Source organism: Thamnophis elegans, chromosome Z, assembly GCF_009769535.1.
Source record: "Thamnophis elegans isolate rThaEle1 chromosome Z, rThaEle1.pri, whole genome shotgun sequence".
Classification (NCBI taxonomy): domain Eukaryota; kingdom Metazoa; phylum Chordata; class Lepidosauria; order Squamata; family Colubridae; genus Thamnophis; species Thamnophis elegans.
The window spans coordinates 32,716,632-32,788,720 of record NC_045558.1 but is presented as its reverse complement, the minus strand read 5'-3'; the positions used below and the strand labels follow the sequence as shown (position 1 = coordinate 32,788,720).

The following is a 72,089-nucleotide window of genomic DNA, read 5'->3' as shown; positions in this document are numbered from 1 at the left end:
CTGAAGCAAATCCAATTAATGAGAGGTGGAATGCAACAAGGGAGAAAAATCACAGAAAAAGCACTATTTTCTCACTGATAACTGATAATCTAATCTTGGCTGTGTGGGAGATTTAATTAACCAACTGCATAAATCAGAACTTGGAAAAGCAGGAAACAAAGAGAAACATACCCGAGTTTGGCTGTATGCAAGTTTGTTCCAATTAATATGTTTTGAGCAACGATAATCAACGAGAGGTGGAGGGTAGCAAGGGAAAAAATAATAATAAAATCAAGAACTGGGAAAATATGAAGTTTGTTTTCTTTGCAAAAGAAAAGATGGCTCCAGCTTCTCTTCCGTTTTCACATTAGCTAAATTTAAGATGGACCAGAACTTTGAAATAAGAACTGTATAACTAACTGCAATTTTGGAACTGGACATTAAAGAAGAACAAAAGACCAAGATGGCTCCCGTCACTCTTCTACACAACAGCTGAATTAGATAAATTTAAGAGGGACCAGAATTCTGAAATAAGAACTGTATAATTAACCGTACCCTTGGAACTGGACATTATGGAGAGGTGGGAATTTGAAGAATTACATTAAATTATAAAAAATATGCATAAATCATTAAAATCAAGCCTAAATAGAATTCTGAACTCAGAGAAGCAGGAATTTAAAGAAGAAGGGAAGGAAGAATGAAAGGTAGAAACGGTGGGAAATAAAAAGCAGACAAAAAACTTTTTTGGATTTGGCAGTGGTATATGAAAAATTGAAAAGGGGGGATGTCCCAACAAAAGGAAATAAAAGCAGACAAAAGATTTTATAGAGGTTGATAGTGGCATAGGGAATACTGAAGAAAAAGGTTACACTCCGGACTTCCTGGGGGCGTGGCCTGTTGCCGAGGAGGGCTCAACCGAGCTCCTCTCAGAGATCTGGTCTGTATATCTAAATAAGATCATAGATATCACCCCTTTTTGGCTAAGAAAGGGGCAGGGAGTAGCTCTGTATGCTAGGGTCTATTCGTAATCCACAGTCTTTTCTTTTTTTTTGGCTGTGGACAGAGATTAGATCCAGCGGGAGCGGAGCTTTTATCTCCAGCCAGTTCTTCTCAGCTGCCTTTTTTTTTGGCAGCCCCAGACAGGCTAGCCCCCCCCAGGACAAAGCAAAGTTTTTTCAAGCTAGGATTGATACGGGCGGGTCCCACTCCTGTGAGATTTATGCTTTTATTACTATCTTAAATACCAGCACCATTTGTCTTAGAGACTTCTTTGTCTAAACGGACTTTAAAATGGCGATTTCTCTCCGTGGGTGATTGATAGCGGATGTACTTAGCCGGTTTTACCTTCCTGCAGACCGCTCCTTAACAAAATAAACCCTTTTTCTTTGGAAACAGAGGGGAGCAAAAGTGCTGCTTATTTGTTTATTTATTATGGCACCCAGGTCAAAGAAGCGCCTTGCTACAAATGTGTCTAAAGAATCTAAAGAATTTTTACTGGAACCACAGCCTTTGTCTCCTATGCCCTCTACTGGAGAATTTTTAACACAGGAATATCTCTTTAAAATGTTTAATGATTTTAAACAAGAAATTAAGGAATTTGTATTGGAACTATATGATGATTTAAAGTCTAAAATTAATCAAATGAAGGCGAATACGTTCGCAGCCGTGTCTGCCCTGTCAGATTATTCTGCTGAAATAGAGAATAAATTGGAAAGCTTGGAGAAGGCTAATTTTAATTTGACTACCAATATTCAAATATTACAACAAAAAATTAGAGACACTGAAGAACAGCTTGTGATGATAAATTTTAATAGGAAGGCATTTGCAATAAGAGTTAGAGGATTCCGTGAAAAGGAGCAAGAGAATCTGAAACAGACCTTTGCTGAAGCCTTCAGCCATGCGGTGGGAAGCCCAGGACTTAACTTTGATTGGCAGATTCGGAAAATCTATCACCAGAACTCATTGGTAGCGGAACAGCGACAGCTCCCGAGGGACATAATTATATATTTCTCCACAAAAGAATCTAGAAACGCGATTGTGCAAAAGTTTCATAATAACAGTCTCCGAGTTGATGACCAGGACCTGATTGTCTTCAAAGATATACCTTTCCAGATGTTGAGAGCAAGAAGGGACTACGCCTTTTTAACTAAAGAGCTTAGGAGTCAACAGATTCGATACAGATGGGAGGCCCCTGCCGGTATTACGGTTACATTTGAGAATCAAAGATTTCGTCTTAACTCTGTTTCGGAGGCCCGAGATTTCTATTGTAGGACCTTGAAGGCGGGACTTCCTGACTCACTTGGAAGAGAGGAGAGACAAGCGGAAGGAGAAGGCAAGCGGCAGGCCACGTGGCTGCAAGATGGAGGGGGTAGCCTTTCCTCCCTCGGAGAAGCAGAAAAACGGAGATCGAGAATTTAGACATTTCAAAATATCTGCCAAAGTTGAGGACTGAATGGGGGTTTGAGACCTCTCTCCGGTAGAAAAAGTGGATTAATTCTTATTAGAAGGGAAAGTTGGGTGAAACTACTTTGAGCTAGATCTTAAACTAATGTCAGCATAAATTTGATAGTGGTAAACATCAGACAAGCAAGGGATGAGGGTAAAATATATGCGGAATGATTTACTTTGTTTAAAGCTTATTAGAAGAGAAAGCCGGTGGGGATTATCTTAAGATAGATGTAAAAAGAATGCGGAATGATTTATGTTGTTTAAATTTTGTTAGAAGGGACTACTTTAAAACAGAAGGTTAACTGACTCTTGCTGAAAGTATTATTTGAATATGTGGAATGATCCATGCTATTTAACTCTTATTAGAAGGGAAAGTTGGTTGAAATTACTTTGAGCTAGATCTTAAACAAATGTCTGCATAAATTTGATAGTGGTAAATATCAGACAAGCAAGGGATGAGGGTAAAATGTATGTGGAATGATTTACGTTATTTAAATCCTATTAGAATAGAAAGTCGGTTGGGATTATCTTAAGATAGAAACTGATTTTTGTGCAAAGTAATAATTGATCTACGCTGCTTAAACTTTACTAAGAAGGGGAAGCTTGGTTAGATTATTTTGAATTATTGTTTGAAAAGGAGGTTAAGAAAGATTATTTACGCTGTTCAAATTTTATTAGAAGGGAAAGTTTGATTATTCTTCTGTAAAGTAATATTTGAATAGGTGGCATGAACCACGTTGCTTAAATTTTATCGGAAGGGATCATTTTTGGTTAGATTGTATATTGATGCCTACACAAATTTGTATAAATGTTTATCTGAATATAAGGTTTAGGAAGAGGAACGGGAGAGTCTACAGAAGGTTGGGGTAAATAACAAAGAAGTAAGAGACGAGAATAAAATATAGATAGAATGACTTATACTATTTAAGTATAGATAAAGATGGGGGGCTGAGATCAACACAAAGAGTGGTTTCTTTTTTTTCTTTTTTTTCTTTTCTCTTTTCTTTTCTTTCTTCTTTTTTCTTGTCTTTCTTTCTTTTGACATATTACTTTTATTTTTAATCCATACGTATACAAGATATTTTAGACAGAAGGTAGTGCCAGGTGTGGGCCCTGGGAAGTCGGGAGGATTAGGGATGGGGATTTGTGGGGGGGGTGGGGGGGGTGTTAACATAGTCTCAATAAGAACAAGAATGTATTTATATACGGTGGTTCTTTTTTTCTTTTCTCTCTTTTTTTCTTTCTTTATATATATATATATATATATATATATATATATATATATATATATATATATATATATATATATATATATATATATATATATATATATATATATATATATATATATATATATATATATATATATATTCCCTTGGTTTATTTTACTTTTATCAGATTAAACAACACTCGAATAAAGGCATACACCAAGGAGGGAGGTAGAGGGAAAGAAGAGGGAGGAGTAAGGAAGGAGTAAGGGGAATGTAAGGAGGGCGTGTGGGGAGTAAGGGGAGAAGGAAGGTTTGAGGGGAAAGGGAAGTAGGAGGGGAGTGTTAGAGGGAGAAAGGAAAGTTGGAGGGGGTAGATGGGGTGTATGGAGGATGGAAGTGTTAGGTGGGGTTGTGAATGATGAGTTGTGTTTCTTTTTTATTTGTTTGTTTTATTTCTTTTTTTTCTTTTCTTATAGCAAATACCCTGTATATAAGTGATTGCAAATGGAATGTGAAAATGAATAAAATATATTTAAAAAAAAAAAAAAGGTTACACTCCAATGAAGGGAAATATAAAAGATTTCTTTGATGGTGGCTTGGAGAAAATTGAAGAGGGTGGACGTGTCAAAACAAAGAAAAGGGAGAAGTCAGGAATAGAGAAGTGGGACAAAAGACTTACTAGGAAAAATCAGACAATTAGAAATTGTTATATGGGGAAATATAAAGCTGAGATAAAGAGTTTACTCCTAAATATGACAATAAAATCGTGTTGCTAACTGATTGAATATGATAATGGAAAAATAATTAAATAAAGGTTATAATATATGGAATATAGACAAATATGAAACTGATATCCAGAGATTGTAAATGATAATTAAACTGAGTTGCTAATTGATTGAATATGACAATGGAAGGATAATTAAGCATGGGTTAAAACATACGAAACATGGACATATATAGAACTTCTATAGATGATGAACAAAGTGAGATGTGTACTGCTTGTTATTCTATATAGTAGCTTAAGGGAATTGTAATGAACATTGAACAGTAAGGATTGTTATTTATAGACAATTAAGGGTAACCTAAACCAAGATATGGAAAAATTGAGAGGGAACATGAAATATACTTACAATGGGAAACTATTGAGATTTAAAGACAGAATCACAAATTGGGGGTGTGTAAAGATGCATAATTATATAAATATAATGATGAGAATAGCTGGGAATTGTAACCAGGTCTGCATCTTGGCCAAAATTAGGCTGAAGGGGGGGGGGGGTAAAAGTACAATTACTATATATGGATACTTTTTTCTCTTTTTTTAATAAAAATGGAAGAAGATATATGTTTAAATTAAATATGTATATTGAAAAGGAATTATAAATACCACCAACATAAAATGGAGCTTGCTCAGAGGCTGAAATACACCAAATAAATGAGATGAAGAGTGTGAAGTAGAGGAGAAAAGTAAGGGAAGAAGAGAGGGGTAGGAGAGAGGGCAGGGGAAGTAGAGAAGGATGATAGAGACAAGAAAGGAGGTAGAGAGCGGGAGGAGAGAGGGAGAAGAAAGTGATGAATAAGGTATAAATATGGTGTATGAAGAGCAGAAGAGCCAATAATTGTTTTTGGTAGTTGATGGTAAGATGAATTGATGTAAACATTTAATAATACAATATGATATTGGCTGTGTAATATTATACATATGGTTATATGTTATGAAAATGAAAAAATAAACATCTTTATACAGGAACAATGGTTGTTTAGTCTGCAGTTAACACTCCTAGAAAAGAAAAACCCTTATCTCTCTGAAATAATCAGTTCTCCTGTCAAATTTCACTCACTTTTTAGAAGAGCTTCTCTCCTTGTCCCTCTGACATTGAGTTGAAATCTGACTTCCTGTTACTTTAGTTCATTATTCTATGTCTTATATTCTTACCAATGGAGAATATGTCTTCACCTTCTTCTGTGTGGGATCAGAGGTGGTATTCTGCTGGTTCGCACCGGTTCAGGCGAACCAGTAGTGGATGTGGCACGAGGTTCCACCCACCCACCCAGATGTCATCAAGGATATCTGTGTATGCCTAGACATGTGCACTCCCACGACCGAACTGATAGTGAAGATAAGGGAATACTGCTGGGACTCCTTCTAAAAGTGTCATTATATCACCCTACAGTCTTCTTAAGGTGAAACAGTAGTCCCGATTTCTTCAATCTCTTTGCATAATGCAGAGCAGTAAGTATTTCACACTAAAGCTCATGTTACCTGGTCCCAATCGTTTCCAATATATTGAGACAAATCATTCCTTTTTTGTCCAAAAATGCCCTCAATTCGTATAAATCAGCACATTTGATTTTATGCAAATTTGTATTCTTTATTTTTGAGGGAGGTATTCCCTCCTCCTTTCTTTCTACCAAATAAATAGCTTCTGTGAATTTTTAATGAGGGTTAAGTTAGTTGTTATAGTTATTCCCAATGAGAAATGGGTGGTTGCACTTGCAACTGGTAGCTCTCAAACCTTCCTATTTCTCTCTTGATAGGACCAGGTGTCTTTGGTCTGTTTAGTCTGCTATCTAGGGATAGTCAAAGCTCTATCCTTTTTTAATATCCATTCAATATATGTAATCAATGCTAATAAGGAGTGAACTTCAATCAACTGATCATGATTGCCATTATGAAGTCAATTTCCATTGCTGCAGATGCTGTTCTACTATCCTATTCAGCTGGACCTTTTAATGATTTTTTCCCCTTTAAATAATGCTTGGGCTGGACAGTTCTTCATTTTTCCTCTCTAGAAATTGTACAAAACCTTCTTAAAAACTATAGGTATTAGGATGTGCAAGTAATGCTTTAGGGATTGGGATAATCCAAGATTATCATATTTATTTTGAACTGGGTCTGCTTTTCTTTCTCTACCGATGAGTTTGGTTAGCAGAAGAAGATGGCAGTGGAATTGAACTGCAGAATGAAAGAAAATATTCTGTACCTTGTTCTGTAAATAGTAGGTAGCAGAAATAATTGTGTTTGCATTAAACAAATACTGTGACATTCCCAGGAGTCTGTATGAACCAGACACCAGTCATCCTTTCTACAGAATAAAAATAACTCTACAGATTTTGTCTGTTTTTTTTATTTTAAAAGCTAACAATAATATTCTTTATCTGATTTATATTACTTTGAAAAACTCTTTTAATGTCCAGTAGTATTCACTGAAAAGTTTCACTAGTCCAAAAATATAAGAAGATTGGTTTTTCAAAGGAAATGGATAAAAATAGGTAATCACAATGGTAGAAAAATGCATTTTTACTATCTATCTTGGTTCTCCTCCAATATTATAGCAATGTTAGAAATTACAAAATGGTTCAGTAAAACTTTACACATTTATAAGAGCTTATATTTAGGGGTAAAACACGTTTCTGCAGTATATAAAAGAAAAAGTTTAGGAGTAAGGCTGCCTATTGAAATATTTATACTATGGGGACTTGCACAAAGAAAAGGAAGAAAATAAAACATTAAATAATACATGAGACATTTGGTAGGAATTCAATCATATGAAAATATAACTAACTAAAGTGGAAGAAAACTGTTTTAACTAATTTTATGAAAGCAAATTACTGTTCTCAGTTTTAAATGTGCAAGTTCGACATGCTTAGTCTTCAGAGTTTTATTTATATATTTTAATAGAAATCTCAATAACCAATTGTAACCAAGAATGAAATATTGCTTCAGAGATTATGAAATCATATAATGAATACTATCAAACATGCATTTTACATGAGTAAGGATTCAAAGCATTTGTTCATCTAAAAGTTCATTTAAAATAACTCACATTCTTTTGGGGTATGGTCGCTTTGAGGAACTTTTATGGTTATTTTTTCAGATGTTTGGTGGATAAAATCCTTGTTTGCCCAACCAAGGAGATGAGGAGTGGCTGGAAGCCCTTCTTTAGCATGTCAACAGACAGTGATCTTACAGTCTTAGAGTCTTGATCTTGGGATTCCACAAGATCTGTCCACAGACTGCCTTGAAGAGTTTGGGCAACATATGATTATAAAATGATTCAACCTTGATAAGATCATGATTCGACATGGGCATGATCTATGGAAATTGTAGTGGTATGGTCTTGCAATGAGATCTGTCAATCATTCCATCATGTGGATTTCAAGGTATAATCATTATGGACAGGATAGTGCTGCCATTGAAAGAAGCATTCCACCAGAATAATGGATACTGCTTGATAGCAGGTGAAAGACTTAGCTTGGGAGCCATTGCCAGCTTTGGCTTATGTAGTATACCAGTTGTGGGTTTGCCTGGGAATGGAAACCCTGGCTACAGTGACCATCAGTAGAAGTTTGCAAAAAATACTGGACAGCCATTGGTCCAGAATGGTACAGGGCCGCGATGGCGAAGCTATGGCATGCAGAGCCCTCTCTTCAGGCATGCCAGCCATTGCACCAGCCCAGCTCCAACACATGTGCTTCCTGCTGGCCAGCTAGTCTTTTGGTCATTGCCGCACATGCGCGGGGGGGGAGGGAATGTGATGCTTGCATTGCATTTTGGGTCCTCGCACAGCACCCCTGAATCCTGCTTTGGCTTCCAGGTTGGTGCACTGTTGGTACAGTGATCCCTGCCTTTGTTACCTCCTGGTTAGTTTACTGCAATTTCTCCACACAAGGCAGCCTCTGAAGATTATCTAGAAATTGTAGTTCACGGGCAGTAGATCTCATGTTAGCAAGTAAGAACTGTGATTTACATATGCTGGTTCAATTTATGACCACAATTGAGCCCAAAAATTTGCTGCTACATGAGATAGTTGTTAAATGAATTTTTCCCTATTTTACTACCTTTCTGGACAGAGTTGTTAAGTGAATCACTGCAGTTGATTCATAGTAACACAGTGTAAAGTAAATCTGGTTTCCCCATTAGCTTTGGTTGTCACAAAAGATGACCACATGATCCTGGGACATTGCAACCAACATAAATATGAGTCAGTTGCCAAGGGTCTGAATTTTGGTCATGTGATCATGAGGATACTGCAATGGATGTGTAAAAAACAGTCATAAGTCACTTTTTTCAGTGCCTTTGTAACTTTGAATGGTCACTGAATGAACTGTTGTAGGTCGAGGGCTACTGTATCAATGTCTTAACTGCATTCATTGCCAGAAGGTTTTCATGTTACAATTTAAAGTGCTTGTGTTGTCCTACAAAATCACTTAATACCTATAGGACCATCTACTACAATCTCAGACATCTAATGTGCGTTGACTCTGAGTGAATATGCTATGGGCTCTTCCTTTTTGAAAGATTGGGTGCATGTGAGAAATAATCTTCTGTGACAACAACACCTCTCCTGTAAGATATCTGGATGGTGCCTTCTCTCCTAAGCTTTAGGTAACCTATTCAGAAAGATATTTTAGGGATTGACAGTTCCCACCAAGGGCTTAAATGTGAGATGTTAAAAACAAAATTGGGAAGAGCAAAAACATGCAATAATCTCTCCACTTCCAGGCATCTGAGAAGACAGCATCAACATATTGGATGTTGGCTTATCCTTTTTTTGATGTTGCCATTGCTGAAGGAGGGCTCCTGTAGACTTACATGACTACAGGAAGCAAAAGAGAGCTTTTAACCTTCATTTCAGGTCCTTCATTTGCCAAGATGGCAATGGACAAGAACACAAAAGGGATTGATTTTATTTTTATTAAATCAAGTTCTTTGGGTAAGAAAAGGAAGTGAAGAGAAACTGGTCTGTTTGAATTTTGGAATATTAGTAATAATTTTAGATAATGCCGTTAAAAATAATGTCCATAGAAGTCCATAGAAGTCACAGGGGATATTGGGAATTTTGCCATGGTTTAATGGTAGCAAGTATGAGTAATTGATCAATGTCATACTAGGAACAGGATGGTCTAAAACAAGCATTTGCTTAGTTAGGAAAGCTTATTGAATGGTTTGGAACTGGCCACTCTTTCTTAGCCTAACCAATCTTACATGTCTGTTATTGTGTGTTGTGCATAGTATATTGCCTTGAACCTCTGAAGGAAAAGTGGGGTACAAATATAGAAACAGACAAAAAAATATTGAATACTATTCTCTGAATATGCTAGATATGAGGTGACTGGATTCACCAAACACAGAACAGTATTAAGAACTTTTGAAATACAGCCACGTTTTCATGAAGGCAGTTCATAAATTAGTAAAACTTATTTAATCTTACTGTGTTCAGTTTATCAACAAGTAGATTAGTGGACTAATCAGTGTTTATATATAGCCCAGAAAGATGCTTCTGCATAATGCACCGGTAAAAACAGGACAACCTGACCCAAGCCCTCAATAACAATTATTTTTCACATTTATATAGGGCCTCTTATTTTAAAGTACTGAACAGAAATTAAAAGCAGGAAGAATATTTGCCCCTAATATGCTCTAATAAAGTAATACAAAAAGAGAAATAGATTGCTGCAGAAAAAATAATGTGTATCTTAGCCATCTATTTTTAAAGTTATATAGTGCCCTTGTGATAATTGCCAATTACAGGGAAGAGAACATTTAAATGACATCTGACATCTTTTTTAGTTGTTTATTTTAGATTACTGAATGGAAAATATAAATCTACTATTGCTAATCAATCGTGAAAACACAAAAATATATAGAAGTTAATGAAAAACAAATGTTTCTTGAGAGATTGTTTCCCAATTGGTGGATATCAAATAGCTCGGTACTCGAGCAATGCAAGCAAGAAAGCAAATCTAACCATAAGGGGAACTGTAGAAGTTTTTAATACTCTCAGTAGTGCAAATGCAGAAACTGGAAACTACTATTCCATACATGCTATTTGAGCCAAAGCACTGCTCAAATAAGTAGTAATTTACCTTTGTTATTTTCACAGCTACTATCATTCAAGAAAAACTAAGATTATTCTATTCCTTTCTTGATCAAACTTTAGGGTTTGCTTTTTCCATATTTTTAAAGGTGGGACTCCAATACTTACATTATCTTCCTGAAGCTTCTTGACATCAAAAGATCATATTTTATTTTACTAACAAGTCCAACAGGTTTTTCAGAGTTCTTCAATGGGAAAATAGCCAAGAATTAGTAAAGTATTTTTTTTAAGATTAAGATAGCAAAAGGATCAAATTGAACTAGTTGCTGTTGACTCCTCACCTGAATCTGGTAGAGATGAAGATAAAGATCAGAAAGCATAATCTATCATAATGTGGGTAACTATAGTGGTTGATCTTTGCTACCTCTATTCTACAGATGCTATGTTAATGAGGCAGATTGGACCCGACATTAGTAAAGAGTGAAAGATGAAAATCTGTTATTTTCCTACTGAATTTCCAAAGCATGTCCTGAGATATTCAAAGATTACCAATTGGTAATAATGGACTGCAAAGTACATTCAAGATGTAATCAAAACTGGAGTGTAGGCACCAAACTAACTTGAAAGGTCATTTAAAATTGGATTTATCTCTTCTGTATGTGTAGCTAATAAACTAGTGAATCTGAGAAAATGTTAGTGAAGTTTATAAAAACTAAAATGCAGCTGGTCTCTTTGCTGAGGAAAAATTGTGATTTACACTGTCTACCCTTGCTAAGAAATAATAGGAGAAATACAGAGAAAAATGAGAAGTCATAACTAACTCAATGGCGTAGACTCTGCACCCTACCTTTCTCTCTGTAACAGTTGAATGGAATGGCTGTTAATAGGCAACCATTTGGGGAGTCATTCTGAGTGGCTGACGAAGGACTGTCATAGCAAATCCATTTAAACTGGTGCAATGTCAGAGGCCAGTAGCTCTGTCTGAATGGCTCTCGGTCAGGTAGCATTTAACAATCTAGCTCAGGTCAGACAGTTTGGCATTACGATGGTATTGCAGGAAAACTGCTATAAACTGACTCCGTCAAAGGATTGATGTAATACAAAATGTGGTATTATCTTTCATTTTTTCTACAAAGAAATAACCTGAATACCCATAAATCTTTTGGGTGGGCTATAAAACCAGTTTCACATCACTATAATTATTTTAAATAATTGATTTTCTTTCCTTTTTCTTTAAAAATGAATTAACACAATCAAACCATCAAGTAAATTTTCATGTGTGGCATAATACTTTGATAAATATGCTATTAGCTTGCTTTGAAAGATAAATGGAAGACTTGACAATTATTATGGGCCAAATATTTTTTCAGGGGAAGTATATTTTGTGATGTCAAGGAATCACAAAATAGTGGGTTTCAGTCAATGGAATTATTTTATTTCACTTTGTTGAGTTTGTTACAATGTTAGTAAATGAGCTATTAAAATATTTATCATGCATTATAATGGAGCCAGTTTGGTGTGGTGATTAAGGCATCAGATGAGAATCTAGAACACCATGGGCTCTAGTCTCACCTTAGGCACAAAGCAAGCTGGGTGCCCCTGGGCCAATCACTTTCCCTTGCCCTAGAGAGGAAGCAGTGGTTTGTCTGGAACTTTGTCTAAGCAGTTTCATAAAATCTGATACAATTAAATGGAAGGAAAAAAATATTGAGCAGCATAATGATTTAATAAAATGACATGGCATAAACCAACATAATTATTACATCTATGTCTTTATAAGATCAAACTACCGTTGCCTACTGATGAAAGAATAGACTAAACCCTTGAGAAGCATTAATTACTGCATTGATATTAATTGGGTCCATGTTAATAGAAAATGAAACTATCTCTCCCTGTGGAAGCATGTGAGTTACACTTATAGATTGATTAGATATTGTATAGTTTATATTTTGCATATGAGCTACCAGTTCTATAACTATTAAGACATAGCATGGAGGCTGTGATTGTCACAGGATTAAGCTACATGTTAATTAAATATATAACATGTAGCTACAATAGTATTTTTAAATTAACAATCAGTGTGGCAGAGTCAACCTAAATCATTACATTACTTTAATATGACTTTCTAAATTTTTAGTACATCACCTCATAAATCAGGAAAACCCAATATGCTGGATGATACCCAATCATATCTTTTGCTCAAATAACACTCTTAAGGTCCTACTCCAGTGCTTAGAGACTACACAGGGCAGAATGGATAGTAACTGACTCTGATTTAGTCCTACTTAGATTAAATGGTTTTGGGTGTTAGAGTCCCATAGATTGGGGGATTTTCTATTCTTAATTTTAGATAAAATAATACATCCCAAGAGTGGTTACTTACGTAGTGTATGATGAGAACATGATAAAATATAAATAAGCATATACACACAATCCATGTAATTATATACAAAACGTCTATGGGACATGGCTCATAACTGGATGCCCAATTCAATTTCCTAGGCAATCATCTCTGGCATAGCTTCATGCAGATCTTCTAGAGAATGCACATTGTGTGTGCATATCTTGCCCAATATGTTTGCATATCAACACCACAATCTCAGCAAGGGGAATCTTTCCAACCCCACTGATACAGGGCACGTCTTCCAGTGTCACATCTAATTTTGCTCAATTGTGTCCAGACAGAGCAAGACAGGTTAAAACCAGATGGTTTGTTAGAGGCAGTGGTGGGATTCAGCCAGTTTGCATCATTTCGGGAGAACCAGTTGTTAACTTTCTGAGCATTTGGTGAACTGGTTGTTGGAAGAAATCATATGGGCAGAGAACTGGTTGTTAAATTATTTGAATCTCACTATTGGGATCACTAACAACCAGGCCACAAAAAGGTACGTTGGACCATTCTTCTCTCCAGGCATTCTTGGGGTTAAACTGAGCAGATATTAAGTGAATAGCTGTTTTCCATGCTGGCCTATGGAATTTCAATCTTGTAGTGGACTGTGCATTGTGCTGGTGAATAGGGAGCATCCTTGACCATAGCTGAATGAGAGCTTGTTGTCTTCTAAGGTAGGGTGGTATGACATTACTAAGAACTGAAGAGGGGTGGGATGTAATATACCAGAAATGGTATGCAATATCTGGTGGAAATGGACCTCTTAGGTGTGGATGCTATTAAGCCACACACTGGCACAATATTCAGCTGTGAAATAAACAAAGCCAAGACTGTTATTTGTAGTAGAGTGTTAGCATCAGCACCCCAGAATGTTCCAGGCAGTCTGTTCAGTAAAGTTCACTTTTCAATTGTGCAGATGTTTTTTTCCAGGTTTCGGAAAGTTAATGATGGTGTGCAACCTAGGCATCTTCTTGGGCGCAGAGCTCCTGATCCATGCATACCAACTGCATCCTTTCCTGGACCAGAGGCTCTTCAGAATCTCTCATGCCCTAGTCACATCAAAGTTGGTTATTGCAATGTGCTTTGCATAAGGCTATTGCTGATGATCACTCCGAAGGAGGTTTCTGAGTGTATTTCAAAACACTAGTCACCTATAAATCCTATATGGCATAGGTCCAAATTACTGCCTATATTTGATGGTTTCAGCTCAGCTGGTATGAATAAAAAGTAAATTTTGATCCATTCTTATGAAAGTGTCTTCTACCAGGATCCAGAAAGTATGGCACCTTTGTTATGGCACCTATATTTTGTAATTGGATCCCTCATAATATCTTCTAAGAATCTTTGAAGAACAGGCCTTGGGTTGATGGGGACAGAGTACCTTATTGGGTATGTGTCTCTGCAGTGTATGCATTTGTGCTGAATGGCCAAATCCCATCTTGTTTAAATACTTTGTGCTTGTTTTCTGATACATTGGTAGCTGCCAGTGTTAGTTTAAATTAAATATCTGAATTGCATTGTGGAAATTAATTCCTCTTTGCTTCAATGTAAGCTCTTTTTAATGGCACTTGTGCCAAAAATATAAAATTTCAAGGTTTTGTTAAACATCTAGAATCCATCACTGTTGGCCAAATTCTCTCATAGTTCTTTTAGCAACTTTTGGAGAGCCACAGGCCTTGAGCCCTAGCCTAAGGAGATCTCATCTCCAGTACGTATGTTTGAATATGACAAAAGAAAACATGGATATATCACTTGCTATGTATAAAAGATAACATTATAAAAGTTACTCTGCATTATAGATTCAGAAAAATGATATATGAGAAGTACAGAAAATGGGAAAAGGAATACAAATCACAGACCAAAAGTATCACACTGCAAGTTATCATCATGACAAAAAGCACACCAACTCATATCCGATGTAATTTATTTTGTTCAGTTTGTTTTCAGAACATCAAGAGAGTTCATATCGTCTCATTTTGTTAGTTTTAAAAATGTCAACAAGACCTTCTGATCTGTTAGTGTATGGTGCTGGTGAACTCACTAAGAACTAATGAAAAAATAATATGTTCCCATTTCCCCTAATTTTAGAAAAGCAAAGAATGTCCGAAAGAATGATTAATGCATAAATAGTCTCTAAGTGAAATTGGTTATGTATTACTTGGCACAAAGGACTTTTATGGAAAACACTTTTATGCAATCTTTCTATCTGGAAAAACATTTTGTTTTTCAAATTATAAAATATGGTTCTCGGAGATGACATACTCCCTACATATGACCTTGGAAAAGACACACTGTCTGGATACAAAATAATGAATATATAAAAGCACTAATAAATGTATCCATCATGAATAAGTGTATCCATTATGGATCATTGATTAAGTCTTCAGAAAACTATTGTGTATGCCATCTTTGTTGGCATTCATCTTTCCATCACCATGAATCTTATCCCATCTGCTTCTTCCATAGTATATCTAGAATTCCAGGCAATTTAAATATGAAGACAAAATAGAGTATGTGATTAATACAATGCATAGATTGGACCAGAGTAGGAGGAGTTATGAACACCTGGGATGCCTGAACCCTCTCCTTATGTCTATTTGTTTTGACAAGTGTCAGAGCAGTAATAGGGCGTTGAGACAACAATTTCTTTTAGATTCATAGACAATGAGTAAGTCTTAAAGCTGTTCAAGTTACAAGACCCTTGCACCCCTAACCCTTTAGAAAAAAACCCCAGCGGTGTTCAAACTTGACAGCTTTAAGACTTGTGGACTTCAACTCCCAGAGTTCTTCCTCCAGGAAATCTGGCATTTGAAGTGTGCAACCTCTCCTTCAACCGCCCACCTGTGGAGGATGCGCGGTAGTCCTCCTGGAGGGGCAGGTCTCTGAATAGTGCGTAGGCTGAGGAAAGGGAGAAGGGAGCTGCTCTTTTTTACGCTTCTCGGCCCAAAACAAAGCGGTAGGGAGGAAGGAGTCTCTGGTGGCTGCAGCAGTAGAAGAAGCGGTGGTGGTGGCTGAAACACAGTCCCAGACAGTCAGTTCCAGTTTTCCCTTCCCTGAGCATGTCCCTTTGCTGCTGCCGCCGCTTTTGGTGAATCCAGCCTGGCGGTGATGGCAAGAAGTGGCTGCCAGCAATGCTCTCAGCGATTATAAGAGCCCTGCCACTGAGCCGGATTCACCAAGTGCAGTGGCAGAAACAATGGGACATGCTCAGGGAAAGAAGAGCTGAAAGTGACTGCCCGGGACTGTGTTTCAGCCACCACCACTGCCGCTTCTGCTGCTGCTGCAGCCACCAGAGACTCCTTCCTTGCTACCACTTTGTTTCAGGCTGAGAAGTGACGCCTGTGAGGGGCTTTCCCCACATGGTACCTGAGGGTGTCTCGCTGCGGCTCTTGGAGGAAGGAGGTAGGGATGCTGCTTGGCACTCCCCCCTCACCTCTTTCCTGGCCAGCCACCCAAATAAGCAGGAATGGTGGGGCTGAAGCCAATGGGCGCAGGGGCAGTGGTGGCAAATGGTAAGGGAAGCAAGTTGCTTGTCAAAGAGAATGAAGTGGCGGGAGAGGGCTTTTGCAGAAGAGCCCAGGCCAGAGCAGTGTTGAAACCTGGGCTTGTCTGAATAAGTCTCCCTCCCGCCAGCTTCCTTCTCTTTGAGAAGCGGTTTGCAAAGTCCCAGCTTTGCAAGTTGTTTGTCAAAGGGAAGGAAGTGCGGGCTTCTTCCAACAGCCAAATCCTCTGCTCCTGTTCCTTCCTTGGCTGTTCCAAGAAGCCCATGCCTGCTTCCTTCTCTTTGATAAGTCGCCTTGTTTCTAATGGGGTGGGGGGAAATCCATGCATTAGAGGGAAGAGAAGGCCGAGCTTTTGCTAAGGACTGCCTTTCCTCCCACTCTAACACATGGATTTCTCTGCACCCCATTGGAAACGAGGCAGCTGTCAAAGAGAAGGAAGCACATGCGGGCTTCTTCCAACAGCCAAGTCCTCCATTCCAGCAAAGGAAGTGGATTGGGTGGGGCAAGCATGGTGCGGACAGGCCGGGTGAGAGAGAGAGACAGAGAAAGAGAGGTGACCAGGTGTGGGGAGCAAGAGGGAGAGCAGGCCAGGGCAGGGACCGTACCAGTATGGGAACGGACACCCAATTTCCACCACCGATATGCACCTACCGGGCATACCGGTTGAAACCCACCTCTGGATTGCTAAGCAAAAAATGAAAATATGAAATTCCAGATCAGACTCTTTAAACATTAACTGGATGAAATTATATTATATTAAAATTTAACAAATGTATGTATAAATATAATTAAGGTGGTGTTCTTTTCTATAACAGTATATTTTTGACATTGGAACATGTGCAGAGGCAAAAAATATTCCAGGTTTCTGTGTGACATTTCTATGAATGACTACATTCTCTTGATGTTTCCATTAGAAATGGCTGTACTATATTGAAGTTAAAGTGAGTGACAAAATTCATGGGAAACTTCACCTCCTACTTGGTAACAGTTTGTGGTTGCTCAGCAACCAGTGTGAGAAATGTTAAATCTTCAAAACAAGCACATATCTTTAATACATAGAAGATCAGTTTGGTGTCAAAGGCCTCTCACATATTCCTTTTGAGGAGGCAAGGATACTCTTATTTTTCCTTTACATTGCCATGATGTTTGCTCAGATTATCTCGGCTTGTCACACAAATACCCACCAGGTTTGCAGATTTCCTTGCTACTTCACTTTGAATGCTGAAAATATGTAAAGATGTGCTATGGATTTCAAGGTCAAAAGGTCTCAGTCCCAAAGCATCCTTGGAACAGAATAGCAACAAGATAGCTAAGAGTGAAGATTTTTCATCTCAAAATATTTTGCAAAGTTTTAAAAATATGTACTTGCATACAATCTTTCAGCATTCATATTAATCTGAACTATTCTGAGGAATTTTTTTGTATTTTCACAACAATCTGTAATTAATTTGTGTGAAATTAATATTTTAGTCCTTTGTTCAATTACTGTAGTGATAGCTATGGTGGAAGCATCATACCCAGTTATTGTTAGAATATTTAGCCAAAGATATTGAAAATTTCAGAATAACTCAGCTAAGAACTTGGCTAATTCCAGGTTAACCCCAGGTTCTTTAACGTGCCTTGACCCCAGCTACAAAAGTATTGTTACTACCACCCTGTTCATTTTCTGACTTAAAGTTATCCATTAGGCATGACAGTGACATGACAGCTGTTTCTATGGCCCCCATTTCATATATAGGAACAATAATATCTATGAATTCAGACACCAAGCTCAGGGCACTTGCTGCCTTACTTAGCAGCCTCATGAAATAGATAGATGAGAGATGATGAGAGGGAGAGAAGGAGGGAGGGAGGGAGGGAGGGAGGGAGAGGGGGGAGGGAGGGAGAAGGAACTGAGAGAGAGACAGAGACAGACAACATAGAAGAAATGAGACAGGAAAGGTCAGAATAGGATAGGATGAAATAATAATATATAATATATATATGCCATTTGTCTTCTATTTTCCCTACAACAATAATGGGGAGGAGTGGGCTGAAAAAGAATAACTTGCCAAGTCACCAGCCAGCTTCCATACCTAAGATGAGACTAGAATTCATGGTCTCCTGGTTTCTATGCCAGCAACATAACCAAGTCTACAAACTAAGTCTTGTTATTTAATTACAAAATTAATCCATTTCAGCATATTTCAGGAACACATTTAAAGTACAAAGATCTGGGGAGATTTATACTTTTATTAATTCAAAAATCCCAGGAAAACACATTTGGCACTATACAGAAAAGTGTTACAGATGCTGAGATTGTTTAATTTAATGTATTGTTTTAATTCTGAAAATAGCCAACTCCATAACTGTGGCCAGTTTAGAATTAAAAACTAATTTAAAAGAAACAACATATCTCAAAGAAAGATAATACAATAGACCGTAACACCGGTCCATAATACAAAAAGATAAAATACTGTCACAGGGCTTGTGAGAAAGTCAGAAAGTTAAAAATTTGTGAAAAATCAGCTAGGTGGGTAGTGTAGGTAGCCATACAGAAGTCCTTGGAGACGACTTTCAGAAGCCATTAGACACAAAAGCATCTTAGACCAAAGGACGCAGTAAATTATTGGCTGGCTGACATCCTGGGGTACAAGAGGCAGTGAAATGAAAACATAGGCAGATTTGCAAGATTCTGTTACGGATAATCCTTTTTTATCTAGTGGCAACTAGGTGATTAAGAGAAGTGGTCACTAAGTAAACTACAACTTAGCTTAAGAGCTGTGGTGGCCCAGTGGTTAGAACACAGTACTGCAGGCTACTTCTGCTGACTGTTGGCAGTTTGGCAGTTGGATTGTCATTGGCTCATGGTTAACTCAGGCTTCCATTCTTCAAGGATCAATAAAATTATGATTCAGATTGCTGAGGACAATAGGCTGACTCTGTAAACCGCTTAGAGAGGGCTGTAAAGCACTGTGAAGCAGTATATGTCTAAGTGCTATTGCTATTAACTTATGGTCTTATTTTCAAGGTTTTTTCTTAATTATTTTTTTCACCACCATAGTAACTGTTCACAGTTGCTAAATGAAGTTATCTATTACTATAAAGTATCTCAATAAAGGACAATCCTGTAGAGTCGGTTCTCTTATCTTGTCTACCTTGCAGTGCAGAAAATAAGAAAGGCATTATAAGAAAGCAATTAGGTCTGAAATCTGGAATTGGTCAAAAGTTTAAAAGGAACAGATGTGGATTAGCTCATTTATTCATTCCAAAATTAGTTTATTTTAGGTAAGCAGATTCATAATGTAGCCAGAGAAACCTCCACTTTGGGCTTTGATTATGTTTTTCTGACTGGGCAGAGTTATTCCAGGAAATAGATAAAAAGTTTGGGCAGCCTTTCTAAGAATTCTTTATGATTATTATGACATTTCAAAAGTCCCACTCATTCCCTTTATTAGGTACATTGCTTTATTATAATCAAGCTATATTTTTATGATTACTTGTACTTTTCAAGCTTATTATTTTAAAAGCACACAGCCCCACGCACACTAAAACCCATACCTGGAAGATGTAACTGCCTTTATACTAAATTATAAACCTTTTTGAATTTTCCATTTAATATACTGAATAGGAAGGTAATTAAATGAATTCAGCAATAGATCATGAGCCATGGGGTGAGGGGGAGATTAATGGAAAACTGGGAGTTCGTCCTATTCTACTACTCTTCTTAAATTTCCTCCTAAAGCAAGGATTCTGCAGGAAGAAAACCTGAGGGTATCAAAGTAATGGGGGGGAGGAAGATTGTGAGAAAAGCAGGATACAAGGGTATAGAATCTTAAAAGAAAACAGAAAACCAACTTTGCACTGGGGCTGGAAACAAAGAGGAGACCAATACATTTGCCCAAAACAAAGATTCATGAGAATATTATTATTCCAAGTCTGTCAATAAATGGACTGTCCCAATATTAATGACTGAATTTAATATATACCAGTATGTCCTTTTTGGGGTGCAGTGGAGAAAATAAATTTCCTCTTCACATAACAGCAATGGTCATACTGTATTCTTGTGTATTTGATCATTGGTTCGTCAGCCTGAAGCTTTGATTTGCATTCCAGTAAGCAATCTATGGATTGAAATGAATAAATTGTGGTCTGGATACAATTAACAGCTGCCTAAATAAATATCCTGTGGTTGGTTAGTTTCTATTTCATTTTTTTGCTAAAATAAGGGCTTAACGCCAGGATTAATATAGTCATTTATTTTTTAAATTCCCACCATTAACCCAAAAGGACCAGTATTTCAGCTCTACCTACTAAAGTTATAAAGCCTGCAACCATTCTCCCTTAACAGAAATGCTGCCTATCCCATCCTAAAATAAATACAGGTAATTCAACATACAGCTTGTAAGATGAAATTCTAAACTAAATTTACAAACTAGTTCTTTCTGTTGTCTATATTGCAGTAATTTGGTATTGATGCCTAAGAAACATAATGATCTTTCTCAAGTTGAGGAAATAGGGTACCTGTATCCTGCTTAGCTACCTGGTAAATAATAATAAAATCCCACTAAAAATGGCAAATACCATATTTTTCAGAGTACAAGACGCACCAGAGTATAAGACGCACCAAGGTTTTGAAGAGGCAATATTTTAAAAAAAGTAGGTAGGTAGATAGAAGGAGAGAGAGAGAGGAATACAATAGGTAGGTAGGGAGAGCGAGAGAGAGAGTGGGTAGGTAGGTAGTAGGTAGATAGATAGAAGAGAAAAGGTAGGTAGGGAGTGGGTGGGTAGGTAGGTATGTGGGTAGGTAGAGGGATAGAGAGAGAGAAATACAGTAGGTAGGTAGGAAAAGAGAGAGCAGGTAGGTAGGTAGAGGGATAGGCTTATAGTTGATCAAGAGTTTGTCAATACCATGACAGATCCTCAAAAAGAAGGGTGGATTGCATTTAAAGAAGTCGTACAGAAATTTTTAGGCAATAACAAAGATCCTCACTACAAAAAGATCGTCGGAAGAGTGCTGAAAGCATTTCAAGCTTTAGATTGCCTGATGAGTTTGAAAGTGCATTTCCCCCACCTTGACTACTTTCCTGAAAATTTGGGAACTGTGAGTGAGGAACAAGGTGAACGATTCCATCAAGACATTAAAGAGATGGAAAGGAGATATCAGGGGAAATGGAGCACTTCAATGAGGGCAGACTACTGTTGGATGCTTTAGAGAGACATTCCAGATGCTACTCACAAGCGTAAATGCACCAAGAGGAGCCTCACAAGGAAGAAGAATCGAGTTTAGTGTGTGTAGGTGAGCTCATTTCAGTTCAAAAAAGGATTTTCATGAAAATATTGTAATAAAACTTTAATTTTATAAGTCTATTTCCATTTATTTTGAGGTATTGCCTTATTGAAGATAGTTACCTAAATTGTCAGGAAATATGATATCCTATGAAAAAATGGAGGTCATTTTCAGATTCAGCGCACCAAAAAACATAAAGATTATATGGAATAACCAAAACAGCTCTCAAAAAAATTTTTTTGAAGACCTGTGTTGTCTTATGTAAGAACAACTCATTTAGCTAACACTCAAAGTTAAAATAAAATTGAAAACTAAATTAATTACTTAGACTAATTTTCAGAAGACTTGTACTTTTTGACATTTTAATGGAAACTAATGTTGTATTCAGCTATTTTAATCACTGTCACTTCTATTTTAATCTTGCAATGAAGTTATTTCTACACCAAATCATTTTGAAACTAGGAATTCAAAGTAAAAATATTGTTTTTCAGAAAGGTCAAAATAATATGTTGGGGGAAGATTGTAAATAAGTGATTACTTTTTTTAAAAACCTGGGAAAAATCTTAATTCCATTTAAACCAGTTGAGAGAGTTTTAATATATGTTGGATGATAAAGGGCTCAGACCAGGCAAATGAGTTTTCATTTCCTTTTTCCATGATCTCTATATAATATCTTGGAGAAAAACCCCCACATCAATTGAATATCAAGACAGATCCCAAGATATGAAGCACATAGTAAAATATTGCTACAGTTCTCCAAGATAGCATCCTCCAAACAGTGAGAACTTACAAGCCAATAATCTCCTGAAATTTGTGAGCGGAGCATGCCTCTGGATATGGCATCATGCTTCTGGATGGTGACACTAAATGCACTAATTATTTATTGCACCCATAAACCTAGGTTATATAAATCAGACTCATGCTGATGTCTGAAAGCCACAATATGCATTATATTTGTTATGTAGTGAGTTTTAGCTATCTTTTCTTAATTAGTATCAATAATTAATTACAAGAAGGCAGAGATTTTTATTCCAAAAACATGTAGCAAAGGAGTGCTTGCCTTCTTGATCCTCAATCAGGTTTTAAATAAAATCTGTTTCCTATAACTGGTTTGGAGCTTTTTCTTTAAAAAAAAAAACCTTGAGTATCAATGGGAATTCTCCTTAAATTTTCAGACCATGTTCAGTCATCATGGGAAGTGTTTTCAACTGGAACGCAAGAAAGAAATAAAAAGGTAAATCTTGGACGAACTATTGTCAAAGTAAAAATGCCTGTTTTTATTAATTTATCATGTTCCTTATGAAAGGTAGTTTAGTGTGACTCTTTCAGTGAGCTGTCATGGCTGAAGATGGACTTCAGAAGGTGTGAGTGCTCCAAGCAGGGAATTGGACTAGAACATCTTCAAGGTGCCTTCCAACTCTGTTATTCTGAATCTAGATCTTCTGGGTCAAAGTCATCACTATAGTCGCCTAGTTCTCATCAAACCCTAACAGATATTCCCAATATAAAATTATGTGTAGCATTAATGATATAACCAGAGATCAATTTCTTTTTACTTCCAGTTGCCACTTATAAAACTTGATTGTTTTTCACCAGCCCTGAATTCATATTTGATTTGTTTAAAAATGGAACTAAAAAAAAATACCCAGAACATAACTATTTTTAAACAAGGAGTGTTCTATTGGATTCTGGCGAATTGTGCATATAAAATAAAAGGAAGGTCCACCTATTCAGTTTAACTTCTCTTCTTAAAACTTGGATGAAGAATTTCTTCGGGGTTGTTGTTTTTTTTTAGTAAAGAAACAGCTGGACTTTGAAGCTATTCTTCTCGCATTGAACACTCCTCTTCCCAGCAGCCTGGAGCTCGCTTGACTTGTTATATTCCAATTAAATCTCAAGGGAAGACATGGCAAGGGAACTTTTATCAGAACAGAAAGCAAAAGCAGCATGGGAGGCTGAAGAATGATACAAAGGTGCTTCACAGGAAGAGTAACAATGCCATCTGCTACTTCAGTGCTTTAAAATGAAATAGAAAAACCAAAATTTCTTTTGTAGGAAAGAAATATTGGGCAAAAAAAGGCAGATTTTGGTATTTAAAAGTAAGTTCAAAAATATTTCATATGGTCTTCAAGACACTTGAATCAAACAATAAATTATGTTAAATACACACAGCTGTATTCTACTTTTAAAAAGCAAAACAACTATTAAACTTTGAACACATCAATATGCAGTTCAAGGTTCTTTCCTCTCTGATGTTCTGACCATCCACCAAATACATTCTTAGTACAAAGCCATTTTAATTCTATTTCCTCCATATGGTAAATTTAATACATCTGAAATGTCCAAAATATTGAACTATTCTACATATTTAGTGCAGGCTGTACATAATATATAGATGATCAAAAGCTACTTTTGATAATTCATTATGCATATGTATATTTATCATCTTCCATTATTCTTTAGAATAAAACCATTTAGAAAGAAATACCAAAAAAAAGGACATACCATAAAATGAAATTCAAAAAATGTGTTAATGTTTGCTGTCTCCATCATCTAAAACACTGAACTGTCTCTTGGTTTTTGTGGTCTCTCGCATTAGTTCATATAGCTGTCCAACTTGCTCATCTCGAAGGGCATTAAGTTTCTCCTTTGTGAGATGTGCTCCAAAATCAGGCTGATTAGTGGTGTTTTGCTCATGTTGATTAGCCTGCTGCTGAAGCATCATCGCGTAGTTCTAAGAAGAGGAGAAAAAACAAATGAATAAAGTTGATGACAACTTTGTGGGAAGCATACCTTTTCAAGTTAGGGACTGTGGGGATGATGGATGAGCTTACCATATAGAGAAAGGTTTTTTTTTTAAGTAATTCAGTATTTTTTAAAAAAAATAGAAATGTAAAATCAATCCAAAGGAATCTAGTCCTCAACTTTTTTATTTAAAAAAATATTTAAAATCATAAGCTAATCATGCTTCCATACTGTAAAGAATGGAGAGATCATTTTTGAAGCCTTCCGAAACTTTTATTTAATCAACATGACCAAGAATATCAGGCAGATCAAATGAATCTGACTGGCAACCAATACCAAGGAAAATGATCTTGCTCTAGAAAGATCAGTGTTTGAGCAACATCCCTTTTTGTAACCTGACCCAGAAATTCAAATCCAATTTTTTAAGTTAATGCTGGAAATGTGAGCTACTATGCCATTCTAGTTTGTAACAACAATAAGCATATGAGGGTCCCGCTGTGCTTAAGAGATACTTTTATAAAAGCCCCTGATCCTCAATCTTTTCTTAACAAATACACATCTATTTCTGTCTTTGTGGACCAGGGTTTAAAGAAGCTCTGGCATTATTTTTATGCTACCCTTTTTATCTTAAGGTCAAAATCTATTACTTTAACCCTGTAATATATAACAGGAACCTCTAAAGCAATTATTTACACATTCAGAAGCTTGACTGGCAAATTTCAACCTCATTTGGTTTGAGAATTAATTATATTTGGAGATCATCTGCACTCAAGAGCACTAGTAGCTTCACTGTCTTATTTGCTAGTCAATATTTCTTTTCATTTTTACACCAACTCAACATGATAGGAACTTCCACACAATCTTACCAATTTTCAAAATATTAACTTAAAAAAAAGTTAAGAAAAACAGTCTATTGAATTAAGAAAGCTAATAAAAACTGACAGTATTTCACATTTCCGTTTGAACTCTTGATTGCTGTACTCTGCAGCAATGAATCACTGAACGACTTCAGGCTATGTTTGAAAGTGAAATACCTCTGTTAAAATATCATCTCTCTTCTCCATGCTTTTTGGTAAACTTTTTTCTACTAAATTTGAATTAAAAATATCTGTGCTCAAACCACTCCTTCTTTGCTGTATCGGATCTAACTCGCTCAATAGTAGTAACTGAGAGAAGGAACTTAAGAGTCCTAGTGGACAATCGCTTAAATATTAGCTAGCAGGGTGCTGCAGCTGCCAACAAAGCTAACACAGGCTGCATTAACAGAGGAATAGATCAAGATCATGTGAAGTTTTAATATGAATTTTTAATACCTTGATAAGACCCCACTTGGGATTCTAAATGCAATTTTAGTTGCCACAATGTAAAAAAAAAATGTTGAGACTCTAGAAAGAATGCAGGGAAGAACAACAAAGATGATTAGGGAACTGGAGGCTAAAACATGAAGAACGGTTGCAGGAATTGGGTATGTCTAGATTAATGGGGGGGGGGGAGGACTAGGGATGACATAATAGCAGTGTTCCAATACCCAAGGGCTGTCTCAAAAGAGAGAATTGGACATCAAGGAGAGAATTGATCTAGAAATAAGAAGAAATTTTCTGACAGAACAATTAATCAATGGAATGACTTGCCTTCAGAAGTTGTGGGCAACCATTTGTCTGAAATGGTAGAAGATCTCCTGCTTGAGCAGGGTATGACTAGAAGACCTTCAATGTCCCTTCCAACTCTGTTATTTTGTTAAATCATTACGAATAAGACTAAGCAAATCCTTTAAAGAAGTAGTTTAAAAGACATTGGGGTGCATGCAAAAACACCTCCTTTGGGATTATTAAAATAGCAGACTCTTTTTTCAAGCTCTTGGAGCTGTTTCAGAATCTGTTTTCAGCTGTTTCTGTGCGCAAGTGAACATACAGTCTGCATGTGGGGAGGTAGCAAGAGACATTATAAATTGAAGAGGCCCTGCGTGCATCATGCATGTAGAATCGGCAGATGTGATTATGTTGCACTAATATGAAAAAAGAAGAGTCTGTTACTTTCATTTTTCAAAAAAGTGTTTCATCTGTGCTACCACCATTCAAAATCATATTTCAAACAAGTTGAACAGCACTTGTTATTGATCTTTGGATTTTATCCAGTAGAAGTAGACCATAGTGTTAAACTTGCACTTAGTAAATTGATCCCTTAAAGTGCTTTTTTTTCTTTGGGTTATGAGCATGCAGCAATTCAAGGAGGTCACGAAGCAACAGTTTAAAAATACTGATCCAACTAGATATCATATCCTTAAAAATAGCAGAATCAGATACTGGGTTATTCACATAGAAGAAAATCTATTTCCTATCTTCTCTCTTTGTTATCTCCAAAATAATTTATTATAAAAACAATATTTGGTATAATATCATATCTATAAGACAGTTATAGACGTTCTATAAAAAAGCGTTTATGCTCTTGTAGATCTGGAGTAATTGAAAATATTATCCACACATTTTATATTGTATTTTTTTACAGAAATTGTCCTTTACAGAGGTAGTACATTACATCATTTTTGTTAAAAATCTCAGACAATTCAGATCTGAGTTTTTTGTACATTTATCAGATAAGGATAAGATGCTATCACAATGTGGCAAATTTTATGTAATAGCTTCCAGTGTCAGAAAGGTGATAACAACTATTCAAAGTATGATTGTAGTCCATACTAATGGGATATCACTTTTTTATCAGTGTAAAGAGTATAAGAAAACAGATATAAGGAGTTTTGTTAATGATTAATATTACAGGAGGCTGCAGGGAGGCCTACAAGACTCAAAATGGGGCGTGGGAGGGTCTTCCATGCATGTGTGGGGGCAGGGTTGCACAGGGAAGTGTCATGTGCACTTGTATGGGGGCAGAGGACATCCATGGGGGGCATGTGGCATGCACAGAAGCGGGGTGCATGTGGGGATGTCGCCTGTGCATTAGAGGGTGTCGCATGTATGCGCTTTTGGCATGCAACAACAAAAAGGTTACCCATCACTAGTATAGATCAACTGATCTTGAGAATCATCAATCCATACTACATGCGAACTATGCAGATAGTAAAGTATAATAAGTACAGTATTTTGTAAGCAAAGATTAATGTTGATGCATAATGAGAAGGGGATGTCATTTCTGGTTCTATTGCACTGTACTAAAAATGTATGAGAGCAATCTGAGAGCACTTATTTCCCCCTTAGCAACTGCCTCTTTCAGACTTGAAGAAATGTAGGTCTAATAAGAATCAATGAAAATGATAAGTGAGTCTCATCAACCCAGCTGCACAACAGAAGCACTATAAAGGCAGGGATCAGCTTTGGTAGCAAAGAAATCCCATCATATTACATGCCTGTCTTCATGTTTTAAACGGACTCAGGTAATGGCAACACAATACCTATCAATAAAACATGATCTTCACTTTGAATACCACTGTCCTACTTATTCTCTCTTGAAAATGCTATATTCAAGATGTCTGGAGATCCAAAGATAAGCTACTTTATTTATTTTGTATAAAATTTCCCAATTCCTATTGATGTGTGTCTCTACAATACAGATGTTATAATTTTTTATTTATATTGTTGTTTATTTTGTTGGACAAATACATTGGATTTTATGCCTGTTTTATAACTGGTATAATCAATTTCCCTTTGGCCTGATATTAGATGTGGATTTCAATGGAAGTATAGAAAGGATGCTCTTCAAAGGCTCATATGGCAGGGATCTTTCAAGCTTCACCTAATTAGCTTTGCATTACATGAACTCTTTTTTTTAAATGTAATTTAGAAGCAAGAACTTTTGCATGTTCAGTCTAACAGATTTATATACACAAGCATTGCTTTGTGATTATCAAAATGAAGAATAAAGTCCCTTGAAAGTGTTTGCAATTTTATAATTGATGTTATTGTAGAACAGGGCTTAACAAAACATTTCTAGATAGATTAGAAAATGTATGTTAGAAGGATGAATCTAAAGAAGGTAATTTTTATTATCTTTGGTGGATTTGTAATAAAGCAAAGAAATACTGGGTTCATTCATTTTATAATGCAGATTTTTAAAACTAGCATAAAATCGAAACCTGAAGTTTTTCTTTTAGAATTATTAGATAAGCAGCTGGGCAAAAGATTTGGAGCTTTGTTATTGTATATGTCGACTGCAGCAAGAATTCTATATGCACAGCAATAGAAAGATATATCAATCCCTACAGTTGTCTGCACAGAAGAATAGATGGAAAAACTGATTGTTTTAATTAGAGAAAAGAACATATCCAGCTCTGTTTTTACTTGGCAACTGTTTCTGGATTTTGTGCTCGAGACAGAAAAAAAGTGAATACTTGACATTAGGCTTTGCTGATTAATATAGTTTGTTGTTATAGAAATGGCTAATATTTATTAAGTTGGTAAGGTAAAAAGTTGAAGTGGCAATTTTATTCTGTATTTTACTGCACTGAAAAATATTGGAAGTGAATGCTTTTGTTTTCTCTCCCCCCACTCCCCCATATCTACACCTTTTCTTTCTCTCTTCCATTTTCTATCTTCTTTATTTACATTTGTATTTAATATTATAATTTTAATTTAAAAAAGTAAAAATAGATTGGAAAGAGAATGAATAAATCATCCAAAGTGATTACTGTTATTATGGAAACTAAAGTCCAACAGTTGGATGGTTTCAGACTGGAGAAAAAGCTCAAATCACAACATATGACAATAGCACTCAAGTTTCTGAATCAGAATTAGATCTATTTTTATTTACATCACTAACTACCAAACATTGCATAAAAAGTTATTTTATAATTGAGGTATGATGTTGGAGGTAAACAGCAAAAATCACACAAGTATGATGGACAGTACAGCAATTTGATTATTAAATAAAATTATTATATTTGAAAGCTGTCCCTTGTCCAACTTCCAAAACAGAGTCTCTGAAGGCCCAATTCAATTGATACACTTAGCCCAGGCAGGAAGAACACTGAAGATATATTTACTAGAAAAGTGAGAGAAAGGCAAAAGAAGCAGTTTCAATATTATACTGCTAGGTACAAACACAGCCATTACAGGCATCAGATTCAGATAATCCTAGACTTACCACCATTCATTTAGTGAGCATTCAAAGTTATGGCACTGAAAAATGTGACATATGACCATTTTTCACACTTATAACCATTGCAATATCTCCATGGTCACATGATCAAAATTTGGCTGCTTGGCAACTGGAATGTATTTATGATGGTTCTAGAGTCCTAGGGTCATGTGATTACCTTTTGCGATCTTCTGACAAGCGAAGTCAATGATGGAAACCAAATTTACTTAATGACCACACAATTCACTTAGAATGATTTGCTTAACAACTATAGAAAGAAAGATTGTAAAATGGGGCAAAGATTACTTAACATCTTTCTTGCAATGAAAATTTAGAGGTCAACTGTGGTCGTAAGTCAAGGACTGTCTGTACATGTACAAATCTCATATGTTTTTAAACATACAAAAATTACTATTTCTCACCCAACATTATAGCTTCCCAACTGCAGAACACAAAAAATTACACATTACTAATTCTAGGCAACACTTTCAAGTCATTTATTTGATACTATTGTCAGTATCTCTAAAATCTTTATTTCCCTGAAGGATCTGATCCTGTTATATTTTATTGTCATAAAGATTCACTGCCAGGAGGGAAGAAACATCAAATGCATGAAAAATGATCACAGCAAGGATAGTTAATTCAATGGCAATACTAAGATTTTAAGACACAGTATAAAAATAAAAAAGATACTCAGCCTGCAAAAATACAGTGTGCTCCATTTATTCTCACAATATGTAAAAACAAGGAAATTTTTCAAACCAGTAAGTCTAAATTAATACTTTTTTGAAAAATGTTGAAATATCATCTACAACAGGGATGTCAAACTCAATGCCTATGGGCCCGATTTGGCCCTTGGGGTGCATAGATCTGGCCCACAGGGCTGCCCAGGATACAGCAAAGGACCGGGCCACAGTGCCTCTGCCAGCAAAAACAGCTTAAGAGCTTAAGAGGGCTGCGTGCGGTGTGTCACCCCCCGAGCTCCATTTTTCACAGCAATGGCCTCCTGCAGCCCTCTGCCAGCAGAAACAGAGCTCAGGGAGGGCCAGATATTTCAATGTATGGTATTAATCTATGCTTTATTTGAGTGTTGGTTGCTGGAGAGGATGCATTGTGGTCTTTTTGCTTACTTCTTAGTTTTGTTGCCTTTTGATGATGTAGATGTGGTTTATCTCTCTGTATCTATTGATGGTCAATTTGTCTGAATGCCAAGCTTCCAGTATTTCCCTAGAATTTTTGGATTTGGCTTTTGAGTACTCTCAGTTTCCAATTAAAACTATGAGTCTGTCAATGTCTTGCAAGATTAAGGAATTTTCATTATATCTTCTGACAGCTAATTGGTGTTCATGGATACACTCTGCTAGTCTTTTACCTGTCTGTCCAATATAGTGGTTGTTATGTCCTTACATTGTAGATGCTCCCGGGTCCAATTGTTCCACATTATTCTTGGTCTTAGGGAGACAGTAGATTATTTTTCAATAGACTTGCATTCCCATTTTTTGTCTGTAATTTCCTCTGCTGATGAGGATACTCAGGAAGGGCAATGTATTATTATTTCCTTCTACTGTTGTGAATACTGTTCCTTTGAAGATGTTGTTGATTATTTCATGTATCTTCTCAGGTTGTTCCTTTTTTATTATGATGGTATCCTCTATGTACTGTATCCATACTTTGTATGTGTGGCAGTACTTATAATTTCCAGATGTATACATTTTCTTGGATTTCTATGGCAAGTTCTATGGTTTCAAGTGCTGCTTCTAAGGCTACAAAGAATTCTAACTGATTAGCATTGTCTATGTTATAGCTGAGGCTTTTCTAGAGAATATTGGGTTACATGATGATGCTACATTACAATATTTGCTATAAACTCTGAGAGGGGTAATCAATATTGCTCTAATCTGTGGCATATTTGTCCATCAAACTGAAATAGACAGTTAGGCAGATGATGAGAGGCTCATGATTCTGACTATTTTGATCTCAGTGTATTTGATTGAGTCAACTTTATTGTATAGTATTATTGTCATGAATTTTTTGCTAGTTCTGGATCTAAGGACATAAAAATGTTTTGACATTGAATGAAACCATAATTTAATCTTATATTTTTAAATCTTTGATTTTCTGGAGGAACTATGTTGGCCAGTTGATAGAATACTCCTCTCTGTGACATATTCAAGCTTTTCTTTGGCTATGTTGTATTCTCGGGTCCCTGGCAATGATACAATTAGACAAAGAAGCACATCAGGTTTGTATGTTTGGGGGTATCAATAAAAGCTGAATAGCGGATGTACTTGTTTTCATCCACCACTGTTGTACTTTTGTGATCTGACTTGATTGTGTAGTTTCTGTATTGGCTTGGTGTTTTAGTTTTTAGTTTTATTTTTTTTAGGGATGCTTTCTCCACTGCTTTGATTCTATGTTCTTTTGGTCTGTGGTATGACTGTTTGGCATATATTTTCTTGGATTTCTATGGCAAGTTCTAAGGTTTCAAGTGCTGCTTCTAAGGCTACAAATAATTCTAACTGATTAGCATTGTCTATGTTATAGCTGAGGCCTGTCTAGAGAATATTGTGTTCTGTGGATAGTAGACATCTAGACATTTATGTTCAAGTACCTCTTTGTTTCCGGTATTTAGTTTAAACAATTTGCTTTGGAATTTTGTTTTCCTGTTTTCAGCTTGTCCTATAGATATATATTGATGAATGCTTTCATATTAGAATCCAGATACAATACAAAACTCTGAAATTCCCACAGGAAATTTCACATGAACCTCCTTAGCAGATGCTGATCACTGTCCTTTTTTAGGTCATGAATAAATAGCCATCCCAGTTTCGTTGCTAGGCTTATAACTAAAGCCCTGTCAAAAATATAATAAAAAGGGTATATGATTTATGAAGCTATCAGGAGAAAAACTACTATTGTTCAAAAAGCAATGGAATATATCTTCTGATATTTTTTATCTTTAACTGGTTTAACCAAGCACTCTTTATCTGGCCCTAGAAAAATGACATGGCATTCTTCAGAGTTTCCTTAGTAAAGGAACCATATAACAATTTCCAGTGTTGTGCCAAGCACATTAAAATCATGTTGTGGCATCTTAAAGAAAAATGGAATGAATAAAAATATACCTTATTTGTTTCTGAACAATGTATTAGCATCTAGGTACCCATTCAAATACTACAGGACTCCTGTACTGCTGAAATTATGGAGGAATAAACCATTCTTTTTGGAAAGCAAGCATTCTTCTAAAGCTATTGTCCTGTGCATATTTTTCACGCTTATTATTTTCAAGTAGTAGTAGAAACACTCACAGAGGTAATTTTTATGTAAATTGTGGCTCATTTATATTCAGAATTCCATTTACCATTACCTAGATTTCAATACATATTTGTAGGGTTAAACCGTTTTTTTCTTTCTCTTTTGATAGCAAAGCTTTGAAACCTTCTTTAAGCTCTTCATAGAAACCAAACAATATGCCAGCCTTGCTGTCTTAAAAACCATGCAATTCTGGTAATCAGAAATAAAGGATGGCTTAAAATGAATACACGGTTTTAGAAATAAATATGGAATCTCAAGCACCCTTTTCTGTTTTTGTTGCCATAGCTACATTTCTGTCCCATAATAATAACCTTTGTATCACTGAGTTAGGAAAAGTGAAGTAATGCTTAACTTTTCAATTAGGAAAGAAACACACACCTTTTGGTTATTTCCTGGAAAGAAAGATAGACAAATACAACCAATCTTCCTAAAGTATAATATACTGTAGCTAGTTGTACACAGTAAAAGACTGCAACTATTGAACATACAGTTGATATGTTACTGAGCTCTGATTAACAAAAAAAAAGTGAGGATTGATATTATCATAGTAGAAGGTGCTGTGTGAGCTATAATGCTTCCAGGTTGTTTCTAGGTCCAATTCAAATTATACCAATTCAAACTGCTGCCCAGCTGTTATTATTCATACATAAATTATTCTGCCATTAAACTGCCATCACTGATGCTGATTGAGGAAATTTGCAATGCTCTGCATTAGACTTCAATTCCCTTGAAAGTTAAAAAAATTGAATCATTGTTCTTTATATTTCTTGTCATTATACACCAAAGTAATTCATTGCATAATAAATACTAAGAATGCCTTTCATAGAGATCTTCTTTTGCTAACTCTTCAAAGTACTGCCTTAATAGGGAAGAAGAAGCCTGACATTATCAAAAGTAGTTTAGAAAAGCATTTAGATATGCAGGTCAGCTTCCACAGAAAGCAGACTTCCGTTTGTAGGTAGCTACATAAATGTGATGGCTCCTGAGAATATGACTGCATGAGGCAGGAAAGAATAAAATAGAGCATCTGACAAAACAGAATAAAAACAACTGAATTCTTATATAACAATAACTGGAGGCCAGTTGCATCACTGGATACAAAAACTAATTTTAGCATAAAGTTTGCTTTGGAGATAAAGCTTACTTTTCATAGGCAAATGCGTGTTAAACTTAGGACAAAGACAAGAGCAAAAATATTGTTCTAAATATGTGGGATGGTAAATGGTAGATTTGTATTTGTTTGTTCAGTCTGTGAATCTTATCACAATTCACCAGCATTTACATACATGTGATATACTATATACTATGGAACCATCTTTGTCCCATTGCATCTGCCAGTCCCATTTGGTCAGGCTGAGAAAGTATGTTGCAAACCCTATCAGTTAAAGAACTTCAAGAGGTGGGGGTCCTAGAGGAGAGCTTTTTCTGTCATTGTCCCCATCCTATGGAATAATCTGCCCCTTGGAGGTGAGGCATGTCCCTACTCTCTTGGCCTTCTAAAAAGGAGTCAAACATTGCTCTATGGCTTCATGTGAAGAGCCATGCACTCATAGGGTTATCTGGTGCCCTGAAAACCCTCCCTTCACTTTTTAAATTAATTTTAATAGTGTTTTAACATCCTTACCTCTTTTTAAATTTTTATGTACTGTTTTATTTACAGCCCTGAGTCTCTCTCTAAGGAAGATGGACAGTTCAAAACTATGACAAATACATACCTACAAAAATACATACATACATATCCCTATTTTCAAATGATTAAACATACCAAACTGATTTATTGTTATAATGTATATTAGCTGATAGCCAGCTATATCCAATCTCATGCCTTCCAGATACTTTGGACTTAAAGCTCGTATCCCAGGTGCAGAATAAACTTGTTCTTTACTTGGGATTTCTTTTTCTTTTTCAGCATTAAATAAAGAAAATAATACTTCTGAAATTTACCCCATTAGCTAACTAACTACATTATCTAAGTAAGTATAATTTGAAACATTGTAAAGATATTAAATTAAAAATGCATTTTCTTCAGCGGTATAAAGTAATAGGTATCAAGATTAATTTTAAAAATAGGAGAGATCCACACACTTGTTAAAGAAAAATTATTAATGATTTCATATATATTACTATTAGGCACATATATAAAATCATATAGGCATTCTTACCTCATTTAATTATTTTATTTAAAGAACTTTTAAATATAACATAGCAGTACAACATCTATTTTTACGTTATTCACTCATTTCAAAAATAACCCGTTTTTGATGTACATATTTCATTATCAAACTTTTCAAAGATCCAATTCATTAAAAACAATATGAATAAAATATATTATAAACAATATGTAGGTATTCTAAATATTCTAACATTATTGTTAACATACCAGAAGTAGAAATGTTTTTCTTAATAAATATCATTGATATTTGAATGGAAAAAGGTGTACGGAAAAGGTTAACACCAAAACTGTTAACTACTTTTCTACAGAACTATAAGGAGCAATTCACATATGAACAGCGATTCACATATGAACAATTAAATTAATTTTTATATTGCTCATGCATATAATACAGCAATCTTTTTAGATTGGTTCTTTCCAACTGGCCAGAGTAGATAAAGTTCAGGAGGATAGAATCTTGCCCTCTTATGCCTATGTAGATATTTCAGCCTAATTCCCCACTTTACTCCTCCCCTGGCTCGGCCAGTCTCTTTGCCATCATCAACACCTATTACAATTTTCAGAATGAAGGAAATTATTTTAGAATGCTAGTCCCATTCTCTTATATTTTTATAGCTTTTTCACTCTACTTGCATATCCCCAATTTAGAGATGGGGAGAAAGATTACTTTATCTCTATAACTTCACATAAAATTTTGTTGGGTGCATTTTGTGTGAAGTTTGAGTTGAATATATTCCAGAATCAATACTGTCAAATTCTTAATATGGGTCTCTAAATAACATTAGAACATGATGCTGGAAAGAATGTAGAATTAACAAGAAGATGAATAAATGATGGATAAATAGGGATGCTAAATGGCTATTTAATAAAATTGTATGATGTCTTCCACAAGACAGAGGAAAATAAATTCTTATTCATGCTATACATAGTTAAAAAACAGATTCACTGCTGCTAGGTTTAGCAGTGTCTGCATAAAATACAGTGGTTAATTCTACTGATTAATCCAAGTAATTCACATAATCTCTGAGCCTCCGTCCAGTATGTGAATACAGACAATATGTTTATATCAAGAATGGCCAGAGAACCTACTCTGTTTATCATCAAAATGCACTGCACCTGGATCATTTGAGTACCTTTCCTTGTATCCTTTTATGTATTTGAACTATAATTCTCAGAAACTTCAGAGACTTTAAAAATCTAATTCAACAGGTGCCCCCAAAAGAATCAAAATCATTAGTCTTTTATGCATTCTCATATAAAAGGACACAAAGAACTATGAAGGTAGAAAACTTGACCTTTAAAAAAATTCAGCTTCATTCTCTGCCATTTGCTATTTTTGAGTTGTTTCCATTAGGAAGTCTGTACACTGAACTAATAAACAAAATTTAAAATCCCTAATGAATGTGATGTGAGCAGAATGGCTAAGCCTTTATGTTTTATGTCAAGGAGCCCTGATTCAATTAGTGGCCTTTCCATTTGAAAGGATAAGGTAATGGAAAAGATTCACTACCTAACATTTTATCAAGCCACTGAACCGTTAATAGGCAGTGTCCTATGTTGCTAATATTTAAGATACTTTTCTAGTCCAATCCCCTAATATTTTCTTCCTGCTTGTATTTGTGGGAGTCTTTAAACTATGAGGTGATGTCTGGTTTTTGTACCAGTACAGCAATAAACAATTTTGCAATGAATCAGTTCATAGAGCCAGGTTAATATACTTTACCATAAGCCCTGTGACTACTTACTGCCTACATCGAAACTAATTATTATTTTTCCAGAAATCCCTGAAGCAGGTATTTGGTGCCATCATGTGGGTCATTTCAGAAAATGCAACCTTATATAAAAAGACAATAAAATTTCATGAAATGTTAATTTTTACTTCTGCAACAAGCAGATCCAACATGAACTGACGAAATGATAGGTTAGATATTAGTTGAATGAATATTTTGACTGGAAGTAAAAATCCATTCTATTGTTCTGAAGTTTTTCCGGGGAACAATTTGCCTCCAGAAATTGTGGATTCTCCAATACTGGAATTTTTAAGACAAGATTGGGCAACCATTTGTTTGAAATGGTATAGGGTTTCCTGCCTGAGCAGGGAGTTGGACCAAAAGTTTTCCAATGTCCCTTCCAACTCTATTATTCTGTTCAGTTCAGTTGCAAGTTCCTAATTCCTGAGTTTAAAATGCTGGATCTTCAATTCTCCTTAGCTGGTTCAATATCTTTTCTACTACCTTTCTGGAAATAGAAGTACGTTTTGCAGGGATCAAGTACAAAAGCTGTTGTGTTTCCATTATTCTATTACCAATTAATAGAGTTGTGAGCAATCTAGTACATATTAACCTTTGGCCATACAGGTTATTTATGCAAATCAACTTGTCAATGTAACATGGGTCAGTTGATCAATATTAGCCATGTGATAGCATATATAGGGTATGCAGATACACTTCTTCTAACCTGCCAACTGGGTTGCACTCCACCTAGAATGGTTTGCAAAAACAGTTCCTCTATTATAGAACTATTCAGTGAGAAATTAAGAAGTACCAAAACACAAATTTAAATTACAGGTGAGTTTTAGAAGTAAAAAGAATTGCAAGATGATATTTGTCTTGCTTTATTGCAAGACAATAAAGAAAGATGACTGACAGTCTTACTACACATTATTCTTTGCCCAGAATGGATAGTCTATCCACTAATGCAGGATTTTTTAAACTCATGCTAGCTGAGGAATTCTAGGAGTTGAAATTCACACTTAAAGTTGCAGAAGTTAAAGTTATAATGTCTCACTTTTAGCAGTTTCAGAAAACTCTCTTAGCCACCTATTATTTTGTATAGTAGGATATTCCAGATACTTAATAATTAATTCTGAAGTAAAGTAAGTTAAAATCCTATTCACCAAAAACCTAGAACATAACTCCCAAACAGAAGCTGTTGAATATCTCATCTTCCTATAGTTATAGATTTGAGAAAGATACATTGTTCTTAATCAATCCTATTGCTCCATGCCCCATGGCATATATTTACATGGTTCCCAGCAAGTTGACTCTAGCACTTGATTCCAATTAATAGATTAATAGAAGGAACTCCTTCAATTGCTTAAGAACAGTGCTGAGATAATTTTTTCTTGTTCTACAACCTCAGTTAGGAACCCATTACATATGTTAAAAAAATTCCTAGCATCTGTTGTTTTAAATATAAAGACAATGATTTTTGAGAAACAAGAAGAAATGGTATGAATGAGAAAATTATATAACTTATCTCTGTTTCTTTTCTTCGGTATATTTCTGCAGATAAAATAATTTTTAGGCTTCTCATTTTTAAATATGTTTTAATTATGTTTCATGATACACATCTTTATTGCTTTCTATTGCATTTTAATATTTTATAGCACAAAATATTGGGAGTGCACTAGATTGGGAAGGCTGAAATCTCCAACAGGATACAGTTTACAGCAACAGAACAACAGAATTTGTTTTCTATTGATTTCCCTTTTCTGATCTAATATACTACTTTACCTAGTTACTATAGAAAGTTACTTTGAGCATGGGGGAAAGAGTTCTGTTACTAAAGTTATAAGTATTCTAAATTCAGCCCAATTCATTACACGGTATACTATAAGGAAACTATGGTAATCTTAAATCTGGAATTATGTATATCTCAGGAGCCAGATCCACAATATATCCTGAAACTTGATCTTAAGGGCTGACCAGTAATGGACTGGATGCAAGCTACCAGTTTTGGACAAAAAAGTACAAAATAAAAGATCCACCAAACCAACATAATGATTTGGTACTGACAATAACTTTTTAATGAAGCCAAAATATCAAGATGATTTCAATAATTTATCTAAATAAAAATGAAACTGGGAAGCTGTTAATTAACTATATTTTCCCATTTCCTTTAGAAACGAAAGTTCTAGTTATAAACTTTAGAATAAGCAAAATAGGGTTTGGCTTTGGATGTCTGAAGAAGTAGAGATCTTAAAGGATTCTTGTATCCTTTGTAGAATTTACAGATGATTCTTTTGAAATCCTGATTAATACCAGAATGAGGAAATCACTGGGGATTAGATGTTTAAACAACTGTTGTTATTCACATGACCCTTTTGTTCTATGATAATGAAATACCTTGGCATGAAAGGCTGGATCATGGAGAGAAACCAGAGCTCAACCTGGTTGGCTCTCTTCTTTATTGTACAATTGTATTATTTTAAATGGATATGCAGCTATTTATATAACTTTATTTCATTCTCAGCTACTCCAATTGGGTTGAAAAAATGGAGCTTGGATTTTTGGGATCTGAGTTCTGTTTTCTCCACCCTGTCAAAGGAATTCAGGGCCCCTCCTTGGCAGGCAAGTCTTTCAGTCAGTCACAGTCATTGACTTTCTGAAGAAGCCAGAGAAAAGAGTGCAAATCACAATCACATGATTATGGGGCACTTGGCAGCTGACATTAAGTGTGAAAAGGTTGCCAAGCATCCAGATCATGATTACTGTGACTGGGGTGAGGGGGAGCTATGACCTCTTCCATCACCTGGAACTGCTTCCCGGGGCCATGAAATACTCTTTCTGAAGACTATAGTAACTTTGAACAGTCATTAAATGACTGGTTGTAAATCAAGGACTATATATAATATGCCAACTTTAAGGCTTATACTGCAGCTTCATCTATTTCTTATTTTAAATTGATGGGAAACTGTGGTTACAAATCTTTTTTGGACCGCACAATGTCCTAGGATTTCAAATGATCTAACTATTTTATGTCAAGGGAAGAAAACTCCATTTTATTTGCTGAGGGCCACATCACCACACAGACACTTTGTTGAAAGTTATATCTGAAATCTGAAAGAAGGAAATTGCTGTTATACTGGAGGCTGAGACTGGCTTTTGGAAAGAACTTTTGAAATTTAGACTAACAGCTGTAAGAAAGTAGACTGGAGGCTGTAAGATGCACATCCATCTTATAGCTCTTCATGTTGCAGAAATCATTTTTAAAGTTACGTAACATGAAGAGCTGTAAGATGTAATCAAGAAGCAGTTTTCTACTAACAAATTTTAGCCCCCTCAGAGAGGGCCCGCAATCTGGGAGTCCTCCTGGATACGCGGCTCAGTTTAAAAGAACATCTTACGGCCGTGACCAGGGGGGGGGCTTTTACCAGGGTCGCCTGGTATGCCAGTTGCGCCCCTTCCTGAATTGGGATGCCCTGTGTACAGTCACTAACGCCCTCGTCCTTTCTCGCGTGGACTACTGTAATGCTCTCTATATGGGGCTGCCCTTGAAGAGCATCCAGAGGCTCCAGAATGTGGCCACATGGGTTGTCATGGGGGTACCTAGGTGCTCGCATATTACACCCCTTTTAGGCGGCCTGCATTGGTTGCCAGTTGTCTTCCGGGTGCGATTCAAGGTGTTAATTATGATTTTTAAAGCACTCCATGGCTTAGGCCCAGGGTACTTGCGAGACCGCCTACTGCCACCGGTAGCCTCCCACCGTCCAGTACGATCCCACAGAGTTGGCCTCCTCAGGGTGCCGTTGGCCAGGTAGTGTTGGCTGGTGATCCCCAGGGGGAGAGTCTTCTCTGTGTGAGCACCTTCCCTTTGGAATGAGCTGCCCCCGGAGCTTCACATAACACCCGACCTCCGGTCATTCCGGCGCGCCCTAAAAAGTTGGCTTTTTCAGCAAGTCGGCCTGGCCTGAATATAATAAAATAAATTATTAATTTTAAACTGTCAATTTTAATTTACCTAAATTTGATGTAAATTGTCAATTGAAGGTTATTGGATTTTCTATTTAATCTTTTTTAACTTTTGTCATATGTATTTTTATGTTGTACGCCGCCTGAGTCCTTTGGGAGAAGGGTGGCATATAAGTCCAATAAAACCAAACCCAAACCAAACCAAACTCAGCGTCTTTAACCTCTAGTCTATTGTGCCCCCTCGTCCTAATTATTAAAAAAACAAAACAAAGGAATCTGATGCCCTGCAATATACATTATTTATGGAACAAGCAAAAATTATTTGACATTGTTTTAATTTAAGATCACCAGAAAGACTGCACAGTAAGATAGATAAAGTCTAAATTTTATTTGGATAAATTTAAACTTAAGTAAAATATAAAAAGATGTACTAAAATTCCAAATATCCAAAATAAATAAGGTGATAAGCTCAGGAGAAAAACTACATCATCTGATTTCTTTTTATTTTAATTTCCTTAAAATTATTTTAATTATTAAATACAGTAGCATGTTTATTTGCTGAGCCCTTAGCAATATTTTACTGTCATATTAAGCATTTCAATTCAACATCAACTTTTTAAGGAGCTTGGGGTTATCTGGGAGAATGTCAGTTGGTCTTACCTGAACTGCATGTCTCGAAGGATGACGTGGGAGCAGTCACAGCTGGGTATTGTCATGGCCCATCCGCCCGGAGACTGAGGTAAATCTTGATGCTACACCTCTACCTCTCCTCTGACTCTCCAGATTAACCGATGAGCCAGTCAAGGCGTCTCTAGAAGGAAGGGAACAGGGTAACACCCCCCCCGATCCCTGACTGATCGGTAACACTCTACTCAGGCCCACCCCGCGCGGGGCGCACTACAGGCGGGAAGTGACTGTTTCCACGCCATCCTTCGTGACATGCAGTTCAGGTAAGACCTACTGACAGTCTTCGAAGTGGGGCGTGGGAGGAGTCACAGCTGGGACCTACCAAAGCTAGGTGTCCCTGGGAGGTTCCATAGGGCCTGAGTCCCCCCGAGTATCCAGCACTCTCTGGAGGACTTTCCTCCCAAAAGATGCCTCGGCGGAGGCAAAGGCGTCCAGTCTACAGTGTCTGATGAATGGAGAGGGCGAAGCCCATGCTGCTGCCCTGCAAATGTCTTCGATGGGGGTTTGAGTGGCCCAGGCCGCCGAAGTAACTGCATTCCTGGTGGAGTGCGCGGTGATACCCTCGGGCACCTGCAATCCCCGTGCCTCGTAGGCCTTGGAGATGGCTAGCCTGATCCATCTACTGATGGTGGCTGGGGAGACTTTTGCTCCCCTGGTTCCCGGGTGGTAAGAGACAAAAAGGGCCTCCAACCGCCTGATGGGCGTGTGGGCTTCAGGTAGATGCGCAGTGCCCTCCTGACATCCAGGCAATGCCAGGACCTCTCCCTTCCATTGGCGGGAGCTGGACAAAAATTCGGGAGAATAATCTCGTGAGCCCTATGAAAGGGAGAATTAATTTTCGGCATGAAGGCCAGGTCGAGTCTTAGGACCACCCTGTTATTGTGGAATATGCAGAGATCTGCCTTGGCAGACAGTGCGTTAATCTCTGACACCCTCCTGGCTGAAGTAATAGCCACGATGAAAACTTAGCAGCTGAAGACTTGCCTCTCTTAGAGACTCGAAGGGTACTTCCGGGAGAGCCTGGGGCACTGTAGGTAGGTGCCACGAGGGGAAACGGTGAATCACCAGGGGTCTGAGGTTGGTTGCACCCCTGAGGAACCGTTTGATGATGGGAAGTTGGGACAATGACTGTGTGCCCACTCTCCCCCAGGACGGTGGCCAGGGCTGAGACCTGCTTTCTGAAGGTGCTAGAGGTCAGGCCCTTCTCCAGGCCATCCTGAAGGAAGTCCAGGACCTGCGGAACCGTGGCTGTTGTCAGTTCTATCTGAGCCGAGAGGCACCAGGCCGCGAAGGAGACCCAGGTCGCGTCATAGATGCAAGTGGTGGATCTCCTCCTGGCCGCCTCTATGGTTCCTATGACCTTTGGGGAAATCTGGGCCTCTCTTAACTGTGTCTGCTCAATCTCCAGACGGTCAATTGGAGCCAGTCTGGGTCTAGGTGAAGCAGACTCCCCTGGGTAAAGGTTTCCTCCCCCTGAGGGATCCTCCAATGGGGGGTGATAGACAGCTTTATCAGATCTGCGAACCAGGGGCGTTGGGTCCAGTATGGAGCCACCAGAATGACCTCTGCCCTCCCTAATACCAGCTTCCTGAGCACCCCAGGTAGGAGAGGGAGGGGGGAAAGCTTAACAGCCACTGACAGCCACTGGCATTGCAGGGAGTCTTGTTCATCGCTTCCTGTGTCTGGAACCGCGATATGGACCTCGGGAGCTGAGCGTTCGTTGGGGAGGCAAAGAAATCCACCGACGGTCTTCCGAACCGCTGGCAGATTTGGCTGAAGATGCTGGAATGAAGTTGCCACTCTCCGTGGTCTACCGTCTCCCTGCTGAGCCAGTCCGCCTGGTGATTCTCCACCCCAGAGATGTGCTCTGCTTGGATCGATAGGAGGTTCCGTTTCGCCCAGTTTCCCAATCTCACAGCCTCGTCACACAGTGCCCTGGAATGGGTGCCTCCCTGTTTGTTCATGTGTGCCTTGGCTGCCACATTGTCCGTGAGGACTAGGACGTGTTTCCCCACTACTGATGTCTTAAATCGTCGTAGGGCCAGGTGGCTCGCCCTGAGCTCTAGCCAGTTAATGCTCTTGTGGAGGTTGGCCTGTGTCCACTGCCCCTGGACCAGCTGGGTCTCAGGTGTGCTCCCCAACCAAACAGGCTTGCATCTGTTGTTAACACAAGTCTGTCTGGCTTCCTGAATAGGGAGCCCTTGGACAGGGCTGGTGACGTCCACCAGTGGAGGGGTGTACCTGACCTTGAATTCTGACCTTGAATTCTGCATTGCTTGTCCCCTCTCTCTGGTGGGTAAGCAGGAACCACTGCAGCTCCCTGGCATGGAGTCGGGCCCAAGGCACTATCCCAATGCAGGAGATGAATTTGCCGAGGAGCCTGGAAAGAAAGGCTACAGAGACAGATTGTAGCCTACAAATTTTTAGAATCATTTGTACAATGCTGTCCCTGCGCTCCTCTGAGAGGAAAACCTCTCCTCCCACCGAGTCAATAATGGTCCCTAAATGTTGGAGTCTGGTGGTGGGTGAGGTGACTCTTCTTGAGGTTAACCGAGAATCCCAGAGATCGCAGAGTGGCGATAATGAGACCTAAGTCCCTTTCTGCTCGAGCTAGCGAGGGTGCTAATACAAGGATGTCATCAAGATAGCAGTGTAACTGGACTGGGCTGGAGCGGAGGTGGGCTGCCACCGCGGCCAGTACCTTGGTAAACGTCCTAGGGGGGGAGGCTAGGCCAAAGGGAATGGCCCTGTACTGGTAATGGGTGCCTCCATAGAAGAACCAGAGGAACTTGCAGTGGTCAGGTGCGATCATGATGTGTAAGTAAGCCTCGGTGAGGTCAATAGAGGCTAGGAAGTCGTCCTATCTAATTCCCTCTAGGATAGACTTTAGTGATGCCATCTTGAACCTACGATAGACCAGCCTGGAGTTGAGTAACTTAAGGTCCAGGATGGCCCTCCACCCTCCAGAGCTCTTGGGGACCACAAAGAGGTTTGAATAGAAACCAGATTTCTTCTCTCCCTCCGGTACCAGCTCTACCGCTGTGATCTCCAGTAGATGCTGGATAGCCTTGCTCATGAGAGAGCGCTTGGCCGGGTTCCTGGAGGAAGAGAAGACCTGAAATCTATACGGGGGTTGTGAGCGGAATTCCAGGTGGAAACTGAACCTGACAGTTTGCAACACCCAAGTGTCCGTGGTGATGTCTGCCCAGTGATCCACGACTAGAGAAAGGCAGCCACCTATAGGGTGATTCGATCCCGAATCACTTTTTTCTGCGGAAGGGGCAGTTGCCTCCCCCTTGAAAGGGGCGCTTGTTAGATTATTGGAACCTGAACCTGTCCCTAGAGAACTGTCTACCCCTTTGTCTGGGGAACCTGGGCGCAGAGTACCTTGGTTGTTGGAAGTCCTGTTTGGGTGCTCAAAAACTGGACCTTCTGGGGTATGGTGCCAAACAGTGATCCGGTCATCTGGATGTGGACGAAAAGACCTTCCACTTATTTTTGCCCTCGACAACGATGGGGTCCAGACATGGACTGAATATCTGTCCTCCTGTGTACTCTGTGCCTGCTAAATGCCACTTTGCCTGGAACTCCGCCTGCCTGTTACGCAGCCACAGCAAATGCCTGGATGCCACTGAAGAGGCTAGAGCTCTGGAAGAGTATTTTACAGCGTCCACTATGGAGTCTGCTGAGAATTGAGTGGCCGCCATCACCTTTGTGATGTCTTGCAGGAGTCTGCCATCTGAAGCCGGGGTTCTGTCACTGTTCCAGGCAAAGTAAGGTAGACCTGTTAAAAAAGGAGGCTGCTGTGGCAGCCCTGATTGTCCACGATACCGCCTGGAACGTCCTGCGCATGATTAATTCCGCCTTCCTGTCCTCCGGTTTCAGGCAGTTGGAAATGTCTCCTGTCACCACCGGTGAGGAGGATGCCAGGCTTACCACTGGGGAGTCCACTGATGGAACCTGCAAAACTTGATCAAAGTTCACATTAATGTTATAAAACCTGCGATCATTGCTCCCAGGGGTTGGAAAGGTTCCTGGTTGGGCCCATTGTGACTTGAGCACCTCTAGGAACAGGTCTGGGGTAGGGATTTCCTTCTTCTCCACCTGGGGTCTGTGGAAAGGACCCTTCTTGTCTTGCCAGCCTTGACAGTGTCCTGATTGGCTGCTGGGACATCCAGGTCTGGTGTGGCCTTAGCTTTATGCAGCAAGGAGCTAAAGAAAGTGGGTGGAAATAGGCCCAAGATAGATGGGGCTTCGGGGGCTTGGGCCTCCTCTTCATAAGAGAAACTGACCTCCTTAATCTCCCCCTCCTCTGACTCCGTCTCCTTAGTAGCCGTGGAGGGGGATTCTTCTCTAAGTCTCTTGAGGTGAAAGGGTTGGGTTGGTCTAGATGACCTCGAAGTGTCCTACAGACTGCCTTGTTCCTAGACCCTTGAAACTGGTGTTGCATACCAGGGGAGATGCCCTGGGCAATGGCTTTAGCTAAGACCTCCTGGAAACCCTGAGAGAGGTCTGGGTAGGCCGGAGATAGTCTGGGAGGCTCTGGATCCACGCTGTGATCAGGGCTTTGCGGAGCCAATGGCCAAAGGGGTCTCCTCATGCTCCGGAAGGGTGAGCTGGAGATAGAGGGTGGGATAAGGAGCTACCCCCCCCTTTGGGAACCACGTGGCGAGGCCGTTAGGCCGGGAGGATCCCCCGGGGAGGAGACCCCGACTGGGAATCGGGATCTGACCGGGGAAGGATTGATCGTGTCCCTGTTTCTCCTGCCTGCCACCCTGGTTACCCTCACTTCCTTCTTCGACTGCTCTCCTCGATTTGGAGGTGCACTTTCCTGCCACGGCTCCGCCCCTCTTCGCAGGGTGGGGCCCTCTGGAGGTCCTTTCTTCTGAGTCTGTCCCCCTTGGGGAAGCTCTGCCCAGACCTGTCCTCCTCCCCACCATCATGTTTACTCACTGTTAGACGATCCCCCTCCTCTCTCATTCTTCGAAGAAACCGGTCCGCAGGTTTTCCAAAGGCTCACTTTCCTCTCGCTCTACTTTCCTCTGACGCCATTGATCCGCGGCTTGAGTCGGGACCGGCCCACCGCCAGATCCTGGGGCCCTCTCCAGATTGCCAGAGGAGCTCAGGCCCGATCCCTTCTTGGGCTGGCGGTGGTTGCAGGCGCTTGCGGTCTCTGTGGCCAGAGACCAGAATTACGCTCCGCGCATGCACTCTCTCACTTCAAGATGGCAACCACAGACCACAAGGTCCAATCACATGCGCCGCTATCTTCCTGCTTGTCTGTAGATCCTCTGGAGCAGCCGGCCCTCAAGCTGCGCTGTGTACGTGGGGACTGGGTTCCCCAGCTCCTTCGCCGGGCCGCTGCTCGGGCCTTTCAGAAGCACTACCACTCCTGTGCCAGGCCGATCGCGGAGCGCATGAGAGGAGGTTCATCCAACACCAAAAAGCTTCTTAAGGTAAAACTCCAAAGGGAAAAAGGGAAAATGGAAAGAACAAAAAGGCAAAAAGAAAAATAGCAATAGCAATCGCAGTTAGACTTATATACCGCTTCATAGGGCTTTCAGCCCTCTCTAAGCGGTTTACAGAGTCAGCATATCGCCCCCACAGTCTGGGTCCTCATTTCACCCACCTCAGAAGGATGGAAGGCTGAGTCAACCTTGAGCCAGTGAGATTAGAACCGCTGAACTGCAGATAACAGTCAGCTGAAGTGGCCTGCAGTACTGCACCCTAACCACTGCGCCACCTCAGGAAAATATTTCACGCCAAGGATAGCCAGGTATTTACCTCCTTCTGGGCCGAAGACTGAGGTTAATCTGGAGAGTCAGAGGAGAGGTAGAGGTGTGGCCTCAAGATTTACCTCAGTCTGGAAGAAGGCGGGGCTTAGCAGTGAGAAGACGGAGTTTCAGGCTATTCCTGAAATTCCCCTATTCCGAAGGAATTGGACGGGTCATTTCGGATCCTAGCTGTCCCAGAGAGACAGTGAAAGGTTAGGGGAGATCCAGTGACCTCAGAGACGTTCGCAAGTCTCTGGGGGGCTTGGAATTTAACCCCTTTTGCCAGCTCCTTCTGGATTAGCTGTAAGCTAACCGAAACTGCAGGTTGCCCCTAAGAATGGTGGAAGTGATTTCAACTGGTAAGCTGATTTTATTACTCAAAGAGATACGGTCCGCATTAAAATTTAAGCTAATTGAAACCAAAGAACAGAAGAATCTAGCGGCGAATTGGTTTTTTTTTTATGGATTTATGGCCGGTGGTTACCCTATTTCTTAAATGTTTTAAAGATTACTTCAACATTCCCTCTGACTCTTCTTAAGTGGGCTGTAAACTAATCTACTACAATTTGGCTTCTTACGATCTGACACTTTTATTGCTTGGCTGTGTTGGTCTAAGATCAGATAAGATCGCACAGCTCCCAGCGTGTTCTTACTTGCAAATATCTTAGAGCTTCTAGCTGCGTCATAACATGGCGTCTATACATGTTTCAAGTGATTCGTTTCAAATTATTTTCTCTGCATTTCAAAAGTTGTTTGACACATATGAAAGATTTGAAAAAAAGCTGGACTATTTAACATTAAAATATGAAGAAAAAAGTGAGAACGTTGAATGTTTGAATGTTCCTGAAATACAAATGAAGAATGTCAGAAATGAAGTTTTTCAACTTGCTGACACGCCAGGCGTCTGGTTTACTTCGGAGGGAGAAAGAGATGCAACGCTTGAAAGGGGGGCAGCCATACAGAAGATTTATTTTAAAAGACAGAGCGCAGGAGGAATGAGAAGCATTAAAGAACCTATACTTTATGAAACATCATTTGCAGAATTTTCGATACCACCCTTGAGAATTAAAGACAAACTGAAAAGTGCAACAAGCCTGGGACAACGTTATTATTACATCAGAGCCATCCTGAGCAAAAAGGTGCGAAGATATTCCTGTTTGGACTTGCTTATAAAAACATTTGGTAAATCTGTTCCACGAATGGCAATAGGACTAAGGAGGTTTTGTTATTGGAGAGACATAGGCTGATAGATGGAAGAATACAATTTAAAATGAGCTAAATCTAATTACTCTTATTTGTAATAGACATAGCTGAATAATAATTGATATTGATAGTAATGTATATAATGTGGAGTTGATATGATAAATAATAATTGGATATGAGAAGGGAAGGTTGGAAATATTTTTGGACCATATACAAAGGTTATTAATCACAATAATTATCACTATTAAAAAATAAAATAAAATATATAGTTAAATGTTAACTAATATGGGGAAAATGTTACAATATACGATATAATTACATAAAGAAGGGAGAATGATAATAAACTATACTGCATGGAAGATGGAATTCTTGGTATTAAATATTATCGATGTTCAGCTAAAATAGGATATGAGGATTTGATGTTAATAGAGGATTTTACAAACAAGTAAATGAAATTCCAGCATGTGGTTATGGATTAAATCTTTGGCATAGTTAAGGATGAAGGATGTTTAAATAACTGTAGTCAACTAAAAGTGGAGGTATAATGATGTCAATATAGTAAACATTTGAGTTAAGATATTTGAATTAATATGAATTAATGGAAGAAATGCACCAAAACATGTTGTAACCAGTTGATATACTTTTTTTTATAATATATACCTGTGTTCTTTTTTTTGTTTCTTTTTTTTTTTTTTTGGTTTTTCTTTTGTTTTTCTTTTTTTCTTTTCCCTGCCTTGTTTTTTGTTCTTTTTGTCTTCTGTTTTTTTTTTTTTTTCTTTTCCCACTGGTGTGGGCATGTATTGTTTAAGAAACAAAAATTATTATTATTATTATTTTAATAACAATTATAGTCAAATGAAAATGGATATATGATGATGGTGACATGTATGAATATTTGAGTTAAAATGCTCGAGTTAACATGAACTATGTTTGTTGACTGTGGAAGAGATGCGCAAAAGTCTATTTGTAACCAACTGATACACTTTCTATAGCATGTAAAGAAGGATGTTGTATTTGTTTTAAATTAAAAACTAAAAAATTTTAATTAAAAAAAAAAAGATTTACCTCAGTCTCCGGGCAGATGGGCTGTGACAATACCCAGCTGTGACTCCTCCCATGCACAACTTTGGAGACTTGCAGATGGCAAATGATGGAGATTTCACACACTGTATCTGGAACTAGTCCAAAGCACCAAAATTAAAGCAAGGTAACCCCAAATATAGAAGAAATCACTTGCCTCCCACTCCTGTAGGAAATGCTGGGCCTCCTGGAGACTGATGGATTTGTGTCGTCTGAATTCATCTTTCACATATTGATCTCCCAGGGCTTTCAGTTCCAGTGGCAACACTTGATGAAGCTGAAGGATCTTTTTGTACAGTGTCCTTACTTGGGATATATGTTGGCGTACACTGCCTGGCATAATGTTCAAGAAAGAGCACTGGATTATCTGATGTTGCTACTTGCTTCAGTATTTGTTCTAGAGAAGCAAATTAAAAATAAGTAAGACAGGCATGTATGTATGACTTACGTAGCCACTTAATTAAATGCTACTGCAATGCTTGCAATGGGTGTAAAATAGATGAAGCAAAGGAGGGGGGGTTATGTGTGGGATTTGATGATGCTTTCCACACACAAAATCTCTGTAATCTATGCAGACAAAAATAAAGAAATATTCAGAAAAAACAGTACCACGTTCAGCCTCAGAAAATGTTTTTTTTATAAAAAAAAATTATTTTTATTACATAGACAACACATACACACAACAATAAAAAAAAACCTAAACAAAACCAAAAAAAAAAAACCACACACACACACAAAAACCATCATCACATACAGCATGTCGTTTGATTACAGGTGTTTTAACATTTATCATTTTTATACATTTATTATTTCATTTAATAGGTTATAATATACAGTTTGGGTTGTTTTGTTTACCATCCCTTCCTCCTGTTGTAACACCACCTTATTTTCCCTTTCTTTTCTCCCTCCCTCCCTTCTCTACTTTCTTCCTTCCTCCTCTCCTTTCCCTTCCTTCTTCCTGTACCTTTCTCCTACTCCTACTCTTCCTCTTCCCCTTCCTACCCTCTCTCCTCCTCTTTCTCTCCTTTCCAGGAGCCTCAGAAAATGTTGAGTTTGGCCTCTCCAGTTGCTGAAAAATTACCACTAAACTGTAATTCTTCAAGTGATGGGAAGAGCAAACATTATATACATATGTAATAATCAAATTATCACCATCTATTTATCTACAAATAATAAGGAAAATAAATTAAAAACATAATAAGAAAAGGGAAGATGGTATACTTTACCTTTTTCACACTATTTTCTCTTTATTTATATGCCTCATTGCATTAAACATTTGTTACAAATCTACCCAATACATTGTTTGCATATAAAAATATACATATTTTTATATAATGAACATTCTCTTAACTTCATCACAAATATTCTTTATATTTTTTATCCATAAATATCTTAGATAATGAATGGAACATTATGTTGTGTTTTTCTAGTCCCTTTGAACAATTTAATTAGCATTCCATTTATTCACACACATGCTTTACTTTCATCATATATTACCGTTACTACACTTAGAAACCATCCTATTGTATTTCATACTCATACAAAACATTCAGTCACTCAAGTCTATGTACTTTATCATATGCATTTTCTAAATCAGCAGTCCCCAACCTTTCTAGCTCCATGGACTGGCAGAGGTGGCCGAGGTGATGTCAGTGGCGGTAGGAGGATGGTTTCATACGGAACTTAGATCCTGTGCATGGGCTAATGAAGCCCACAGTTTGTGCGGCCCAATTCCCAATGGGCCGTAGACTGATACAGGACTGCAGCCCAGAGATTTGGGGCCCTGCTTTATATCACCAAACCTTTCTTCTCATATTCTTATATTTCTCATATTTCCTGCTAAGACAAAAGTCTAATCTTAAACTCCCTGCCTGGCATAAATTTGCACTACACTTCTCAAATTTTGCTCAACGTCAACATAGGGACAGTCTCCTAAATATGACACATATGATCTAAAATGCAGCATAGGAAAGATACAGAAGTGTTTTTCAAACTGAATTCTTCTAGATGTGGCAGAATTTTGTTGGGAATTTTCATCCAGCACGATGGAAGATCTACATAAAGAAATGAAGGCATAGGTGTGTTGTGCTGTGATGATACAAGGTTGAGAATTCAGTCATTTTTGTACAGTTCTAGGAATATTCAAGATGCCCAAATTTAAATACTGGAGCACCAGAGAAGTACAATCAGATGACAATAGGGTGAAACATCAGCTAAGTTACTACCAGTACCTGTTGTTCAGTAAATTGGCCAGTCTCATTCAATTTGGGTGAATATGCTTTTGTGCATCATGGTTAATGTTCCATTAGAATTTTGAATGTTTACAGCTATGATTTCTTGAGAGTAGTCTGGATTGTTATAGATGCTATTATATTACTGATGTTTAAAACAACTAAGTTTTAGTGTAAACTGCTTATTTATGTCATAATACAACATGTAAGATAGTATTTTGGTTTTATTAGCAATACAGAAGATTATGTATTCAATGCCATTATTAAGCTCTATTCATGAGGTTCAAGTTTGAGGTAGAGAATGATTAAAGGAGTCCTTAGGGATCTAAATGTTAACCATTTCACTGCTCAACCATGACATCGAACTGAGAGGAGTAGCAGCAGCAGCAGCAGCAACAGTAGCAGGAGGAGCAGGAATATATTGCTGAACATATAAGATATGACATTAACAGTATCCAGAGCATCCGTAGAACTGTATGAATATTTTTTGGGAATGATAAAGAAATGTGTTTTGTATTAGGAATACATATACTACTTTCATGATTGTTCATATTAGAATAGCTTAGTTAGTATAATGGTTTCCAAATTATAAACTGCAACACTCCCATTTTTATTTGTTTGTTTTCCATTTTTCTCTCTTTTCTTTTTATTATTAATGTTAATGATTTATTTATTAAATTAATTTGCCACCCATTTTGCTGAGGGGCTACTTCGGGTAGCTTACAACAGTAAGATTGGGGGGGGGGAATGATAAAAAATATAGACATCACAATAGCAAAGGAATACAGAAATAAAAATAAACAATGGAAATATTATAATATGATTTTTTAAAATGTTGTTTATTTTGATATTTTGTCTACATTTTGAATTCTTCTAAAATAAAGAATTAAAAATTAATTTCTGCAGTTCAACTTAAGAGTGGGCTAACAAAGGAAACTTCCAGATCAGATCTCATTGACTACACTGCATAGGATGGAATTCTTATGAAAGTGTTTTGACCTTATAGGTCAAACATCTTTGTTTTCAAATTTCTTCCAGCCTTTTTATCAGTTAAAACAAAAAAAAAAGGACTGAACTTGGGAGTACTAAGAGCTATTCATCTAGAAGCATTCCTTTATACATTGAAGTGCAGGTAATCCTCCATTTATGACCACAATTCAGTCCAAAATTTCTGTTGCTAAGTAAGGCAGTTGTTAATAGAGTTTTGTCCCACGAAGGCACTGATGTTAAGTGAATAACTGCAGTGGTTAAGTGAATTATGCAGTCATTAAGCCAATGGATTCTGGCTTTCCCTATTGACTTTGCTTGTCAGAAGCTGGTTGAAAAGACTACAAATGGTGATCATATTAACCCAGAAAAGTGCAACTGTCATAAATATATACCAGTTGCCAAGTGTGGTCACGTAATCATGAGGATGCTGCAATGATCATAAGGGTGAAAAACAGTAATAAGTCACATTTTTCAGTGCTGTTGTAACTTTGAATCAGGCGTGAAATTCAGTAGGTTCTGACAGGTTATGGAGAACCAGAAGCGGAAATTTTGAGTAGTCCAGAGAACTGGCAAATACCACCTCTGGTTAGCTGAGTTGGGTGGGAATGGGGATTTTGCAGTATCCTTCCCCTGCCATGCTCACCAAGCCATGCCGACCAAATCAGTAGTAAAAAAAAAATGAATTTCACACCACCGCTTTAAATGGTCACTACCGTATTTTTCAGAGTATAAGATGAACCTTTTTCCCTCAAAAGAGGCTAAAAATCTGGGTGCATCTTATACATTGAATACAGCATTTTTTGCCTCCTGAAACCCCTCCCCATTCATCAAAATGGCTGTGCAGATCCTCCAGGAAACTTTTAGAGAGCTCTTGGGGGCTGGAGAGGGCAGAAAAGCTGTTTTTTGCTCAATTTTACCCCCCACCCCACCCCAGCCCTCAGGAGCACTCTATAAGCTTCCTAAAGGCTATCCATGCCCTTTGTTTTATGAAAAATGGGATTGTTTTAGCAAAAGAATGGGCCATTTATGTTTGTTTTTGCCTCACACCCCCAGGAGCACTCTGCAAGCACCCTAAAGGCTATTAATGCCTTTGGGGGGGGGGAAATGGGCCCATTTTCGCAAAAACGGGCCGTTTTGGGGAAGTTTGCAATGCAAAAACTTTTTTTAAATTTGTCTCTTCAAAACCTTGGTGCGTCTTATACTCCGGTGCATCTTATACTCTGAAAAATATGGTGCTTGTCTCAGAATAAACATCCCTAAGATAGATAGCAGCCAACCTATGGTCACTAGAGCTTCTGGAATGCCCTGAAATGGCATTACCTATAGGAAGTGTGGGAAATTAAAATACTAGCTTGTAGATAGATTCATCTTAAAAAAAGGGAATGGATAGCCTTTAGGAAGCTTATAGAGTGTTCCTGAGAGCTGGGAAGGGCAGAAATTAGCAAAAAATGGCCTGTTTTTTGCTCAATTTTACCACCACCACCCGGCAACCCCCAGGAGCACTCTATAAGCTTCCTAAAGGCTATCCATTCCCTTTTTTTAACGAAAAACGGGCCATTTTTTTTAACTCCCCCCCCACCGAGCACTCTGCAAGTCCCTTAAGGGCTATTGATGCATTTGGTGGGGGGGGGATGAGCCGTTTTTGGGAGGTTTGCAGAGTGCAAAAACTTTTTTTTTAATTTGCCTCTTCAAAACCTTGGTGCACTTTATACTCCGGGGCATCTTATACTCCGAAAAATACGGTATATGAATGGTTGTTAAGTCAAGGATTACCTGTGAGCTGTGATATCTAGATCTTGAGTAAACTGGCTGAGAGCATACAACATCTGATCACCATTCCCAATAGCTGGGTTTATTCCTATAGTAACCAAAGAAAGCACATTATGGCTTCATGGATAATATGACTCATGCCAACAATGAAGTATTTGGCATCTGCCTACAAGTTGATCTCATTGATATTCATATCTAAACTGAAATGAGAAATCTCACTATGTAAGGTGGCCAGAGTTTCATAGCCGTTTCTCTCTCACAAAAACACACACACATACATACACAACTATCCATCCATTCATCCCAGTCATCCACCTATCTATTCACATATATGTATAAATATTGTTGGAGAAGATTTCTGAGAGTACCCTGGACAGTCAAGAAAACAAACAAATGGATCATAGAACAAATCAATCCAGAATTCTCATCTCAGAAGCAAATGCCCAGAAACAGGCTTTTTACTATTTTCAAATAATAGGAAGATCTAGTTCTTTGGAAAAAACTCCAATGCTATGAAAAGTAGAAACAGAGGAAGAGAATGCTCAGCAGCAAAAAGGTGTATAGACTCAGTTATAATGGTGATGGGGAGGCTTGAAAGAACAGGTTAGGGACACATGAGCATGGAGAAAAACTATATGGTCACTAGTATTATAAAAACTACTTGATGGCACATAATCACATATAGACACAGAAACACACATGCATGCATGCACATACAGAGAGACTACCAACCTACCTACATATCCCTAACACTAACCCTATCTACCTATATGTCTGTGTGGGTGTATGCATGTGGGTGGGTGTCGTCTGTTTAGATGATAGATAGATGATAGATAGATAGATAGATAGATAGATAGATAGATAGATAGATAGATAGATAGATAGATAGATGTCTATCTAGATCTATGTCTATATCTAACTATTGATCAATAAATAGTTAGATATAGACCACTATGTTTGCCTGTCTATATGTACAGTAGTGGTCAAAATGACCATTGACTTACCTGAGCGGTCCTTCTATGTGTGCTACGAGGGGAATCCAAGCATGGGTTGTCCATTAGCCTAGAGACCGAGTTATGTAAATTGGTGACCACGCCTCTTCTGACTGGATGGGTCAGTTTTTTAAATCAGTACTAAATCAGTACTTTGTACGAAGTCAGCCGGTTAATTATGTATAGCAATGTCACTGATGGCTGTAGCTCCATAAGTTTGAGTAGTTTCTTCAGAATGAGTCAAGTCATAAGTCAGGTAATAGTCAGTCAAGTCAGAGTCACGAACAGCCCTGGCCAGCCGGAGCTGAGGGCGGGTTTGGATTCCCCTCGCAGCACACATAGAAGGACTGTTCAGGTAAGTCAACGGTCATTCTCCTGTGTGCTGCTTGGGGAATCCATGCATGGGACATGCCAAAGCAATTAAGAGTCAGGGCGGGAGCTAGGCTGGCCAGGGTTCCCTGTAGAGGGGAGCACCCGCTGCAAAACTCGCCGCCCAAAGGAAGCCTCAGCCGAGGCATACACGTCAACCTTGTAGTGTCGGATGAATGGCGATGGCAACGACCAGGTAGCCACTCTAAAGATTTCTTCCACCGAGGCTTGCGTGGCCCAGGCCGCCGTGGTGGCCGCACTTCTGGTAGAATGAGGAGTGATGCGCCTGGGGACCGGTCGAGATTGGCTGTCATAAGCAAGAGCGATGCATGCCTTCAACCATCGGCTATGGTATGGGAAGACACCTTCTGTCCCATGGAAGATGGTTGAAAGGACACAAAAAGCGCTTCCGATCACCTGAAGGAAGCAGTGCACTTCACGTAGCGACGAAGAGTCCTGCGCACATCCAGGTGATGCCACTGGCATTCCTGCGGATGAGAGGGGTTGGGGCAAAAGTCCAGAAGGACGAGCTCCTGAGCCCTGTGGAATAACGTGTTGACTTTTGGTAGGAAGGCTGGGTCCAAACGGAGGACAACTCTGCTGAGATGGAATATGCAGAGATCCACCCGAACTGATAGTGCTGCCAATTCAGGTACCCGTCTGGCCGATGTAATTGCCACCAAAAACACAGTCTTAAGAGTCAGCAACCGAAGACTGATGGATGTAATAGGCTCGAATGGAGAGGCCATAAGAGCCCTGAGTACCAATGTCAAGTCCCACGTAGGGTAACGGTGCACGGTCTGAGGTCTGATGTTAGCCGCTCCTTTCAGGAAGGATTTGACTCATGAATGTTGAGACAAGGAGCGCCCCTGGCCGCTAGGGCCGCGACTTGCTTGCGAAGCGTGTTGGGCGCCAAGCCTTTGTTAAGTCCAGTTTGCAGAAAGTTTAAGACTCGGGGCACTGAAGCCTGGAGGGGATCAGCCCCAGCACGGCGGCACCACCTGCAGAAGGCCTGCCAGGTGGCCTCGTAAATACGAGTGGTGGAGAGACGACGGGCCGCTTGGATAGTGTCAATGACCTTGCTGGAGTAGTGAAGGCCGGTTAGAATAGCCTGCTCACGTGCCACACGGCTAACTGCAGCAGCTGGGGGTTCGAGTGTATTAGAGCCTCCTGGTTGAGCTGAATCTGGTCATCCGGGATCCTCCACGGACGTACCAGGGGCGCTGGGACCACATCGGGGCCACCAAGAGGACCTCCGCCTGCTCCGTCAGTATCTTCTGGATGACCGTCGGGAGGATTGGTAGCGGCGGGAAGGCGTAAAGGAGGCTGGCCGGCCACGGACTGCGCAGGGCACACTCTCTCCGCCCCGGGGGTCACGTACCTGGAGTAAAAATGAGGTAGTTGCGCATTGTGAGGTTGCGCGAACAAGTCCACCTCTGGACGGCCGAACCGGCGAGAGAGCTGTTGGAATAGGTCGGGGTGGAGTTGCCACTCCTTTGATCCACCATGGCTCTGCTCAGCCAATCTGCCTGGACGCTGGAATCGCCCGATATGTGTTCCGCCCGAAGGGACAGCAATCTGGTCTCTGCCCAATGGTGCAACTTCTCCGCCTCCAACATCAGAGCCCTGGAGTGCGTGCCCCCTTGGCGATTGACATGCACCTTGGAGGCCACATTGTTGGTTAGAACCAGCACATGGTTATGAGTCACAATGTCCTGGAATTCTCGTAGAGCCAGTGGGATGGCCCGGAGCTCCAACCAATTGATGCTGTTGGTCAGCTCCTGAATCGACCAACGACCCTGTGCCACCCAGTTCAGGGCATCGCCTCCCCATCCAAAAAGGCTGGCATCCGTTGTAACTTGGATGCAGTCCAGCTCCTTGAACGGGCACCCTTTGAGGAGCTTGGAGGACGCCCACCACCGAAGGGATCTGAGAGGTTTGGGCGGGAGTCGAACCTTGAGCTGGGAATGACTGGTGTGGGACCTCTGATAGGAGAGCAGGAACCATTGCAGCGGACACGCATGGAATCTGGCCCAGGGAACGATGTTGATGCAGGAAATCATCTTCCTGAGCAGTTGAGAAAGCAGGGCCAGAGGCACAAGCCTCAGAGATGACACCTGGGCCACCAGTCACTGGATACTCTGTCACCTCTCCAGGGACAGGAAGACCTTGCACGTGACAGAATTGATGATGGTCCCTAGGTGGAGCAGTGATGTGGTTGGCTGCAGATGACTCTTGGGGAGGTTCAGTACGAAGCTGTGCCTCCGCAGGGAGTCCATTGTTACCTGTAGATCCCATAGGGCCTGTTCCCGAGACGGCAACAGGACCAAGATGTCGTCTAGGTAACAATTCACTCTCACCAGGACCGAGCGAAGCGAAGCCGCCACAACCGCTAGGAGCTTGGTAAAGGTCCGAGGGGCTGATGAAAGGCCGAAGGACAAAGCTTGGTATTGGAAATGACGATCCGCGAAGTGAAAGCGTAGAAACCTCCGATGTGCCGGATGGATGGGCAAATGGAGATACGCCTCCTTGAAGTCAACTGATATCATCATGTCGCCCTGGCGTATGGATGCCAAGATGCTTTTCAAGGATTGCATCTTGAACTTCTGATACTTGATGTACCAATTGAGTCTTTTCAAATCTAGAATGGCCCGCCATCCCCCTGAGTTCTTGGATACTAGGAATAAGATTGAGTAAAATCCTAGTCCTTCCTGACTTTTTGGAACCTGTTCTACGGTGTTGATGGATATGAGATGATGTATTTCAGCATCCATGAGACACCGCTTCACTGAACACCTGATACGGGGCACTTGATGAACCGCCTCGGGGGGATGGAGAGAAACTCTAGAGTGAGGCCCAGCCTCACTACCTGGAGGGCCCAGGCGTTGGACGTGGTCTCCGCCCACTGATGAGCGAAGACCAGGAGACGCCCGCCCACTGGTTGTTCCCCGTGGAAGTCACCGGTACTTCCGAAAGGACCAGTTGCCAGCCCCACAAAATGGCCTCCTGTTGTGGGATTGCGCCTGATGTTGCTGGCGACCCCTATCCCTGGCCCCCGCACGGTCCTGACGGTGGTCCTGTGGCTGGTTAAAGGCCCTGTTGTAGTGGGGAACATAGGGAGCCGCGGTGAATCCAGAGTAACCGCCCCGAAAAGGCTGGCGTCTGTTAGAGAGCTGATGCCTCCTATTAGTGCGCCCTCCAGTGGAGGGAAGAACCTTGTGCTTGTACCTGGTCTCTATGAGTATGGGGTCAAGTACAGAACCAAATAATGCCCCGCCCTTGAAGGGCGTGGATGCCAGGCGCCATTTAGACTTAACATCAGCCTGCCAATGGCAGAGCCACAACAGGCATTGTGATGCCACATTGGATACCACGGCCCGTGAGGCGAACTTGGCAGCATTGAGAGTGGCATCCGCCGAGAATTCCAGGGCATCCATAATCTTGGTAACGTCTTGGTGAAGATGCACCTCATCAGGGGCCAGTCTATCCTGCAACTGTTTGAGCCAAAGTACGGAGGTTCTATTAAAGAACGATGCCGCAGTAGCAGCGCGCAAGGCCCAGGCCGCAGCCTGGTGGGTCTTACGAATGACAGTTTCAGCTTTACGATCCTCTGCCTTCAGGCCTTCAGAAATTTCTGATGGAATTAGAGCAGGGGAGGCTAGAGCAGCCACTGGCTGATCCACAGTTGGGAATTGCAAAATGCCTTCCAGGTCAGGAATGGAAGTGTACAATTTCCTGTCTCCATTGCTGGGCGGGGCAACAGCAGTCGGTTGGTCCCATTGTTTTTGAATAAGGTCCAGAAAAAGCTTTGGAGAAGGAATAACCTCCTGCAGTGAGACTGGTTCAGCAAAGAGGCGCTCAGTAGTATCTAGGCCTACAGCATAGCTGTCCTTAGGAGCCACCTCCCCCATATGGGTAGTGGCCTTAGCTTATATAATAGGGACTTGAATAGCGTGGGGCGAAACAGACCAGAGGAATTAAGCTGATCAAATATCAGGCCTTCATCATCAGAGAAATCTCTATCTATCACCTCCCCTTCCTCCACCAAGGCTAAATCCTCACTATAAGTTGAGGGAAGGGGTGAAGAAGGCCCTGCCTGAAGATCCGGAAGATCCACTTGTGGAGCCTGGAGACCAGGCCCACCTTGGGCGCTGGCAACCATAGGGGCCTGAGTCCTACGAAGTAGTTCAGCATCCACCCCCTTGGATGTAGCTGCAGAGATCATCTGGTAAAGGTCTGGGGAAGGGCCTTGGTCATGGCCTCAGGCCTGCAGCAGTAGGGGTAAAGGTTGCAGAAGGCCCAGCACGTAGCAGTGAGTAGGCCAAGACCGCATGGGTCTCAGTAATTACTGGAGGGAGTTGGATCCCCAACACCCCACCCCACCCCAGCATCAGAGATAATAGGCAAAGGACGATCAGGAGACCACGCCTGGTTCCCTGCTGGCTGCTAAGCTGGAGCTGGTGAAACGCGCTGAGGCAATAGCGTGGGGGGGGATTTCTACCCTCCCCAGAGGCCTTAGTCGCTGTCTTGGTTTTGTCCTTTTTCTTATGGACCCTATCCGGAGCCCCGGATGTATCCCTGGGCCTCTGACTGGTGGCTCTAGAAACGGCCCTGCCGGGCCATGAGCTAACCCCCACCTGGGCAGAATGCTGGCTATCGGTACAGGGCTCTACTATACCTCCTGAGGTGGATTGGTCAGCCATTGTAATGTTAGAAGCGAAAAGACTCAAAGGGAACAGAAAGCACAGGTTTTATAATGTAATGAGAGCGGGCCGCGTGGAGAGCAGGAGCCGCGTTATCATGATCCTCTCACTAGGTCAGCCAGAGCCGAAGTGAGGGAAGTGAGAGGACCAATGAGTCAGCAGCCCTTTGGGCGCGAAGGCTCGCAACACCCTGTCCTCGGCTGCCTAAAGCGCATGTGCAAAAAACAGCCCCAAAATGGAGACTGCAACTTGGGCGCCAAATTCAAAGGTGCCTTAGCCAACAAGGCGCTCTGAGGCTCCCACGTGGATTGCGGCGGCGGCGGCAGTGGCGGCACACTCCCGGAACAAATGGCGGCAATCAAACTGGGCAAACCACGCCGCAAACAAACCGCGCCACAAACAGCGGGTGACTCCCAAGTATCCAGCACGGCGGGAAACCGCCAGGCGCGAGCGGCAGAATTAGCAGCAATAAGCCTTGCGCAATAGCCACAGTCATCAAGCCTGAAATCCAACGGCTCCAAAGCCTGCCGCTAAGCCTCAAATCCAACGGCTCCAAGAGCCTGCCGCTAAGCCTCAAATCCAACGGTTCCAAAAGCCTGTAAATACTTGCCACGAAGTCTCAAGACACAGAAGGACTAAGCAGGCAGTGAACTGCCGCCTCTCCCTTTGTCCTGTAATAACGTTCCGAAAATACAACCATCCACTTGTAGAATCCAAGATGAAGCAGAAAATTTTGTTGCATTAGTCTGGAGAAAATTGGTATACGTCTCTTCTGGCTGGACTGATTTAAAAAACTGACCCATCCAGTCAGAGGAGGCGTGGTCACCAATTTACATAACTCAGTCTCTAGGCTAATGGACAAAGTTAACCCATGCTTGGATTCCCCAAGCAGCACACAGGAGAATTGTCGAAATCTTTTGGGAAAAGTGTACAGTATTTTTTAGGTTTGATGGCTAATAACACTTGTTTTTGGAGTAATACCATAAAATTATCTATCAATGGAAAGATAATTTAATCAAGAATATAGTGCAATAATTTTTATGGAGGATTTGCTATTAGAAGTTATAAAGAAGAAAAGTGAAACACGTAGAAAAAATGATATACAAAAATTATCACCACATCAGTTGTATTAACAGTTAGTTGGGTAACCTTTAGCGTGAATTGAGGCCTTACAACGTCTTTCCATGGAGTGAACCAAGTCTTTTAGTTCTGCAGTTGTTATAATATGAAACCAAGATTGAATGACTGCTTCTATTAACTAGGTTTTATTGCTGGCTATATTTGACTGTAATCTTTTCATAGAATACAGATAATTAAACAATCTTTGTTGCATTGCATTCTTGGTTAAATTATATTTCTGTTGATATCCACAATTTTGACTGCTACTGTATCTGCCTGCCTATGTCTGTCTGTCTACCTATCTGTCTATCACCTCGCCACTGCAAAATGAGTCTCCCCAAGGTATCATCGGCCCCATCAAACTCTGCCCGGCGAGGTTCGCTGCTCGTTGCCCAGGCGACAAAGGGGGGGAGAGGGTTTTGTTACAGATCGAGAGCCACGCTGCTCGGCTACCTGACGTTGCGACCGAAAAGGAACGTACCCTAGTCTCCGCCCGGCTGAAAGGTTAAGAGGGGGGGGGGGGCTAGAATGGAGGAGACGGTGGCCGCTAAGTGACAAACCGCGGAGCGCTTGACATCGGCGGGTTTATCCGGAGCACCGGAAGGCAGTGCCGCGCCGCGCTCCGCCCTAGGCTGGTCTCTCCTTCCTTTGGGGATCTCTGCTTGGGAAAACTTAAGTAGATGGACAAAGCTGTTTCTCGTGCTTAGCGGCTCCTCCCCCTCCCCCCCCGCGAAAAACCTAAGCCTGCCGAGAAAATGAGCTGCGGAAGGGAAACGCTTGTTTCCTTATTTGCCCCTGTCTACCGTTTCTTGGCCGGGGTCCACGTCCTCCGATAGCTGCCGCCTCTTCGAGGCCTTGCCAGAACCTACCCCACGTGGGCATGACACTCGTTCTTACCCGCGGGGTTGGTAGCTCAGACCTCTCGTTAAGCTCTCAAAATAAATGGCAACAACGCCGTGAAAAAAGTTAAGATCCATGTTAAAGGCAGGCCGTTGATTGTTCGGAGGAGCGTCTCTGCGCCTGCATCCCGACCTTCACGTAGTGGGTCAGGACTTGTGACCAAAGAGCCTCACAGAGAAGGAGAGGAGCAAATACCCCCCTAGAAGCTCACCAAGAGACGATGGGGGCCAACGGGTGGGATGTCAATAAGAGGCTGATCAAAAAAGGCTGCCAATCCTTGTCACAATACAAGGCTTTCTTTTAAAAGCATTTTATAATCTGGGCCATATAATGTTCATGTTTTAGTTTTTGACTTTTGATTCTTCTTGTCTGCCACAAAATTGTGCTTATTCACCTGTCAAAGTTATGGCTAGAAAGACATAAAGAGCACTCTTGTCCGATATCTAAAATTACTTGATCCCATCATTTCATAAATGGTATTCTTTGCTTTCCTTCCTCCTTTGAAAAAAGTGTCATCTTTTTACAGCCTTTGAATTCTTGGTGTTTCCTGTCACTCCAGCACTGCAGTATTCTCCTCGGAATTGAATTGAAGGTGGGGAGGAGGGAGGGAGGAGGAGAAAAAGGACTTTTACCTGTTTCTCAGATTGATTGACTGCCCAATGAATTGGATAAAAGCTAAAAGATAAAAATCAAATAAGAGATGGGATATATTTGGAAAAATGGAAGCAGGCGAGTAAGTAGGATATACTGTATAGGCTTAATACTGCTGAAATATATTGCAAATTTATTATGTGCCACATGTATATGATTTGCTTTCTACCACTGACTCTTAACATTATTTTATTTAATTATAAGATGATTATTTAGATAATGTCTGGCACTAAGGTTGGTTAGATTCCTCTCTTGAAGCAAATATCTATTTGAGTCATAGGAATGAAATTCTAACTCCAATTATTCTAATGTTTTAGAATATTAGAATCTTGAATACTTTGGACTGTTAGAACAGAGTAGATTCATACAGATATCTCTATTTTCCATTTTTGAAATCTTGGATAGTTGTATGAATAATTGGTTGGTTTTTTCTTAGCAATATTTAATTTATATAGTTACGTTTCATCTGATCACTGGAATTAGTATTATCTGTCTATCCAAGTCCCATCAGAATTAAGCCCGAAATACATGAGTTTTTGGCAAAAGTGGATTACACAGTGCAGCCACTTGGGGGCAGGAGAATACTTTCTCTCAGCTTTGTCAAACCTAAACAAAGAACATTTTTAGAGCCATTCTACTGTTTTTAAGAGTACTTGATTTTATGAAGTAATTATCTCACTTGCTCTCTGTTTCCTCTTGTACAGCTGCTACAAAACATCTATACCCTACATGGTAGAAAATTTCAGAACTCACTCTTAGGGAAATTACTGTACTCCCAGGATGAAGAACAGTGCTTCTGTTAGGAAGTTAAGGAACATTACTGAATGCTGGTGATGCATTTCCATACAGCTGATACTTCTGTATTTACGTTTTGTTTATTTACTTTTTGGGATAGGAAAGCTGGACCTGACCTATTTTTGATCATCGCATTGCTGCTATAGAGCTCTTGGTTTCTGGTCATCTCCCATATAGCCCTGACTTGACCTCTGTGATTTTAAATACATTTTGAGTCATTTCTTTAATAGTCCAACTCACACATACTTTGAGAGTCAGGAAGCTTGAGTATAATGCTGAAAATCAGATGATTGAAATAAAAGCTATACCTAACTTCAGTTTTTGTCAGCATATATTTTGTTATTTATTTCTCTGATTTTTTTGGTAGGTTTACATTCCACCTTTTCTCTAGGAGTTCAGTAAGGCATACTTACACATTTCCCCAGAAATGAATCCTAAATTTACATAGTGATTTGCCACCCTGTACCACAAATTATGTTTCTAAGCTTTATAGGATAGGGGACACTTCCAAAGAGGCATTCTAACTCCCTGAAATCCGCAAACTCTGTGAAGTATTCATTACTGTTTTTTGTAGCGATCATTCAATCAATCACCAAGCCTTCCAATTGACCAACAGAAGAGTGCCAAATTTGGCATGTAGCGTTGTCCTAGTTTCATGTTTATCAATGATTTGTTGCAGAATGGGACAACTCACCTTAGCCAACTCTCCATGGCCAATTTACCACACCATCTCGCCAAGGGACGATTCAACAATTTAATTTAATTATTTAAAATAATTTTAAAATAATTTTAATTTTTGTCATTCACGTTTTATTTTTTCCCTCCTTTGGGATCCTTGCTTTAACTATTCTATTCAACTATTTCTTCGATGTTAGCGTAACTCTTGTTCCATGGTGAGTTGTCCATGGTGAGTTGTAGACACGCTTTGTTGAGAAACACTTAATTTTTAAAAAGCATGGTAAAATATCAAAGTGGCTGCCTTAACAGCAGGGAGGTGGAAGGAAATTAAGAGTTCTTGCTGATGAGAAGCAGCCCATATTTCAGTTCCAGCATTAATATTGCAAAACTATACTCTAATGCTGGAAGTTAAGCTAATTGACTGCAGAGAATACTAATGCTGTAAAAATATACAAGCTAAGTCAGTACCAATGTTAGATCAACAAAAATGTCTTGTGGAGGAATCATGGATTTGTGGGAGTGCACTTTATATTAGCATATTCTTGACTAATGGTAGACTTGATTATGTTACTGGGCAATAAAGCGACTGGTTCAGTGGTGGGTTTCAAAAATTGTTCGAACCTACTCTGTGGGTGTGGCCTCCTTTGTGGGAGTGGCTTGCCGCCCATGTGACTGGATGGGAGTGGCTTGCCGCCCATGTGACCGGATATGAAGATGCCAACGACACTTGTCAGAACCACCTTAAATTACCTCACACACAGCACTGACATACATAAGAATATAATGTAAACTTGTTTTTTAAAAGGCATCTTTGTTTTTTAAAAGGCATCTTTGCGTTTAGTTTAGTTTTGGTTTAGTTTAGTTTAGTTAAAACAACTTCAACACACGCAATGTTCTGATTGCACCACAAATGAAGTAGTCATCCTTACCTTTCACAGAGGCACTGAGTTTTATAAATTTGAGCATGATAGTGTAGAATAATCATATCCAGGGACCAGTAGTGGGTTTAAAAAAAATTTGGAACCTCTTCTGTAGGTGTGGCCTGCTTTCCAGGTCCACTGGTGGAACCTCTTCTAACCCGTTCGGTAGATTTGACAAACCGGTTCTACCGAATTGGTGCGAACTGGTAGGAACCCACCTCTGGACTGATTCAAATGGTAAGCAACACTAATTTCTCTCTCTCCTGGACACAATGATTACACATTATCCGGTGCACTGCTTGGAGTGTCCAAGCAAGGGTTAAATTGTGTCCCATTGCCCTATGACTGTATTGAAAATCTTTGGTGACGCCCTCTGACTCCTTCCATCCTTAGTTTTTCAATTCAGTCTAAAGCCCATCGGACGTATTTAACAGCCTTAGCTGACAAAAGTTCAATCACTATTTTCCTTAGCTTAGATTTTTATTGTTTTACCTTACTTTTTTTTCATTTAGCTAGCCTTCCTTACTGTAGCTGCGTTTGCCTTGCCCTGAGAAGCTGGATTCGCTCCGGATGGAGCGGCGGGCTTCTCAGCCTCCCGGGTGGCTTGTCACCTCCATGGTGCCGCCGCCCAGCTTATCTTCATCGGCAGGACTGTCTGAAGCTTGGGTGGCCCGTCCGGCATTCAGAAGGTATTTCCAGTGTCTCCAGAGGCCGCATGACGAGGGATCAACCAGGAGCAGCCATTTCTTTGCCGGAGCCATGCCACAGGTTCTCACTGGACGTGGCCATCTTGGGAAGCAGCAGCGGCCATTTGGGAGGCGGTTTTTTCCCACTGAAAAGCCAAATTGCTGCCCATTGCTGCCGGACCTCCAGGACCCAGCAGATCCACTCCTCCCTGCAGCTGTTTCAGGCAAGTGCTTGGGTGTTCGGAGGCCTTGGCAGCTGCCATCCTCCACATCCCTTTTCCCCTGCCTGTAACAAGCTCTACTTGCGGCCCAACAGAGCCCTGCCCCTTCTCCTGACCATAGCGCCTCAGCCTCTGTGCGTGCATGGGTGGAATCACCATCTGCCTCCAGGCCCAATATCTCCTCAGGCTCGGCTGTCAGTAGCTCAGGCAGCATGGACACGGATTCCATTGTTGAAGCTCCTGAACAAGCGCCCTCCACCGGGGTAAATAGGCCCTATAACAGAAGGGCAAGCAGGGCAGCCAGAAAAGCTATAAGGGGGGTTGGCAGGCGTCCTCCAGGAAGGAGTCAGCTGGACAGGATAAAGTAGATGCCAGGCACCAAAAAGCCCTAGAGAGGCCATTTGAGAGGGTGCAGCCACAGTGGCTCAAATCCATCATGCGGATCCATCTCATTCTCTGGGGAGCTAGGACCTTTCCCATCCTGCCTCTCCCCCATCCTCCAGGAGGGAACCACAGGAGTTCTTCTCAGACCAATCATATAGAGAGTCCAGGTCCCCTTCCTCTTCTATTGGTGGGGGTGCAGATCTGTTTGCCTGTGGGGTAGGGGGTGAGGAGGAGGATACTCCCTCTCCCCCTCCTTCTGTGCCCTGTAAGCCAGCCTCAAGTTCTACTTCCAGGGCGGGAACATGAGGGAGGTAATTGCTTCCGCAATATCCTAGGGCATTGCCCAGGGCCTTAAGGAACATGCTGAAAAATCAGGCCATGGTCACAAGAGCAAGTCTAAGACTCCCAGACTTCCTCACCTCCTCCCTCTGTGGTGAATCAGTCTCAGAGGGGGAGGATCTAGCTGAACCAGATCTATCTGAGGATGAGGTTCTAGTAACTGATAAGCCCGCCTTTACTGGCCTGTTGAAACCTTCCTTATTTAAGTCTATATTATATAAGGCAAAGGTTATTACTCACCAGGAGGTGACACCCACCGTTACTCAGGAGTCTACAGACCTTGCTGACCCCAGTGGGGGGTTGTTTGATGAGGCCATCCAAGCTCAGGACCTGGTGTCTGTGCCAAAGTTATTCAAGGACGTCGTGCAACGTCAGTGTGTTCAGCCAGAGACCTGGGCGACCCCGGGGGTAATGACAAGCGGCTTTACGCCATAGAGTCTGGCATGGAAGATCTTCTATAATTGCTGGAGGTTGATGCTCCGATGGCGGCCCTAACTTTTAATTCTATTCTTCCCCCAGATCTCTTGGAAGGGCTCAAGGTGGAAGATTAGAGAATGGAAAGGGCCTGTCATAAGACCCACCAGGCTGTGGTGTGGGCCATTAGGACCTCCATCTCAGCCTCCTTCTTTAGCAGGACTTCCATTGCCTAGTTACGCCACCTGCTCACCCGTATTCCCCAAGGGGATAACGGGCTCCTCCAAGATGTTAACAAAATAATGGTGGCAGCCGAATACACCACAGGCACATCTCTTAAAGTTTGTTTCCAGAGCCATGGCCACTAACATCACCTCCCACCGGCTCTTATGGCTCCACCATTGGAATGCGGACATAACATCTAAATGGAAGCTTGTGTCTGCTCCCTTCAAGAGTAGCAAGTTGTTTGGTGATGCCTTAGACTCTGTCCTTATTGAGAATAAGGGCAAACAGAAAGTTATGCCTCCCATTTCGCATAAACCGGACTGCAGAAACTCTTCCTTTCGGAAGCAGTCCTTTCGAGCCACTGATTCGCAACTCAATTCCTTTTCCAATTCCTCCTCCTTTCAACGCCCTTATGCTCAGGGATCCGAACATAACCAGGACAGGCAGCCTTTTAGGAACAGGACCTGTCACCAGTCCTTCTCTAGACACCCATTTCAAGGTGGATAGGCTAACAAGCCGTTCCACCGCAACAAATGACCACCAGTCACACACTCCTATAGGGGATCGGCTTCAACTATTTGCAGACCTTTGGGAAACGACCTCATCAGATGTGTGGGTACTACAAACAGTGACGCTTGGCCTCACCCTATAGTTAATTTCCCTTCCCCCTGTCATTTCATTCATTGTCCCACCCCCAGGTTTGCCATCAAGAGGGGGCTCATGGAGACAATTTGTCATCTGACAGAAATAAGGGCCATAGAACGGGTTCCCCTGGGACATGAGAGGAGGGAGTTCTACTCCATTCTCTTCCTGATCCCAAAAAACTCAGGAGGGTGGAGGGCCATCTTGGACTTGAAGAAGCTCAACTGCCATCTTGCCTACAAGAAGTTCAAGATGCAGTCCCTCCAGTCAATCCTGGGCAGCCTTTGACCGGGGTATCTGATGACTTCCATCGACTTACAGGAGGCCTACCTCCACATTCCAATAAGACTGGCCCACATGCGATTCCTGCGGTTTTATTATGCCAGCCGGCATTACCAGTATCGGGCCCTTCCCTTCAGCCTGTCATCGGCTCTGAGGGTCTTCACAAGATACTGGCCGCAGTGGCAGCAGACCTCAGAAAGTGCCCCCATTTGGCCGCAATGTTATCTGGACAATATTTTGATCCAGTCATCGTCCCAGATGCAAGTGCTGCGGGACCTGAAAGTCACCATGGACTCCCTGTAGTACGACGGGTTTTCCATCAACCGCAAGAAGAGTCATCTCACTCCTTCCATGAGAGTGTTACACTTGGGAGCGGTGATCAACACTTCGTCATGCCTTGTGTCCCTGTCTCCAGATCGGATCCACAGCCTCCAAGAGCTGGTATGGCAGGTTCAATGGTCCCCCACTGTTCCCATGGTCTTGCTGTCACAATTGCTGGGCAAGATGATTTCCTATCTGGCAATTGTTCCTTGGGCAAGGCTGCACGCAAGAGACTTGCAATGTTTCCTCCTTCCATCACAAAGAGCCAATGCCAGTAACTCCAGGGCCCATGTTCGCCCATCACCGAAAGTTCTTCATTTCCTCAGGTGGTGGCAAACACCAGCATTGATGAAGGGCTCATCGTTCCGAGAACCTGAGCATGTAATCCTCACGTCGGATGCCAGCCTCTTTGGGTGGGGAGCTCACCTCTGCAACAAGGTAGTGCAGGGCAGGTGGTCTGCCAGCGAGCTCGCCCAGAACATCAACTGGCTGGAGTTGAGGGCAGTCCGCCTTGCTCTGCGCAAGCTCCAATCAGACCTATAGGGACACCAAGTGCTTGTTCAGATGGACAATGTGGCAGCGAAACCGCACATCAATCTCCAGGGCGGCACCAGATTCAGCATGTTGATGGCATAGGCAAATGCGCTTGGACAGTGGGCAGAGCATCATGTAACCTCCATAAGAGCAGAACACATATCGGGAATAAACAACGTTCAGGCGGATTGGTTAAGCAGATCCACGCTGAATCATCGGATGGCGGTTGCACCCAAACCTGTTTCGTCAACTATGTCAACTCCTCTAGTTGATCTCTTTGCCACCCGGGAGAATGTCCAACTTCCCTGCTTTTACACCAAGTGCAGCTCACCTCAGGCGGAAGGGGTAGACGCGCTCAACTGCCCTTGGGCCAAGGGCCTGCTTTACACCTTCCACCATTACCTCTACTTCCTCAAGTCATCAGGAAGATTTTGCTGGAACAAGCGGAAGTGCTGCTGGTGGCCCCTTACTGGCCACGAAGAACTTGGTTTGCTGACCTCACCAACCTTTTGATCAGCCAGTCTTGGAGAATTCCCCAGGAATTGGTCTCCCTCAGCTATGGGGTCATACAACACCCCGAGCCCCAGTGGCTCAGTCTAATCGCCTGGCACTTGAGGGGGATCTCCTAGCTCAAGCCAACTTCTTGAGGCAGGTCATTCATACCATCTAGGTGGCCCGGCACCCTTCCACCACCAGAATCTACAGGGCCACATGGTCTGCCTTCTCCACCTCATGAGGCTCATATCACCTAGAGCCACTGTCTGTCTCTCCCTCAAATACTGGACTTCCTCCAAGAGGGATTTAATGAAGGGCTAGCTCCAAACACTTTACAATGCCAAGGCGCTGCACTGGCCCCTGTAATATCTGTTGACTCTTCCCAACTGCTCAGCCGTCACCCTAGCGTACAGGCCTTCCTTAAGGGCACATCAAACTTCTGGCCACAGGTGATCCATCGATACCCATGCTGGGATCTTGCTGTTGTCCTCAGGACTCTATCAGAACCACCCTTTGAATCTCTCTGCTCTTCTTCCATCAGGCATTTCCTTCAAGACGGTCTTTCTCGTCACCATTACCTTGGCAAGAAGGAAGTCTGAACTGGCAGCCCTGTCAGTTAGAGAAGATTTGTGCCTCATCCACAGAGACAGGGTCATTCTCTGGCTGGACCCATTGTTTATCCCGAAGATCAATTCCTACTTTCACAGGGCCCAGGAGCTCATTCTCCCAAACTTTTGCCCAAGGTCCTCGCATCCTAGAGAACGCCGCTGGCACACCCTCGATGTGCGGAGAGCATTGAAGTGGTATATCAAGCATACATCCTCTTTCCAACGCTCAGAGGCCTTATTTGTATTGTTTCAACCAGTGGCCATGGGCCGGAAGGTTTCATTTTCCATCATCAGTCGCTGGCTCAAGGTTTGTATTTCCCTCACCTACACAGGGTAGGTCTACAACTCGACCCAAAGCGCAGTGACTACTGCGGCCTGGGCTACCCAGGCCTCAATTGAGGAGATCTGCAAAGCCGCCAGATGGAAGGAACTAGAGAGTGTGGCCAAATATTTTCAATCCAGTCCTTGGGCAGTGGCATAGAATTTAACACTTACTTGAACACTCCTGCAGTGCACTGAGAACAACCCTTCAGATAAGCCAATGGTCATTCTCCTGCAATCCTCAGTTATCTCCTGCTGTCAGGATAGTATCTTGTAGTGTAAGGATGAAGCAAAATTCAAGGAACAGCCCAGTTGGCTTCTGTAAATGTAATGGAAAGCAATATCATTTTTTCTTTAACCTCTTACACGATTGCTGCAGGATGCTATGTTATTTCAGCATACATTTTAGTGGATACGGTTTATTACTTTGACACAGAAAAGCATATCACTTGGCAAGTAATAAAAAAGCAATATGGATGAACTTGATATTAACAACATTCTTAGATATCATACAATACTTTTTTTTTCCTGCTGGAGACAATAGGATCCTATTTCAAGAGGGAAGTATCACATAAAGTTGCAACACAGAATGTACTTCAACATCATGCCAACCAAGTACTGCCTATAACTATTTTGCTCCAAACTAGTTTTAGGTTGATTGAAAAAATATTTTAAGTCCCTGTATTTGATCAGTGGCATAGATTTGTTTGAAAGGAAAAAGAAGCTTTTTATTTCCAGAGGCTGTTTGGAAATTTACCTTTTCGTCTGAAAGACCTTTTTAGTTGTGTGTCTGAATCCTGTTACTGCCAAGGACACATAATGTCAAGCAAAGTTCAAAGTACAAGTAACTGGTTTGTTTTCCTGAAGCTTTTGTTTGAATCAGATACATTTCTCCCTTATTGGCAGATAATTCAAGTTATTCACAAACAGATGGTGCTTGTATATATAAACAAGCAAACAGGAACGCAGGAAGCTGCCGTCTTCCAAATCAAACCATTCTAGTAGAATACTGTATCATGACTTGCAGAGACTCCTCAAGATTTTAAGCAGGGAATTTCCCAACTTTATTTGACAATGCCTGGAATTAAACCTCAAATCTTCTACATTCAAAACGTACAATACATCTT

The 72,089-nt window shown here is 40.5% G+C and overlaps 1 protein-coding gene across 7 annotated transcripts; it reads right to left on the bottom strand.

Moving 5' to 3' along the window:
* Positions 1-19,942: 19,942 nt before the first annotated feature.
* SDHAF3 (succinate dehydrogenase complex assembly factor 3) lies at positions 19,943-62,019 on the bottom strand. Of its 7 annotated transcripts, none has more exons than XM_032236770.1 (6): positions 61,860-61,991; positions 54,367-54,451; positions 50,981-51,426; positions 49,530-49,769; positions 24,123-24,351; positions 19,943-20,451 (listed from the first exon to the last, which is right to left on the bottom strand). In XM_032236770.1, the coding sequence occupies exons 4-5, from the start codon at positions 49,710-49,712 to the stop codon at positions 24,148-24,150; spliced, it is 387 nt and encodes a 128-aa protein (XP_032092661.1). In that variant the 5' UTR covers positions 49,713-49,769; positions 50,981-51,426; positions 54,367-54,451; positions 61,860-61,991; the 3' UTR covers positions 19,943-20,451; positions 24,123-24,147. The 7 variants fall into 7 exon arrangements, with proteins under 7 accessions (XP_032092661.1, XP_032092665.1, XP_032092662.1 ...); XM_032236774.1 differs by having other exon boundaries at positions 50,981-51,211; XM_032236771.1 differs by having other exon boundaries at positions 50,981-51,208.
* Between the last annotated feature and the right edge of the window lie 10,070 nt (positions 62,020-72,089).

Bases quoted from the DNA above. Each gene is read 5' to 3' on its own strand.
- SDHAF3 (XM_032236777.1), bottom strand. From the start codon at position 49,712: ATGCCAGGCAGTGTACGCCAACATATATCCCAAGTAAGGACACTGTAC. The intron at 24,352-49,529 runs GCAAGTGATTTC...TCCTCTTCTTAG, and splicing joins ATTTCCTACAGGAGTGGGAG to AACTACGCGATGATGCTTCA.